The 72089-nt window shown below is 35.9% G+C and overlaps 2 protein-coding genes across 4 annotated transcripts in view; both read left to right on the top strand.

Moving 5' to 3' along the window:
- Positions 1-19309: 19309 nt before the first annotated feature.
- Positions 19310-40760, top strand: Tbx22 (T-box transcription factor 22). 2 transcript variants are annotated; one of them, XM_070040133.1, is made up of 9 exons: positions 19310-19433; positions 26939-27115; positions 27719-27899; positions 28766-28867; positions 30277-30385; positions 31166-31330; positions 31826-31890; positions 32238-32323; positions 35175-40760. In XM_070040133.1, exons 2-9 carry the CDS (start codon positions 26941-26943, stop codon positions 35780-35782), a joined length of 1491 nt encoding a protein of 496 aa, XP_069896234.1. In that variant the 5' UTR covers positions 19310-19433; positions 26939-26940; the 3' UTR covers positions 35783-40760. The 2 variants fall into 2 exon arrangements, with proteins under 2 accessions (XP_069896234.1, XP_069896233.1); XM_070040132.1 differs by having other exon boundaries at positions 30211-30385.
- A 30609-nt stretch (positions 40761-71369) lies between these two features.
- Positions 71370-72089, top strand: part of Tent5d (terminal nucleotidyltransferase 5D) — a 153392-nt gene continuing 152672 nt past the window's right edge. For both annotated transcript variants that reach the window (XM_070039063.1, XM_070039061.1), the window contains exon 1: positions 71370-71460. The gene's annotated coding sequence lies outside the window, so the exon portion shown is untranslated. The remainder of the gene's footprint in view (positions 71461-72089) is intronic.

Raw genomic sequence — 72089 nt, 5'->3', positions numbered from 1 at the left:
GATTGAAAGTATCCCCAATTCCACACCAATCAGAGCACAAGTTTAAGACAAGTACCAATCCAGATCCCTGTAGTCACATAGTCTTTGGAGGCTGACAATCAAAGATATATATGTTTTCATTCTATCTCTCCTTTTTTGGATATGTAATTAGGACTAATATCACCTCAGAGCATAGTTTTTAAGATAAAACCCAACCCCGGGTTGTGTATTTGCACTGATTTTAGTGGTTCAAAGTCATAGATAACAACAACATCATAACAAAATGGGATTTATTTCTGGCATGAGGCTAGCTTGATATGCACAAATTAATGTGATACATACATTAACATCTTAAAAATAAAAATCGTGGTTACCTTGGTTGGCTCATTAAAATTTAATACTCTTTCTTATTTAAGTATACAAAGACTTCTTCAATATGTCATTCATGAAAATCTCACAAATAACACAATAACCAACAAAGAGACATGATAGGCTTTTCCTTTAAGACTTAGTAAAAAAGAGGTTGGCGCTGGTGGCTCAGTCCTGTAATCCTAGCTACTCAGGATGCTAAGATCTGAAGATCTTAGTTCGAAGCCACCTTGAGCAGAAAAGTCCCCGTGTGATTCCTATCTCTAATTCACCACTCCAAAACTGAAAGTGGAGCTGTGGCTGATAGTGGTAGAGCACTAGCCTTGAGCAAAAGAGCTCACACACAGCGCCCAGGCCCTGAGTTCAATCCCTATGACTTAAAGACTTGGTAAAAGGAAAGGTGTTCAAACTTGCCATTTCTATTGATCATGATACTAGGAGTCCTATATGTGTAACTAGACAAGAAGAAAGAAAAAGCATCTAAGCTGGATTTGAAAGATTAAAAGTATCCTTATTTAAAGATGTTTATCTCGCTCTCTATATACATATGTATATCTATTAAAACTATGAATTTAATGAAGGTGCAGGATACAAAATCCACAAACTTAGGAACACTTATCTAAAGAGGTTAAGCACATGTACAATAATTTCATAATTTCTATTTCTTCAGAGAAGAGGACACAAATAAATACAAAGGTAATATCTGTTTATTAATCCAAATAATTTTGTTAAAATGCCAATACTATCTGAAGCAATAAATGGATTTAATACAATCCCTATAAAAAATTTAATGGTATTACCTACAGTAATATTTTAAATCCCTAAAATTTATGCAAAACTATATAATACCTCAAATAATCCAAGTAGTTCTGAGAGCAAAATGTAAAGTTAGAGATATCGCACTTTTTGTTTAAAACTATATTACCTAGGGAAAAACTGGCACAGAATGAGGGAAGGGGTGACATTGTCTAGAAAGAAATTCACTACCTAACTTTGTAACTGCATCCACTCTGTGCATCACCTTTATTATAGCAATAAAAGTTAAAATTTTAAAATAAAACTATATTACAAACTCATAATAATTAACAATATGATATTGGCATAAAATCAGATGCATGGACTAGTGAGACAAACAGAATCAATATATAGTATATATACTATCATCTAATTTTTCACAAGAAGACAAAGAGAGAAATTATAGTTTATTCAACAAATACTACTGTTTAAATTTGATTTTGAAATGCGAAAGAATGAAATTGGGTTCATATTTTACACCATACACAAAAAAATCAACTAAAAATTGACAAAATACCTAAAAGCAAAACCTGAAACTCTCAACTTCATAGAAGAAAACAATAGGAAAAATTCTTGATGATTACCTTTTCCAATGATTTGTTGGTATCATAACAAAAACTCAAGAGTAAAAAACTGGGCACCACTGTTCATGCCTGTAATACTAGCTACTCAATAGGCTGCAGTCTGAGGACTGACATTCAAAGTCAGCCCAGACAGGAATGTCTCGAAGACTCTGCTCTCCAATTAACCAATAGAAAAATCTGGAAGAGGAGGTGTGGCTCAAGGGATAGAGTTCTGGCCTTGAGAAAAATGCTCAGGGACAGTGTTCAAGCACCAGTACCTCTCCCCTAAACCCCACTAAACTCAGAGCAAAAGAAATAAATGGGTCTACACAGAAGCAATAAAATGAATAGGTAATCTGCATTGTATACTTTGATCCATATCTTACATTTTCTTCCATTCTCTGTCCCATCGTTTTATTTTGTATTTGTTTATATTAGATGTTTTAAATGGGATCATACAATCTTTTGTGTATACTTTTATTATTTCACTTAAATATGGTGTCCTCCAGGGCTATCCATGTAACAAGTGGCAAGACTTCTTTTTTGTTTCCGTACTAGGGTTTGAACTGTCCCTGAGCTTTTTTGCACAAGGCTAGTGCTCTACCACTTGAGCCACAGAACTACTTCTGGCTTTCTGGAATTGGCGATAAGACTCTTATAGACTTTCCTTCCTGGGGTGGGTTCTAAATATGATCCTCAGATTTCAGCTTTCTGAGTTACTAAGATTATAGGGATGAGTTTCCAATGCCCCAGCAAGACCTTTTACTTTTACAGCGCTGAAGAAGTTATATAGATTTAATGTATGACATGCTAACTGTAGTTAACAAAATGGTATCATGGTAGGGATATTCATTAAACTTTGCTTGCCACTAAATTGCAACTATGTGATGTGAGAGATGTGTTAACCTACTTCACTATAGTAATCAATTTAGTGATGCACCTTGAGACATCATGTTACCAACCTCACACACACACACACACACACACACACACAATAACCTTAAAAAAGTAAGGCAAACCATAAATTGGGAAAATAAACCTGAGAAGTGGTTTATAAATAATTCATGCATCACAATAGCAATAAAACAATACTCTTTTTAATTTGTTTCCTATAATTACTTTAATTAGTGGATATTAATTGCACAAGGTAGTTTCAATATATTATATGCATACACAATTGTATTTTGATAATATCCTATTACTTTTTCTTATTGCTTTCAGCTCATTTCCTGCAATTTTATTAGGCTTCACTTTTCAATTTTATATGTGCACATAAGATACTTGAATCATATTCAATACCCCATCAACTTCTTACTTTTCTTCCCCAAACACCTCTCATGTTACAATCGTGTCACTTTTTTAATGTTACATTTTACATGTGGAAGAAAATATGTGATGTTTGTTTTTCTGAGTCTTGCTTATTTTGCTTAGCATGATGTTCACCAGTGCCACTTATTTTTCTGCAAACAACAGAATTTTGTTCTACTTTTTTTTTTTGTTCATCTTGGGCTTGAACTCTGGGCCTGGGCGCTATCCTTCAGCTCTTCAGCTCAAGACTAGCGCACTAGAGCTCTACTCTTGAGCAACAGCACCACTTCCTGTTTTCTAGTGGTTTATTAGAGATAACAGTCTCACAGATTGTCTTGTCTAGCCTGGCTTTGAATCGTGATCCTCAGATCTCAGCCTCCTGAGTAGCTAGGGTTATAGGTATGAGCCACTGGCCCCCGGCTTGAGAATTTTGTTCTTCTTTATGGCTGAGTAATAATCTATGTTTTATATAATGCTGTTTATGAAAACATATATGACTTGAGTAGTAATTGATCCAAAGGAAATGTTTAAATAGAAAATAATCAAAGAATATGAAAACTTGTTCAAAGTCATTAATCTTTAAGGACTTGCAAGTTACAATTACTATGAAATATCACCACATACCCATTAGGAACTATTGTAAAATACATCAGTGAATTTGTTGGCTTCAAGAAATGAAACACATCTCACTGGCAAATACAAAAATTGGCATAATGTGAAAAGACGGAAAAAGATTTCCCCAACAAATGAAACCACTCATCCCAGGCAACACAGGGAAGCATAAGTAGGGGGATCCCATCCTAGGGTGGCCAGGGTAAAAAACAAGGCCTCACTTCAGAAATAATCAAATCAAAAGGAGGCTGGGACTGGAGGTAAAATTCCTGCCTTGTAAACATGAAGCCCTGAATTTAGTGGCCATTACTAACAAAATCATTGAAATAACTTTCCCATGTTTTATCAGTCAATAATAGAATAAAATGAGAAATCAACAGTAAAGAAATCTACAGGTAATTTTTAATAATATGGAGATGAACCAATACACTTTTGAATGACCAGCAGTTCATTTAAAAATATGAGGGAAAATAAAGAATTTCTGACTGGGAGAAAATGAGGGAGAGGGTGACAACTGTTCAAAAAGAAAATGTACTTATTACCAGACTTATGTAACTGTAACCCTTCTGCACATCACCTTTACAATAAAAATAAATAATAATAATAATAATGAATATCTGAAAAAAAGAAAATAAAAGTATAACTTGCCTGAACTCTTAGGATATAGGAAAGTCAAAGAAAGAAAAGTTTATTTCTATGAGCAGCTACTTTGCAAAAACAGATCTCAAAAAAATAAACTAATACTGCATCTTATCTCTCAGAAAGACAAGACAGACCAACGCCTCAATTAGTAGGTGAAAATAAATAACAAAGATGAGTACAAAAATTAATGGAAAAACATTTTTTAAAAATATAAAAAAATGAAAAAAGTTGATTTTTGAAAAGATAACACTGAAAATTGTTAATCATACTAACCAAATGAAGTATAGAAAAGGCTCAATAAAATCAGATATATAAATGATGTATCACAACAAATACTAATGAAATTAATTGGATTGTTAAAGAATACATTGAAAATCATATTGTTAATCCTGAAGATTGAACTAAGGACCTTGTGCTCCTATTTGGCTTTTTCATGCAAAGCTTATACTCTACTGCTTAAGCCACACCTTCATTTCCAGAGTTTTGTAATTTACTTGGAGATAAGAGTCCCTCAAATTTTTCTGCCCAAGCTGGTTTGAACTGCTATTGCCAGGTTTTAGCCTATTGAATAGCTAGGATTACAGGTTTCATCCACCAGCACCGGACCAGAAAATATATATATATATATATATATATATATATATATATATGTATATATATATATATATATATATATATATATATATATATATATATATATACTCTAATGAAATGGAAAGTATTGAAGAAATAGATGGATTTTTAGATGAACATCACCTACCAAAATTGAACCAAGAGGGAAAAAATCCTACTTAAACAAATCTTTAACAAGTAATGAGGTTGAACAGTACTAGTGTCTCAACAAAGAAAATCCCAGAACCACATTGACTCACTATCAAATTCAACCACATGTTTAATGATGCTCCAATGATTCCATTAAATAAAAAAGGAAGAAATTACCAAATGAATCCTAAACATAGATAAGGATACAACAATAATAAAAAGAAAGATGCAGCATCATTTCCTTGCTGAACATATATATATATATATATATATATATATATATATATAAATTCTCAAAATTCTTGCAAACCAAATTTAGCATCATAGTTAAAAGATCACACATCATGATCGTATTGGTTTCATCCTAAGAATTCAAGGATATTTCAACATATGCAAATTAATTTCTCATTCAACACATTAACAGAATAAAAGATGATTATATCAATAAATGCAGAAAATATTAAAATAAAAAATAAAGAACAACTAGAACATATATGAAAAAGCCTGCTGAAAGTAATGTGTTATATTGGATATGTGGGTAGTAAAATAGATGAGAATTAAATGTGTATGGAAAGAGTATGAATAAAGATTAACTTTTAATGCATATATATTTTCCCAGTCCTGGGGCTTGAACTCAGGGCTTAGGTACTGTCACTGAGCTTCTTTGTGCTCAAGACTAACTAACTCTGTACCACTTGAGCCACAGCACTACTTCTGGCATTTTCTGAGTAATTTATTGGAGAAAAGAGTTTCATGGACTTTCCTGCCCAGGCTAGTTTCAAACCGCGATATTCAGACCCGTCTCCTGAGTAGCTAGGTTTAGAGAAGTGAGCCATTGGCACTGGGCTTTTAGTGCATATTTTGGGTATAACTAGGTAGTAGTCTTTAATTTACTAGAGGTGGAAAATTGGAGCTTTTCATGCATATATTATATGTATATTAATTTGGGGGCTATGGGTTTCCATTACTTATTCAGGAAATAAAGGAAAAGAAAAAGGCTAGGTGTTGGAGCTCATGCTTATAATCCTAGCTACTCAGGAGGCTGAGATCTGAGGATCACAATTCAAAGCCAGTCTATGAAGGAAAATCTGTGAGGCTCTTATTTCCAATTAATTACAACAAAAAAAGTAGAGCTTTAGCTCAAGTGGTAGAGTGCTAGCCTTGATCTAGTACTAAAGCTCTGAGACAGTTCCCAGGCCCTGAGTGCAAACACCACAAAAGGCATGAAAGAAAAGAAAGAAGGAAAGAAAGAGAAAGAAAGAAAGAAAGAAAGAAAGAGAGAGAGAGATAGAAAGAGAGAGAGAGAGAGAGAGGAAGGAAGGAAAGAAGGAAGGAAGAAAGGAAAAGAAAGAGAAGAGAAAAGAAAAGAAAAAGAAAATGGATAAAAGATGAGAGAGTTTGACTAGAAAGAGTGGAAAGAATTAACCAGGGTAGCAGAAAAACAGTTTCTCAAGCATAGGAAAATATGTGGTTTTATAAAGTATTAAGGAGTTAGGAGGGAAAGAGAAGTGTATCTGAGTGAACAGGAAAGTGATAGATGAAGGACAATGATCCTTTAGACTTCAAGTGAAGATAGAGCCACAAATACTGAAGAAAAAGAGGTATGAAAAAATAGATATGAAAATTATTAGCATACACAATATGATATTGTTAGGTTAAGGTAAGTGTATTTGTAGGAAATTTTCTTTACACCAAAAAAGAGAGTCTTGTGGTCATCAGCTTGAAAGATGGAAGAGAAAGTAAGACACAAATGAAAAGGAGGTGGTAGTTGTGAAATGGAAGTCAAAAGGAAGATGAGACTTGTAAAACAAAATTCTTGAATCTTGGTCAAGGATAAGGTTTAGCTCAAACACAAAAGCTTGGACACTAAGCTTTCTTTAATTTTAAACAACATTTTTGCAAAAAAAAGAAAAGAAGTGAAAGGGTTCTTCATGTGTTAATCCTGAATAGTCTATAACTGATAATATTAAAAATTCTGTAGCTGGAGTAAATTAAATAAAGGGTTCGCTTACAAACACTCTTCTAGAAGGTAAGAGTCAAGATTTAAAGAAGACATACAACTCCAAATGATATACACCTTATCACTAAGACAAGCACATAGAATTCATTTCTTGACTATTTTTCAAATGATTGAAAAACACTTAAGAATTTATGAATTGTGGAAGTACACAAGAGTGAAGACTGGGGAGGCAGCATTAAAAATAGTGCAAAGAATTATTTTTAAAAATGATGAAAGGAAACTCCTGAAATATTATTACTACAAACTTCACTAAAAGGAGGAGTAAAATGATACCATAATGTTAAGTATATAGAATTTAAAATCTTCCACAAATAAAGGATGTATTACTTTAAGTGGTGAAGATTTTGTACTGATACTCACCTTATGATATATATATATATATATATATATATATATATATATATATATATTTCTATCATTTCTAAGTCCAATATGTCTCCAAAAATGTTTCTCTGATAATTACTGCATTAAGATTCTATCAAAACACACAATCAATACTGAACATTTCCATAGTTTATATTACATACATATGTATTCACTGGAAACATAACCAAATAATATCACCACACATATGCAAATACATATGCAAATCATATATATGTATGATAGTAAACACATACATAGCCACATGGACCATACTAAGTACTGAAAGGTCAGATTTTTACATACAAGTGTTTTAGGCTGCATCAGCAAGAAGATATGACAGTTATAACTAGTAAATTAAGTATTCTTTTTCAAATAAACTGTTCATCTGATTTCTGAAAAAATGGAGACAGGTGGTTAATTGGAAATAAGACTCTCATGGATTTTCCTACCTAGACTTGTTTCAAGCTGTGATCCTCAAATCTCAAGTCTCCTGTGTAGCTAGGATTATATGGCAGTGCTTGATGCTATTTGGGGGGGGGGGTGCCAGTCCTGAGGTTTCTCTGCTCTAGGACAGTGGTCCACTTGAGCCACTTCTGGCTTTTTGGTGATTAACTGGAGATAATAGTTTTAGGGACTTTCCTGCCCAGGCTGGCTTCAAATCATGATCCTCATATCTCAGCCTTCTGAGTAGCTAGGATTACAAACACCCACCTACAAAGTACCCCATTTGTAAAGTCTTATTTGAAATGGAAGGTAGCCATGTGGCCTTCTGGGTACCCTGTGGTGCTGATTCTCTACTTTATCCTGGTTTTTTATTTCTTTATTTTTGAGCTGGTTCTAGGTCTTGAACTCAGGGCCTGAGTACTGTTCCTTAGTTTTTTCTCTCCAAACTAGTGGTTTACCACTGAAGCCACAGTGCCACTTCTGGTGCCTGGTGATTAATTGGGGATAAGAATCTCACAGACTTTCTTGCCCTGGTTTGGTTTCCAAACATGATCCTCTGATCTCAGCCTCCTAAGTAGCTAGGATTATAGGTATGAACCACTGGCATCCAGCTTGCTACTGTGTTTTTTTTAAATGACCAGTTTGGATAACTTTTGAAACTGTTGGTAAATGAGAGTTGGTAAATGACAGTACCTTTTATTTTTAAAATTCCAGACACCTTCGAAAACTATCACCCTCCAACTTGTGTGAGAAAGGTATGGGAGAGCGTCCAGGTCTTGAATTCAAATTCTATTGCCTGTACAAAAAAACCCAAACAACTGAAAATTATCTGCAATCTTGAGGGCTGTTGATAATCCTTACTTTAATAAAATCATGTTGTGATTCAATTGCAAAAAAATGGAGATAGGTTTCTAAGCATGTCCTTGGGATTAAGTCAGACATTTTCAATGAAAATCAATTATGCTAGAATCCAAAAGTGATTGACACAGGTCAAAGAATACATAAAGCCCACTACATATGATCAGTAGATTATAAAAATTGAGAATGTACAGAAAGCAATCCTACAATCCCTCACATTAATTTCTAAAAGTTACCATTCACTAGTTTTGAGTATCTCATTGTCTGATTCCAAGATGAGAAATTTGTTTTTCTTTTATTTTTGTTCAACTTTTTTTAGTAAGAGAAAAAAACATAGTCACTTTCTTCTCGTATCTTACATTAGGAATATATTCGTTTAATAGAATTATAAGTCAAGACATATAGAACTACAAATACTGAAAGCTAGCTCAGCTACATGAGTAAAAATGAGGTGAACTACCACTTAAATAATTGTTGATTCTACATGAATTTTAAGGGGTAAACTGTACCAAATAACCACGATAATTTTCTTTTTGATAAATTTCTTAATCATGACTGATTAAACAAAAAGGATATAGCATTGGGGTACATAACTTATTGGTAGAGCTTTCTGCCTAGCATTTATATGGTACTGGGTTCTATCCCCACCACTAACAGCAACAATAATAACAACAACAACAATAATAATAATAGTGCCTAGAAATAACAGCTATAAAGTAAAATCTTCGAATTTCAGGAAAAAGTTATGGGAGAATTGCTTAGGGATAATTAAAATTTACTGGAGAGATTTTCCCCACAACATGGCACAATGAGAAGAGAATATCCAAAGCATAAAGGAAAGCTAGAAATATTTAAAATTTGGTTTTTATTTTATGTACATTAACATATGGTTTTTCCCTCAGGTTTTCAGGGTAAAGTTCATTTCAGATTTAATCTTACTTTGTAGGAGTCGCAGTTCTGCACTTAAGCATACATGATATATAAATAAGAGGCCAGAAGTTCATAAAAGTTCATTAGAGGAAAAATAAACTTGAAGCTGAAATTAAAGCTGTGCTCAGGGATGTGATATTTGAGAACACAGAGGGAAATTATCTCATAAAGATCAGAATAAGCTACTAGATATTTTTACTAGTGTTTACTTAATCTTTGAGATATTTTGAAATGAAAGATGTGCCTTTAAAATGTTTTAGTTGTTTAATTTGATAATAAGCAATAATTGAATCTAAATGGTCAAAAGTATCTTTGGTGAAGCATCTTAACTATGCTTTTATAAATGACAGAACTTTAAAATGTGTTAAGCTAAACTAAGTCATTTTTGTGAACTATAATCAGATGCTTCAATATTGAGTTTGTTTTTCAAATAGATGTGCATGTAACTATATTGTTTGTAGAGTGTTCCTACTATATTTCTATAGCCCACATTTACTATAATGGATTTTATTTTTTCCTTCACTAATAATGATATACTTTAGAAGTGGGCTGTAAATTTTAATTAGCAGGTGGATACTTATTGAAATACATTTCATCTTGATAGGTAAAATACTAAAGTGAAATTTTATTTTCACTTTAATCTACAGATTGTGTTTTGGTTAGATATTTAAGATAATATCACAAAATATAAGCTTAGGACTTCATATTGCTATAATAAATTTCAACTTTGAAATAAATTCTTATAATGCATGTTTTAACTACCCTAGTAATTAGTTATTTCAGTAATTTCCAGATTCAACCTCTTTATATGGAATTTATCATATATTCATACATAATTTGAACTCATAATATTATGAAACAATAATTTTAGTTCTACTTCTAATAATGACTTTGGAAAATTTCAAGACTTTTTTAGTAACAGCCATTTTTTAAATAAATGATACATTTATCCAGGGTATACTAAAATATACTTTCTGCCAAAAGGGAATGTCTCCTTTCTAGGTATAAATAAATATCCAGATAGATAACTACACTATAGCAAGCTACATTGCTGTGAAACAAAGGAAGTTTTTGACCACTGAAACTGGAATAATTCCCCTATGCTTATATAAAACTGACAAAATGCAGGACCTCAATGTTTATGATGGCAAATGAAAAACATTCAAGCAGTCAAGCTTCAGGGAATTCAATTTATCTACACATTACAAAGGCTAAATCAACTGTGGTGAGTTCTAAAAATATAAAGCAAGAAATGACTAATTTAATAAAATTTTGTTATAATAAGTGCTTTTTAAAATAATTTTTATAAAAATCCTTTGTTACAAAAATATTTCTAAGCTCCAGCCATTAGCCTATACTCAAAGTACTTTGTTGATCTGGTTACATAGAGATGTGTTACAGATTAAAGTGAATAACTATAGGCAAAGTATGTCTTTGTGATAGTCACTCACTATATCATGTAATATCACTCACTATGAACAACCAAGTATCTAGTACCTAATATGTGATATGGAAAATGTATAAAGAAAAAACAATGGTTAGAAAACCCAGACCTCAGCCCCATTCTTTAGTAAGAAATTAAGTTTTTCAGTGATTTTCTTTCAAAGAAAAATGAAAACAAGTAGAAATACTGATTCTGATGGTTGGAAAAATAGTAAAAGTCAAAATGCTTCATCCTTCTATGTTATCCAAATTAAAATTCTTAAAGAATACTGTGCCTGTTTATTCAATGTTAAGATTGGGCAAACCAAGTGAAATAAAATAAAATCCTAATACTTAATATCACATAATTAATATGGCCTTAAAGTCCAAAGTAATACAATTCAATTGTTTTAACTTTTAAGATTGATTTATGAATGTAATATGTTTGTATAAAATTCTAACCATTTGTTGTTTTGTATATCCCTCCCACACGGTATAACTGCTGTTTTCACTGTATTTGATGTTGGTGTAATTTGTGGAGGGGAAGGGAAAAAACAAATTGTTTAAATAGGGATACAGGTGGACCCATTGCAACAATGAGATATACAAGATGGTATGTTGAAAAACAAATTTTACAACTTTGGCATGCTGGTGGGGGGGGGGGCGGGGGGGGCTGATGGGAAGGGATGGGAAGGGGAAACAAAGGAGGAGGTAACAATGCTTGATAAGAAATGTACTCATCACCTTGTTCATGTAATTGTAACCCCTCTGTACGTTATTTTCATAATTTAAAAAAAACTCTTATCCATATGTAGACTTGGAACACTATTTTGCTAGTTCACTTGCTGCCTCTTTTCCTCTCAGAAACTTCAATAAAATGAGGAAGAGCTGAATATTACCTACAACAAGAAACTGACCGATTTTTATTTGCAACTAGTAATCAGAGCAATTCTTTTCCATTATATTGATTAGATAAATCAGAACGTATCAAGAGAATTTGATCTATTTTCCATGCTTCTTATTAACTTGTTTGTCATAAATGATCAGTGACAAGACTGAAATTGAATCTTCAAGAATCCAAGAGGGTGGTCAAGTGGAAAAAATAAAAGTAATAGCTTGTGGCAATGGAAAGAAGTACAGTTTTCAAAATCTTGTCACAAATAGTCACAATATTTGCAATCAATTCTGGAGCCAGTGGCTCATACCTGTAATCCTTGCTACTCAGGAGGCTGCAAACTGAGGATCATAATTCAAAGCTAGCTGGAGCAGAAAAGTCTGACTTTTATCTCCAATAATTTACTCAGAGAAAGTTGGATGTGGTGCTGTGGCTCTGTGGCTCAAGTGGTAGAGTGCTAGCCTTGAGCACAAAGAAGCTCAGGGACAACACTCATGACTAGCTGAACACTCCACCCTCCCCCTGGCCAAAAAATTATTTGCAATAATAAAAATGTGGAAATAAGCCAATATCTTTCAGAAGGTGATTGATTAGCTAAACAACTTTCTTTTAAAGAGCATATTTTCAATAGACAGCATTATACTGAGTGAAAAAAAAATCTAACCTTCCAAAGTTATATCTATATATTCCACTTATGGGCATAGCATTGAAAGGAGATAGAGATAGTTATTAAAAGGTAGCATGAAGAATCTTTGTGATGATTAAACTGTCTATCTCATAAGTTTCTAATCTCATAATTTCTAATCAAAATGTGGATATATCAAAAGCTAAACGTTTTCACTTTGGTTTTCATCCAGGGCAGGAATGCACTGAACGATTGCTACCTAGGTGGCAGGCACATATTATGTCATTCCTATAGTAAATCTATTAGATAGGGCATAGTCTTTTCTATCATTTATAAATGGGGAAAACTAAGGCTGTGGGGAGCTGAATATTATGCTTAACCTTATCAAGTGGATCCAAAATGCAGATCAAGATTGATTTCTCACTTTTAAGAAAGCTTTCTTAACTAGTATGCTTTAATGTCAGTTTTATGCTTTATCTTTGAAAGACTAAAGAAAACCATTGCTCTTTTTTATAGTTAAGTATAAAACTATAGTGATTCACTAAGGGAAAAATAAAATTTATTAGATGCTTTAAATTTTGTGCTTTTCCTTATACATATAAACTTGGATATAGAATGCCTTAATGGCAGTATATTTTAAATTAGGTATTATGTTAGCATCAAATTCATATCTATATCCCTGCAAAAAAGCTATACCTTTTAGGATAACAAAGCATAAAAGATAATAATATCCATTGCCATGTTAAACACAGGTGATTGTTGAAACTAAATTGTTACCTGAAAGATAGACACTAGTATTTATCATTACAAGAATGAAATGGTTAGTACAACTACAGTAAAATCCATTACTTTCCAGATAAGTTAAGTCCCACTACAGTATCTAATTTGGGGTTAACATTTGAGCTTTTGAAAAATTAATGTATAATTAAAATGTTGCTATAAAATACAAAAATTTCTTGAAACTCAGAAAGATCTCAAATATATAATGAAGATCTGAGCCAACTTGCATAAGCATTTCCACATTCAACATGAAATATTCTTCAACATACCCTATAAAGACACATTCACTTCAAAAATATTCTTGATTATATGATTACCAATTACCATATTTTAGAAGTCTTTTCACTTTCCACCATAAAAAATTAAAATAATGTGGTTGACCTTTGTCCAAGTTTTATTATTTGATATGCCTTAAAAATCATATGTGATCTGATTAGAAATAAAGATATCTCAGCTGGCTTTTATCAGAACCAATAAAAATCAATTTATGCATAAAATGTAGAAAATCCTATGTTTTTAATACTAAATGTATAATTTAATGTCACAACAATGACATTGGTATTTTCTATACCTGCTTTAGATAATACCTTTGGGGAGGGGAATCCTAATTTATAAACTATAAAGAATGATAATGGGATTGGTATCATATAATAAAAATTTTCATATTCATTTTATTTTCTAGATGAACATAAATAAAAATACTAAATCAAATAATAAAGGAAATATAACACCTTTACCAAATAACAGAAAATTACGAATTAGGAGAAGAAACCAAAAAAGAAAAATTACAGCAACATTATTTAATAACATATTTAACATGCCTATAAAGCCTTTCTGCTACTTAAGAAAATTGTTTTAATAATTTAATCAGAGATAACTATAATAAAGTATGGCTAGTTTTTGTACATTTAAGATTGTCTTAAGTTTTCAGAATTTTGGAATCCCCATAAGTTTTCTAATTAGCTGCAATAAAAGTTTCTTTACCAGAGTAATGAATTCTCCTCTTTTATTTTTTAAAATAAGATTATTTTGTGGCAATTGTCTTTTTGACTGAATTCTCTTTAATCAATTAGAAGTGCTATCTAATCTGCTTCAGTTGTTGGGATGACCCTAAAGAGAACAATCATTTTTCTATTCATGTTTTTCATCCAGTATTAAAAATAAACTTCACAAATGTAAGATATACACCTATCATTCTATTAAAAATTTTTATTGAAAATTTTGTTTAAGACATATTGCTTAAAATTATACAGATGATAAAGTTTAAATGTTATTAAAGTATAAATAGTTTAAACAGCTCAATAGTTTGATTCCTGTTAGATGTTGAGAAATAAGTGTGTTGAAAATAAATGAGAATATTTAAATTTTTAGAAACTTCATTTTAGAAAGATTGTATTGCTTTCATCATGTACCCTAGAAATCTTATATATTAGAATGCAATCTTTTCAACATCACATTGACATGGCTGTTAAGCAGTTGGCAATGTCATTCAGGATCTTGAGAGGGAAGGTATATTGTGTTTCCTCAAAGTGGTGGATGTTTAAAGTTTGCTACATTTTTTTAAAAAAGTCTCATGATTTCATTCAATTTCAAAGGAATTTCACCAAATACTTAAATATATCTGTAAAACAACCTCACTATATATTCTAATGTAAGTGCAAATATAATAAAATAAAACATTACAATATTTTTCATTTATCTCATTGGGCTCTCTAGTTGCTGATGTGCAAATTTCACCTGGAATTGGCAATTTGTATTGTTGAAAATAGAGGTAAGGGGCCCAAATGGACAAAATTGAGCAACTGTGCTAAGTAAAAAATAGAATTAAAGCTGAGCATCTCTGGCTGATACATTTTATGTACTTTTTATTGTAAAAATGCTGTACAGAAGGGTTACAGTTAAATGGGCAAGGTAATGAGTACATTTCCTATTGAGCATTGTTGCTGCCTCCTTTCTTTTCCCGTACCTCCACAACTACCCCCGCCCAAGTTGTAAAGTTCTTTTTCAACATACTGTTTTGTACATCTCATTGTTACAATGGGTCTACCTGTATCCTTATTTCAGCATTTTATTTCCCTTCCCCTCCCAGAATTAGAGAAGTGTATATACAAGATGCAGGGCACAGACATCAAATACAGTAAAAACGGGTTATACCATGGGAGAAGAACATACAAAGCAACAAAAAAATCATAGCTCCTGAGTGGAGGCTGAGATTGAAGATTGCAGTTCCAAGCCAGCCCAGGCAGGAAAGTCCTGACACTCATCTCCTGTTGATCACCAAAAAACAGAAGTGGCGCTGTGGCTCAAGTGGTAGGGAGTACTAGCCTTCAGCACAAAAGTTCAGTGACTACTATGGCCAGGCCCTGAGATTAAGTTCAAGTACTAGAAAGAATGAAGGGAGGGAGGGAGGGAGGGAGGGAGGGAGGGAGGGAGGGAGGGAGGAAGGAAGGAAGGAGAAAAGTCTACCTGAAAATAAAAAATTTTAAATAGAAAACTTTACACTGTTTACTACATATGCTCCTGTGAGGAGTCTAAACTTTTAAATGATAAAAATAATTGTCCTTTAATTTAAAGTACAAGGGGCATACTGTTATATTCTATCAAGCGGAGTATCTGAAAAAGTTCTTGACTTCTCACCAAGTCAAATGCATTTTAGTGCCACACAATGTTTTCTCCCCTCCCCCCTTCCAAACCGGTCTTATCAAACTGCCCTGTATATTAAATATTCTATCCACATTCGCCCTCCTCTCCCTCCTCAAATTCTTCATAGTTTGATGATGCCATGGATCATGATCGTTCGAAGATCCAGGAAAGTTATGACAAGCCAAAGTTTAAGTCAGATGAAGTAATAATGGACTGAGAAAAGCTACTGGGTGCTTTGACTTTTTAAAATGTGAAAGGTTCTTCTTGCCCCAGACATAGCTCTAACAAAATGGGTCTTTGGGGGTCCGTGATGAGTGGCCCACAGCCTTGCCTCAAATTTCTTCGGAGCCCGTTTTGGATGGCAGAGCAGCCAATTGGGACTTGATTTATTAAGTCAAGATTCATGCTCTCCAGTGCCAAAGGTCCTTGGGTTAGTGAGGTCCTCTGGAGTGTGCAGAAAGCGTCTGCTTCCCAGACAGAGAGAACGGGTGGGTGGGTTTGCTCCAGCGGTTAGCATCAAAAAGGCAAAGACCAGAGGAGCAAGGAAAACAGGATGTTTCCTGCAGACTGCCAAAGGAGGCCGCAGTTGGGTTTGACCCTGAGTTGTAATCACCTCCACTCCCCCCCACCCCCAATCACCAATGACCTGAGGGCAGAGAGGGCACTTCGAATAATGGTAGACACTTCAGAATCTCCTTATCGAATCCCTAAACTGTAGTACTGGAGCTTCACTGTCCCTTTTGAAATTTGGCGCAGGCTCCCTTCTTAATGCAATCTTTCTGAGTATCATTTCCTCCAGATAATGGGAGAATGAAATTACCTACGTCGTTTGTTGTTGCAGCTGTAAGATCAATAAGTCATATATAAAGGGTTAACAATTTAACAAGATTCGAAAGCAAATGGCACTGATTGTTAGAGGTCCTGCTCCCACGAAAATGGTGCCTCCCCAGAATTCTTGTTCTGTCAGAATCACCTGAACTGTATGCTGAAATCTAAATCCTCCTTCTCATCCATTGAGCTGTTTCCCCAGGCCCCTCACACCTGCTGAGGTCAAGAGAAAGATAGGGGCTTTGGGGAGCCCATTTGGATGACACACAAGTAACGCCTGTAGATTTGCTAAGGCAGTTTTCTGACAAAGTACTTCCCCCCCTCCCCCCGCCCCCTCACAAGGTGATCAAGTGGGATGTTAAGAGTCTGTTCTCCCTCCCAGGAGACATCTTCCCAAAGGCCAGAAGTGAAGGTGGTCAGGGACCTGACTGAAATGGAGCCTTTGGAAATCCACAATAGGGAGTGCAGGGATGGAGCGGAACACAGGTCTCATTCTAGGAGTTGCTTTTAGGGAATTTTTTGGCTTCTCCTGCTCCAAAGGGCCTTAACCTTGCAACCTAAGGGTCTCACAGGCCATTTCATTCAGCCTTCTAGGCTCCCATTTGCACACTGCGTTGTGATGTGACTCCTGTTCTAGGGCACATTTCCCCGTTGCCCTTCTCCCTTCAGCACGGAAAACTGTTTCATTCAGAATTTTCTTGCGCATTGCTCCAGAAGTAAAATGGTTACAAATTTCTTTATTTGGCTTGGGAAATGATCAGATTTAGTTGGTAATTGCTTGCCTGATTATGAGCCATTTCCCTCATGGTTAACCAAATATCAACTCTACTCAGCTGAGCCATTTTTAAATCTCACCAAAAGTGAATGGCTCCAATTAAGACAGGAAACACATTTCCCAACATGAAACAAGGAGCAGAAACAGATTTGTCCTGTCTCAAACTGGTTGTCAGTCTTATAGATGGACTGTGCATGATGCTCTTATTTGGAAATTTCCCCAATACACAAACACAAACACACACACGATCTTCTTTATAGGTGGTGCAAACTTGGAAAATCTTGTTTCTGAGTTCTCTTTTTTAAAGTGGCTGGAACCTGTTCATAGTGACATTGTAAACCTTAAAAAATAGAAATAAAATGTAAGGGAAAGTCATAAAAGAACAAAAATCTCTCTTTTATTTCTTTGAGTAAAGAAAAAATATTTCAGCAAAAAACTACTGAAGGAAGATTATTACAATCTCAATATTGATAACTTTCAAGGAAATAGACAAGAAAAAGCTTTACCTTATGCTAAAGTAAATGTGAATTGCAAAACACTAAGAACTCAGGAATGCATTTATAGACCTCTCTTACAACTCACAATTGAGCGCCCAAGTTAGATAAAGCAACTTCTAATGTTCCTCTTTGGTAGCTGATTTCCCAAGTATAGTCTGCACACACTCCTTACCTGATTCAGTGGTTTCCTACAAAGGGCCTCTGATTCTTTATGCTACCCATGACTCCTTGGCCCGGAAGCCAAATGCCAGGATTTCCAGCAATCCTTGAAATGTAAGGTGCTTCCCTCAATGGAAAAAAATTCTTTTTCAAGCTTTAGCCCAATTAAACCGCATCGATGCAGATCCAGAATATGTGTCCTCAGGGAGCTTCTCCACTGAAAGATAAAACTGGGTATTACTTTTCTAAGTATCTAAGGGTTTTATGGCTCAAGCCCTTTTCAATTCTCTCTGTACTGCCCCGGAGAAATAAAGCAACAAGTAAACAAATCAAACACGTTCTATTCTGCATCAGGAAAATCTGTCAGCCAATACGTTTCTAGGATTTGCCATGGATTAAATTTACACACATATATTATATTATGGATGCATGTATTTGCATTTATTCCTTTGGGAAATGTAAATTTTATTTATGCACGGAGTGAGTACTGGAACAGGAACCGAACGCTGAGAATTTCTGGGCTGCCCAGGGCACTGAATCGGCTTGTATTCGCTGAACCAGAGTTAGTCGCTTAATGAGCCCAGAAAGCAGAGCAAATCTGCAGATTTGCTAGTGAGCTGTTATTTATGGAGGACAGCAAGTGCTCTCATTTGGGGTGGAAATGGGCCCATTACAGTTTAAGGTCGATCCACTCCTGGTTCCCAGGCATTCCCACTCCCCCTCCTCTCCTCTTCACCTGCCAAGAACTGAACCAGCCTGCAGGTTAGAGTAGGGCCCAGGCAGGCTAGTTTGCACTGGGAGGCTGAAACAAGATTTGGAGGTCCCCAAGCTGGAGATGTCGGAGACTGAAATCAAAGACTGTCATTGTGTGATCAAGGCCAGCCTTTAGTCAAAGTAAATCTCCCGCGTGGGAGAAAGCGTGGGCGGGGGTCCAATCCAGGAGCAGCAAGTCAGGCTCCTGCTCCACTGGCCAGAACGTCACGTTCTCTCTCGCTTCGCTTCCTGGCTCAAGGCTGTCAGTGTCCTCTGAAGTTTGAAGAAGGTGCAGAAGCAGGCATCTTAGGAGCTGAAGAGTACAACTTGAGACGCGGCATTCCCACAACTGAGCCGGCCCGGCTGCCCTCTTGACAAAGAAACCGTTGGCTGCTTGTTTTCTCCCAGGTAAAAACTCCTGCCTTACTGGCCAGGGTGTGGATTTTCTTTGGTTGCCTCCACAGTAATGATTCTTCGCAGCCTCTGTCAATCCTGTTACCTATCACCAAACAAGTCGGTAAAAACGGGGAGGTCCACTTGAAGTCAAAATTGTTGGTGTCATCTTCCTTCATCAGTGAACTTAGGGAGAGACGTTAAAATCGCTACTTGCTAGGGACCCAGAAGTGTTATATTAGCACTCCTCAAACTAAGTGAAGGTTATAAATGGCCTGTCTCAAAGAAGCAGCAATAATATGTCTCCAAGGCTGAGAAACTGTCCTGGTAGGACCCGAAGCCTAGGGAACTATGTAGAATAAGTTTACAGATCCAGGGAGTGAGGGCCAGAGACATGTACTTGTCTTACTGGAAGATGAGGGCTGTGGCTGTCATGAAATTTTCCTAGCTGAGTGTCTAATGCTGAGAGGTGACACTGGCTCAGGGTCTTTCCCAAAGAAATCTAAGCCAGTTTTTTTTAAATAGAAGGATTTTATGAGTTTTCTTGTTCTTGGTTGACTTCAGAAGGGACAGCAGAATGTGGCAAAAAAAAAAAAAACAAAAAAAACAAAAAAACAAAAAAACCTTTGATTGCTTCTTTTTCTCACCAGAACCTGAGTTCAAGATACTGTAATGGTAATACATACACTACATCCATCTGTCTTCAAGCTATAGAAAGAGAAAACAGAAAGCACCTGGCAGTGAAAATGATATGAAGGAGGTTGTTTGGGGGTGGTATTGTAGCTTTTTCAAAGCTCTCTCCTCCACAAGAAGATTTTGCTGAGTGTCACCGGAGGAGAATGGGGAGATGAAAGAGAGACACAGTAAAAGGGAAAAGGAAAACAAAACTGAAAAAGAAAGAAAAAGGGATCTAGAGAGAAAAAAGAAAGAATAATAAATGGGGAAACACAAAAATTGAGGGACAAAAAAATAAGGAAAATTTCAGGTAACAGACAGATAAAGAAGGAAATAAAGGACAATACACAAAAAAAGAAAGGCACAATTAGGGATGAACATGACAAGCACAAACATTGATTATGGAGCCTCATAATTGCCTTACAGAGGCTGGTTTGCTGCTTGGGGAACTTCAGGAAATTCACTGTACATTCTTAGAACTAAGGTGCTCCTCTCAAGTCTAAGGCAATAGCTCTAGTTTATATAAATACAGAGAATATATGTTAGATAAACTCACTGTCACTAAAAAAAAATCCTTCAAGACTGAATTTAAACCCATCCCAAGGAGAACTGTCATAGAGAAAAGATGCTTACAAAGCATTTTCCCTGAAAGTGATTTCTTTTCTTTTTCACTGTTCATATTTAATTTCTGTTGTCAAACTGTGGTTCTGAACAATTTTACTACAAGGATATGTACTTTGACATTAGCTTAAAGTGGAATCTAGTCAATATTTCCATGTTGGCAAGCTTAAAACGTGAGTATTTCTCCTGACCTACACACACATCCTCTAATTTTTCTCCTATGTAATAGCCATCACATTTTGTGTCTAGGCTCTCTTTTGATGTCTTAATGAGAGTTTGGCTAGAAGAAAGTTTTCTCAATAGGCATTTTGTGATGTGTTTGTATGTACTGTTAAAGTGAGCACATGTATCTATGTTTAAGTAAATCTTAGGGTTATATTTACAATTTTAGATTACTTACACTATGACAGGGTTATGAAAGGTGGCCACCAAATATCTGTCATTGCAATTACTCAGGTCACTATAGGTAGGCTACCTCCACACTTACTCTTTTTATTGTTTCTTTTTCTTTTATTAATTTATAATGCTCCAAGTTAGCCAAGGATAAAACACATCTTCATGATGAGAGGAAACTACTAAATTTGAATATTTAAAAAAATATCTACTAACCTTAAGTTAGGAATTGAATGGAAAAACTGGGAACTATTTTTTATGCCTTCGATAAATTTAGTGAGAATGAAAAACATTTTTGAAAACAAGCCTTATGTTGCAATTACTATCAAAAGGAAGAGTTTACCATTGATTAGAAGTTTGTGGACATAATATAATATAGGAGAATACTTTTTTGTTTGCAACGGATATTTTGGCAAGCATAAGTATCTTGTCCTCCCCATGAGAAGAACACAATGAACACAGATAAGAATTTGCCTCTCTACTCTTTCTTCTCCTACTCTGCCTAGGAACAAGGACTACAAATCTCTGCATGCATAACTCAATTACTGTATGCATGAAAGCACAGCATTTCTTGAAAGATCACAGTGAATATAGCTCACCAGGAATTGAAGGATCCACTCAGAATTTATTTAATATTAATTAAGCCAGTTCCCTTAAGTCTTTGGAGTGACAACACCGTATGTTAGTGGATTTTTACTAATGTGATTAGATAATCATATAAGAAGAACATACACTTGTACTGAATTGGTAAAATATCAAAATATATTGTTCCAAGAATCATTAATGAAATCAGATTCTGCATTCTATCAGACATGTTTCCCAAGGACTTAAAAACACACAAATACAACCTTTTGGTCTAATTCATTAGTTTTATTTAATAAAATAGGTCTCAAACATATTCAAGAAAGAATGATTTCCCTAAAGACACCTGCCCTTTTGAATCTGCTTGATAATTCTTCCAGAGGTTGTAGGCTCCAACATTGCCCAAATTTCTTCTCCTTCTCTGTGGCCTCAAAGGTTTCTTAGCTGGGAAGCGATACAAAGATTAGCACATTCTTGATGTTAACTTCTATTATCTCTTTAATGTTGGAAATAGTTATGAGTGCTTATTATGTTCTAGGCATTATGCCAAGGAGTTTGCATAAATTATTTTACTAGATTCTCAGATACATACAACCACTTACAGAAATATACTCTATGGTGGAGGTACTAGAGGTAAAAGCTTAAAAGACAGTGACTTACTGCCAAAAACAAAACAAAACAAAACAAAAACCACCTCAGAATGTAGTAAGAGTGAGAATTTGAATCAGGTCAGTTTGAATCCAAAGTTTCCATACTGCTTGTGTCTTAGCCCTATTTACTATCATCTTAGGAGGTCTTGTAGGAATTCAAATTCTACATTTAGATATTCACCTTTGTATGTGGGGTTTACAATTCTGAGAGAGTCTGTAGGTTATAATTTCCCTATTAAAAGAACAAGATGTACTAGAAAGGGAGTGAAAAAAGAGGAGAGAACTGGAGATCAAAGTGATCTTCCAATATTTTTTTTATCAGCATAAGTATATTTTGTCAGAGTTCTTTTGTCTACAAGTTAAGAAAATCAAGCTGGAATTCACTTAAACAAGCAAGGACGATTTATTTCTTTATGCAACTTAGCAAAATCAGATACTCAAATGATACATAGAGGCAGCTGGCTTTCTGCATTTCTTGACTATACTTACCTCAGTACTCACTCAGGAGAGGCCTTTCCCCGTAATGGCAAAAAAAAGTAGTGAATAACTTACTGCAGATTCACAATCTACAATCTTGGAACTATGTCAAAATATCTTAATCATCAGGAGTAAAAAGTCAAGGAAGAGCAAAAATAAGAATTGAGGCAACAGTTTCCATCATGTTCCAACCTGTTCTGCTTCCAAAGTAGCATTGGGTATCCAATCCATCTCAAAGCTTTTAATTTATTCCATTGTATTTATATTATAAACACATGTATATACACATATATACTCTACATATATGAAAAATTAATTTATCATTTATTTTATCTCAAATTGAAAGTGGGATGGAGGATCTCATGTTGCCTGTCTGGCAACCCTTTAGTTTAATAAATACAGGAGAGTACAATTTTTTTTATTTCAAAGAGACTTAGTTCTCTTTAAACATAATATTTTTTCTTCAAAAAATCCAGACTGTATAGATAGAAGCCTAGTGAGGCCCTGAAACTTTTCCAGTAGCATGACATATTTTTCAGGAACAACATTTTCAGATATTCTGGCTTATAGTGGATATCTATGCATATACACTTTCTATGCATATACACTTTATAAGAGGTAATATTTTCATGACACACTGTTTCATATATGTGTTATATATGTGGCTAGTAGCAAAATATTGGGGCTTATTAGACATAAAATGGCTTTCTGTAGTCTTAAAACAAGTTCAAGTACCATATTCAAGATTAAATCTAATAAAACACGTGCCTTTCAAGATTCGTTTATCTCTTCTCTATCCTTCTTGATATTGAATAGATTTTATGTGTATTAACCATACCTTTTTTGTGCCACACTGGGGCTTGAATTCAGTGTCTGTGGGCTGTACCTTACCTTTTTTGCTGAAAGCTGGTGCTCTACCTCTTGAGCCACACCTTTCCTTCTAGCTTCTTGGTAGTTAATTGATTATAAGAGGCATAAGGCCTTTCCTGTCAGGGATGGCTTTGGAACTGTGATCCTCAGTTCTCAGTCTCCAGAGTAAGTGGGATTAGAGGTGTGAGGCACTGGGTGCTACACTAAAAATACTTCTGTAATGTGAGCTTCTGTGAATCCCAGTTTGTCTCCGGGTGTTGTATTGCCATTCCATTGTCAAAAAAATCTATCATAAAAGTTTAAGTACATTTTTTGGAAACATAAACTACTTAAAAGAGACTTTCAGGTGTAGGGAAGTAAATACTGGTATCAGCATGTGTTCCTCAGACCTTCCCTCCTCAAGGGTGGGGAAGCCTGACAGTCTAGTACTCCAGCAACTGAACAGATTACCAAACTAGTTCTGAGATACTGGACTTTTTCCTCTTAGATACAAGTTAACTGGAATTAGTTGCACCTTACACCAGAACAATTGAGTGAGAGAAGAGCTACAGTTCTTTTTAATACCATACAGGTGATAAAATAGGAATGGGGAAAGTTTTATTTACACAAATAAAAAATAGTTCTGGGTGACGAAATTATATGCATGTAGTAGGTATTAAGAAGACCTTTCTTGTAAGAAAGGAATATAACCTGATATATGTTATTTACTTCATTTAAGAGACATATCATATAGCAGATAGAAGTACTAGAGCATATATGTGCTAATGATCTCTTACCTGAATTTCACAAAAATTTGTTCTTAAAAAGAACCTTGCAAAGTAAAGTCTTCCCTTGCCACATAAAGTAATGTCCTGCCTTAGGATGGTAAATTGAGCTAGTATTTACAAGCAAGAAAATTTCCAAACTAAAAACACTACTGCAAATGCTACATGCTATTTAGCAATTTAAAATTAATCAACTATTGACTTCTATGATTTTGAATTGTGTCTTTTGGGTAAGAAATGCAAAGGCTAAAATATATCTTCTGAATAAGTGTGAATAGATGAATACTCCCTATTCCTACCTTAATGCCTGAAGTAAAAAGGAATTATTTATGAACTGTGGTAAAGGTCTTATCCAGAAAGGGCTACTTTCCAAAGCCAAGTGCCTTGCGCACTGGAATTGGCCTTGTTCTGTGAGCTTCATTCTACCTGTCCAAGATAGAGATAGTGTCTTGCTACTACTCTTTTCAGTAACATTTAATCTGTGACTAAACCTTTTGCAATCATAGCTAAGATCATAGAAGACTTACAAACATTCTCATTTACTTTAAGATGTCTGTCTTTGGCTTAATATCTCATCATCACTATAACTACCATTGCATGGAAAATGTAAGCAGAGTACATTTGCAGCTAAATGACTGAAATTAAAAAAAACTATACAAGACTTTACTGTCAAATTCCAATATTGAGATACTGTGATTTAATACTTATTTTATTCTGTTTTAAATGGAGTTGGATTGGTTTTCAGTGCCATGTGTGGGGGGAAACCTGTGAGACTCTTCTAATAAACTAACCACCAAAAAACCAGAAGTGCCAATGTTGCTCAGGTGGTGAAGGCTCCAGCCTTCAGCAAAAAAGCTAAGTACAGCATCTAGGCCCTGAGTTCAAGCCCCAGGAGAAAAGACCTTCTGGAAATGTGCAAATTTCATTAGTTTAGATGCAGTCAACCAGAGTCCAGGGGCCCCCAGTTCCTTATTTCTGTTGGAAAGAGCATGACTGGATCACATGGACACAGACATCCCACATCTGCATGTGTAAATGTATTCCTAGGAAATGATAAAGTCTCCTTCTGACACAAAGAACATCTTTATCCATTTTAAAGCAAAGCAAAACCTGACTGAGGAAGATATTCCAGGAGATGCTGGAATCAATTATTGAATCATAACATGATGAGATGTACACATTCTTGGGAGCAAATGCCCTGTTGTGCTGCTAGTGGCCTTGACGTGTGTTTGTTAATGAACCTGGGTGAATATGAAGAAGATAAGCAGATCCAGCAGAAGAAGGGCTTGAAGAAGTAGATTTGCTCTTATCTTCCATGGTGGCATCTGGGATCCTCCTCATGACTTTCTTGAGCCTTCATTACTAAGAAAAAGAGAATCCACGGACACAACTGGCCACTTAGTTTGAAAACCAAGCTACAGAGCAAATCAACTCAGAAAGCTTGCACTCCTTTCTACTTTGCCCCCCCCCCCCCCGTGCTGGGGAGGGAGGGAGGGAGGAAGAGAGAGGGGGAGGGGGAGGGAAGGGAGAGGGAGGGAGAGAGAGATGGAGAGATGGAGAGAGGGGAAGAGAGAGGGAGAGGGAAAGGAAGGAGGGAGGGGGCGCACAAAAGACATTAATATATTTTTCTGGATCTGGTTAAGTAATATTTGCACTTTTGTTGGGCAAGTGGCCCCTCGTGGGCAATTATTGCACATTTCTTTGAGTTTTACAATTTAATGCAAACCAGTAACCTTGTGTCTCCTTTTCCTCCTCTTTCCTCCCGCCTGTTTGGAGCCCTTTTTCAACCAACCCCCAACCCCTCCTCCCTGTCAGACTCTGAAATGTCACTCACAGTGCTTTTTATGCTTCCAACAGTTTCCAAAACAAATACCGGAGGCTGTGACCGGCTGGTATTCAGTCAGTCGGGTGCAACACTATCTCCCAATCCAAGCGGCCTCAGCCGCTATTGGCGGCAGGTCTGCTCCCTAAAAGGCCTGCCTTTGCCAATCTCTGCGCTCTGGCAGGTCCCAGAAACAAGGGATTTGAGGACTGATAGTCCGCATATGTCTACTGGGAAGCCAGAAACAAGGGATTTGAGGACTGATAGTCCGCATATGTCTACTGGGAAGGAGAAGACCGAAAAAGGAAGGGGGACCAGACTCAGGAAGATTTAGACCCTAGTTTACTCTTCTTTGTTTTAGTCTAAAGAAAGAAAAAAATACATGTATATATAAAAATCACACGCGCGCGCACGCGCGCGCGCGTGGGCACACACACACACACACACACACACACACACACACACACACACACACACACACACACTCTCATAGAGGAATTTTGTCCTTGAGTACCAATCCAAAAATTGTCTTTCAGATTTGGGAATTATTTTTTTTTCCTGCTTTCTTTCCTTGCCTATCGCTTGCGTCCTCCCTCGTCGTCTCCTCCCTCCCTCCCCCAGCTCAGGCTGAAACTCGGCTGCGGACACTCACTTCTTCCCCTCCAGGGATGGCTCTCAGTTCTCGAGCGCATGCCTTCTCAGTGGAGGCCTTGATGGGGAGGCCCAGCAAAAGAAAACCACGGGACCCAAGAGAGGAGGCGCAGCGTGAGTTTCTGGAGAAAGAGGGCGGAGAGGAAGAGGAGGAGAGAAGGAGCTGCGCTGCTTGGAAGAGCGAGCTGCCCGGTGAGTATCTACACGCAGCCCCAATGCCCCAAGCCCGTGGTCTGCGCTGGCTAGATCCACAGTTCTCTGCCAGGCTCGCCACGCTGTGGGAGGGTGGCAAACTCTACACACAGATGCCCCGTCCAAGCCCAATAGGCTCGTTGGGGGCCCTTGGGACAACTTGGCCACCTGACTGTAAGGAACATTTCTGAACTTCTGAAAGGCGCGCTGAGGAACGCGAGTTCCTTTCGGAGTGCAGGGTAGAGTCGCACAGGCTTGTGGAGGAGTGAGACTCAGATCAGCTACACAGCCGGGAGAGCCAAAAGGTGGCTATTCTTCGCTCTGAGAAGCGGGTGCGCTCCCAGTATGCAGGGAGATCCAGCCTCCGGAACAGCTGAAGGAGTATGAGAATGGATCAACCTGAAGAGTTGCATCTTTCTTTCATGGGGCATAGCTATAACTTCTCCCCTTTCTGGATTAAAGGACCATAGAGGGTGTTGTAGGGAACTTGGAGATCCAACACCAGGATTTTTGGAGATGGGTGAAGGCTTGCTTGTGAGGAAAAGAGAAGGATGTGTAGAGCTTCGAAACTCTCAAAATCGGGGCTATCTCTTTGTCCTGCAGAAAAGAGACCCAAGACAGAGTCCTCCACAGCTGCTCTCTCCAGCTGTGGTGGCCACATCAGCGATGGCAACAACTATGAAAATCTTAGAAAGGATGTTATTCAAGTGGAGCTTCAAGGGTCCGAGCTGTGGAAGCGATTCCACGACATCGGGACTGAGATGATCATCACCAAAGCCGGCAGGTTTGGCTCCACTCAAAGTTTTCCTGAGTAGCGTAAAGTAACGAACGCACAAAAAGCCGTTAATGATTCCATCTCCTTAATGTGGAGACTTCCTTTTTGTACTCTGCTAATTTCTCGAATTCCCCACTCTTCGCCAGACATTAGAAAACGACAGGCCCCTCAATTTACTGTGCTAGGTGTATCCTCCCCAGAATAGTAGATGGTCTATCGATTCTGTCCTGTACATTTGCACTCCCAACACTTCCTTTAGCTCTTGTTTATGTAGTATATGATAGAAGTGGCAAGTGCCCAGGCAAACAGGTGTCAGATATTACCCCCATGTTTTAGGCTGGGACCACTCTTATCTGTTTAAAATAACATAGATACGACTCCAGGACAATCCATTGAACAGTCCCCCCAGGTACTATCCTTGGCCCAAACTATTCTAAGATCTGCCTTTCCTACGCAGGTCCAATGCCACTTTGTATTGCGGGACTACACCTTCATGACAGCAATTCTTTGTTGTTGTTTTGTTTTGTTGTAATCTTTCTCATTTCGACCTTTCTCAAATTTGCCTTACCAATCTTTCTGCTGAAAACTCAGGACAGAGATTTTCTCTTCTACTTTTTCTCCTAAAATTTTTCATATAGTCAAAGGTGGTATTGTGAGGTTATTCTGATCAATTCAGAAATCCTAGACTTCTTCAATAAAGCATGTGACCAATAATCTCTCCTCACATAGCAAATGCCATTTCCTGAATCTGCCATAGAACTGGAAGGGTGTTGTGAGTCTCAGGTTTTCCATGGTGTCAGTATTTGTTCAGGACTTCTTCCCTTTAAAAATATCTCAAAAATCTCTAGGATCAATATCTATTTTCATTCCCACAGGCGGATGTTCCCCTCTGTTCGTGTCAAGGTGAAAGGGTTGGAACCAGGAAAGCAGTACTGTGTGGCCATGGATGTGGTACCAGTTGATTCCAAGCGCTATAGGTAACTAGGTCCATATAGGTTATCTCAATGCCTAGGCTGAGGACAGAGATTTGGATTTTTAGATCTACAAACTGGCAGCACTATTTTTAAAACTGTAACTTTTGTGGAGGGAGGATTGCCTTTCCTTGGGCTTTGAGAGTTGAAAAACAAGCAGGCATGTTCCTCCCCCTCCTCTTGGAAAGCCAGGTCAGTTGGTGCTTTAAGATACTTTGGCCTCTCAGCTTACAGTTCTGGCCATAGGTATGTAAAATGGGGAGGAGCTGGACTCTAGCTGGCTTACAGAAGTGGTTTGAAGGATTTGGGAGTGAAAAATCCTCCTGGTGGGCCCAGGCTTCTGGGGACCAACTGGGGTACACTTATTTGGCAGAAAGCTCCAAGAACAATGCTATGATTTGTCCCAAACTAGTCAAGTGGTCCTAACTAGAACACAAGCCCATATTTGCCCCTTGTTTTGAATTTTACCTGAAACTATGGGCAAGTACCAGAAATTAGGAGAGTCTTCTTACCCTCTGTCTTTGAGTCCTGGACTTAAGAATAGGCTTAAAAGAGACAAATTGTTCCAAAGTTTCATAGCAGCCCAAAAGTACTGTGCTCTGCTAATTTTAACTCAGGAATTCAGTCTATACTCAGCTGTGAACATTCCATCCAGCTTTAAGTGGGGTACCTGGGCCTCCAGCCTGCCTAACCCCTTGTTGGTTTTAACAGGAAGGAGAAAGCCCAGCCCTGAAAATGTACTGGAGCCATGGCCTGGCAACAGTGGAACATGTTGTTTTTGTGACTACTAAGCACAACTGAGAGTTCAAGACTGGAAATGGTTGGGAAATCAACCCCAAGTCTACATTGAGCAGGGTTCCTGGGTGGGGGTTCTGATGCTAAATCTGACTTATTAAAGAATTTGGAGGATGACTAGTGACAATGGGCTGGACAGACTCTTCTCAGCCTCCCACTTCTTCCCTGATTTTCTCAGCTGATGCACACACACACACACACACACACACACACACACACACACACACACACACACACACACACACACACACATATTCTGCGTGTAAAATGAGTTAGACCAATTTCTATTGTGGTTTCTGTGAGGAAATACAAACTAGACATGAAAATCCCATTACATTTTACCTATCCTGGCACTTCATTGCAATTTGATGACATGTACTTATTTACTGTTTGTTTTCTGCCCCCAACACTCTAAAAATCTAGTTGAATCCTGCTACTTGCCTTTGTGATCAATTGGCTCACCTTTGGCTAGGACTTTAAAACCAAAACACAACAACTTCTCAAGTTCCTGGCTTTGGCTAGCTGAGCTTAATGAATACCCTGAACCTTTTCAGGTATGTGTATCACAGTTCTCAGTGGATGGTAGCTGGGAATACAGACCATTCATGCATCCCTCCCAGATTCTACGTCCACCCAGACTCACCCTGCTCTGGAGAGACCTGGATGCGGCAGATCATCAGCTTTGATCGCGTGAAACTCACCAACAATGAGATGGATGACAAAGGCCATGTAAGTGAGCAAAATCCTTCTCCCAGAGGAGGGTGGTGGCAAGGCTCCAGCCCACAGGTCACCCTAGAAAGATCAAGGAAACTTCTCTCAGTCGCACATATTGTGCTCTTTTAACTCTTAACTGTGCACTTGTAAGCAAAATAGGCAACAAATGGCTCCTGAAAACTTCCTTTGGCATCTGAGAATACTGGCATATGGGAATGATAACTGTAGGCAGTTTGAGCCTGAAAGAGATCACTTTGAGCCAAAATGCCTGGTTTGAGAGTGTGGGAAGGAAACTTCACAGGGCTGTCAGGCACCCTGGCTTTCCAAGCAACATTTGGGCTTTTGCTTTCCTGATAGTGCACACAATTTTTAGATGCACACCTTTGAAGTAGAACAGTGAGAGGATACAAGTGGAGGACAGGAATTCAGACTGAAATTCTCATCCAGAGCCCATGGAGTTAGTTTATACTTGTTTCAAAGCTCAGGGAACCAATGGCAGGTGATCAAATCCTGATGACACTTGTACATCACACGGATATCTAGATTTGTAAGCAACAAAGGGCCTCCATTTGGAGTGCAATATGCTACCTGGTGTCACTGAGATGTCTTGCTCTGGAAGCTTTTTAGCGATGAAGGCCTCAGTTGGGGGCCAAATGGCACAACAAAGATCCCTGGATGTGGTTTCCTGAGCCTCTCTGGTTTAGATTTGCTCCATTTTTGTGTGTTTATTAGCATACCATGTGGTTGTGAGATAGGGCAGGTTTTTTGGGCAGCATTTAACCATTTCTCCCTCAGATCATTCTACAGTCTATGCATAAGTACAAGCCTCGAGTGCATGTGATGGAGCAAGACAACACAGTTGACTTTTCCAGGATTCAGTCCCTGCCTGCTGAAGGAGTTAAAATATTCTCCTTTAAAGAAACTGAATTCACTACAGTGACAGCTTACCAAAATCAGCAGGTAAAATGGGTTGGGCCCCAGGCTAGCGGGAGAAGCCCAAAGGGACCTAGGGGTAAAGGCCAAGGGCACTCATTAATTCCATTTTAAATAATGGGGATAATCATAGTTTTATCACATTATCATCAAGTGAAATTTGACTATGTGATGGTTGTGTTACAAGGGAAATATAGCAGAGGGGACTGGAGCATAAAGGAGAAAATTATTCTAAATTTGACTTACACATATGTGTATATTTATTTAAAGTGCCACAATACAGGTTACAGCATTATATGGCTTTTGTAACCATAAGCAATGGTAACAATGTTGTACTGACTTAATTCTCACTCCTCTCTGTCCTTCCTTCTCTTTCTTCCACCTTCCCTCCCTTCCACCTCCGGATTCTCTTTCCTAATTTTCTCCCTCTTTCCACCTTTCTTCCCTCCCCTTCTCTTCCTCTTTCTCCTTCTCCCTCCCCTTCACCTTTTTCCTCTCCTTTCTTTTTCTTTTGAACTATAGATTACCAAGCTGAAAATAGACAGGAATCCTTTTGCCAAAGGATTTAGAGATCCTGGAAGAAACAGGTGAGTAGTATAACAATCAAATCATGCCTAATATATATGTAGCCCATTTTGCAAGTATTCAAAATTTAGGAAACTTGTTCAGAGACTTAAATTTGCTAAGTTTTGTTACTAGTGAATGGTAGGAAATGAGTGCGATGTCTCCCAAACCTTGTTTTCTGCCACTGTCTCCTTTAACTACCTTTAAGGTATTTGTTATCCTAGAACCATAGTTTTTATTGAATTTTCTTTAGAATCTAGCTATAAACAAAAGCCATTTCAGATAATTATAATAAAATATAAAAAGTGTAGATGATCATTACTTTCAAGAACTGAATTCTGGGATTGAATAAAGCTAAATCTTTTTTTAGGGGAGTATTGGATGGGCTTTTGGAGACATACCCGTGGAGGCCTTCACTCAATCTGGATTTTAAAACCTTTGGTGCAGACACAAAAAGTAAGCAAATTATATCATAATTTAACATATAAATACAATAACAATAGTCAGAACTCTTGTAGCAAATAAAATGCAAGGAGATAAGTAAATGTCAGATAAAGTATGCTTGCAAGCAAGTGAATGAATGCATATTTTATTGTGCTGTTGAAGTAAAAGGCACAAAGGGAGAACTGGCATGAAGGGAAAAATATTGCTGTAGTCATGGTGGATTTATTGATATGTTTCTTCTTGATTGACTCTAAACCCTTAGCTTCATATCTCATCTGGATTCTTGAACATCTGAGTTTATCAAATTTAGGATCTGTAGGGTTTGTGGTCAATTTGTGTCCTGATTTACAAAAAATGTTAGCTATATAAATGAATGTTTTATATTTAATGAGAAAATTTCAGCATGTATTTAAAAGTCTTTGTAAAAATTGTACTGCCACCTAGCTCCAATCTTTCTTTGTGTGTGTGTGTGTGTGTGTGTAAAAGTAAATGACAAAAATAATACTAGATGATCAAAATGAATTTATTTTTTGCAAGTAAATGTATATTTTACTCTTGTTTTCAAACTCTTAGAAAAGTCATTGAACATCTGATTCAAAGCAATAACAGTAGATTGTGGGGGTTATAACATGTAAGGTAGCATATTTGATGCATATGACATAGAAACTGGGAAAACAAAGTATAAGTATACTCCACTACTATAAAGTTCTTACATTACACATAAAGGAGTATAAAAATACTTGAAGATAAACTCTAAGACAAAGATCAGTACTACGAATAGAAACAAACATTAAAAAGGTAGCTCATAGACCATACAAAAATAGAACATTGTCTATATCTGGCATGGATTGTATCATTTGCCTAATTGTTTCTCTTATATTTTCTAATATTTAAAATGCTTTAAACAAACTTAAAAACAGAAAGCAATAGTATTTTGATGTACTCACGTATTACATATTTAATTCCATTTAAACATATTTATTCAAACATCATTGTATAGGGTAAAAAGTATTTTTACCAGAATGCCTTATCTAATTATTATGATGATTTAGTCATAGAGTGTACTATCTGAAGACAAATATTTGTACATTTGTGATGCAGAAAGTTAAGGACTATGTGATTATATCTAACTACAACCTTATTAATCACTACTTCTCCATTCGTAGTCCTGACTATATTGATTTGATCAATATTAACACTCATTTTTAATATTAATTTAAGTGATATCGTCTAGGCAGCATGCTTTAAAAACTTCCAACACTATGTAATGTTCAAAAGAAATGAACACCACTTTAAAAAATAACTTTTAGGTGTTTTATTGAAAACTATGCTGATGATAGATTAAGCTACAATACACACATAAAAGACTATCAAACTTGAAGTCTAGTTGATAACCTATTGTTTGAATTTAAATGTGTTCAAAACTGAGGTTTAGAATCTTGACATTTTTGGACCTTATAATTATCCCTGATTTGGGGCTGGGAAGGTGGCTCAGTGGTAGAGCGCTTGCCTTGCATGCCTGAGGCCCTGGGTTCGATTCCTCACCACCACATAAGAAAAAAGAAAAAAGCTGGAAGTGGTGCTGTGGCTCAAGTGGTAGAGCGCTAGCCTTGAGCTGAAGAGCTGAGGAACAGCGCCCAGGCCCAGAGTTCAGGCCCCATGACCGGAACCCTAAAAAAATATTATCCCTGATTTTAAAGCTGCAAAGCTATGTGGATCCTTTCATCCCTATCTTGATATTTCTTAACTTGAAAATTTGTCTTCAGCTCTTGTTATAGTGATTCATACAAGTATCTCCATGAATGATTTTCTTATATGAAAGCTGAAGCCAAATGCAGTGGCTCATATCTGTAATCCAAGCTACTTGAGAATCAGGACAGGAAGGCAAAAGGTTTGCAGCGAGAATGTGCAAAAAACATGAGAATCTGTCTTGATAAACAAGCTGAGCATGGTGGCATATGCATGTAATCTCAGCTACAGAAATATAGGTAGAAGATTAAAGTCTGAGTCTAGCCTAAACAAAAAGCAATAGATCCCATCTGAAAAAGAGTTAAAGCAAAAAGGGGTAGAAGTATGACCTAAATGATAAGATTGCCCAACAAGCATGAAGACCTGATTTCAAACACGAGAAGCATTAAAAAATTAGCTAGTGGTTGTAAACATGCTATATTCACTTACCAAAAGTTATTTTCATATGCATTTATCTTAGACTGATGCACTCTCTGAAATCCAAAATAATGAATTAATTGATTCAATTCATTGAACTATCTTAAAATTTAGGAAATGAAAACCTAGATTTGCTGGGTGCTAGTAGCTTATACCTGTCATCCTAGATACTCAGGAGACTGAGATCTGAGGATCATGGTTCAAAGCCAGCCCAGGGAAGGAACGTCCATGAGACTCTTATCTCCAATTAACCACCAGAAAACCAGAAGTGGATATGGCTCAAGTAGTAGAGAGCTAGCCTTGAGATGAAGAGCTTAAGAACAGTGAGCAGGCCCAAAGTTCATGATCCACAACTGACAAAAAAAAAAAAAAAAAAAAAAAAAAGAGAAAACCTAGATTTTATTCCCAAGAAGTTATTGAATGAGTTGTTCACTTGGAATTCTTTAAATTGTTGTACAAACATGATTCAAGACCCTAATACTATCATGTTAAATGTTCAGTAAGTACATGCGTCTCAGTAGTAGCGCTAAAAATAATAGTATCTCTACTATGAATGAATAAGACCTTTCTCAAGGAAAACAACTAAACTTACAAAGAAAGCTAATCTAAGAATGAAGCAGAAATGTTGATGGATATGAGTTTTGATTCAACAGGAAACATCAAGTTCTTTATTCATTGGCTGCATTCTCATTCACAGGTGGAAGTAGTGGCTCATCTCCAGTGAACTCTAGTGGAGGGGCTCCCTCTCCTTTAAACTCCATGCTTTCTCCACCATGCTCTCCACCTACATTTCACTTGCCTACAAGCTCCCTTGGAATGACCTGTCCAGAAGCCTATTTGTACAACCTGCCATTTTGCTACAAGATTTGTCCAACTAACTTCTGGCAACAACAACCTTTGGTCTTACCTCCTCCTGAATGCGTAGCAAGCAACAACAGTGCTCAGTCTTTAGCCCCACTCATGATGGAAGTGCCTATGCTATCTTCTCTGGGACTTGCCAATTCAAAAAATCATTCATCAGAAAACTTCAATGGGCAGTATCTACAAGCACCTCATTCTGCAAATCAAATATTATATGGATTACAGGCACCTGGAAACATTTTCCAATCAAACCCCGTTACCCCAGAAACGATTAGTTGCTCTTTGGGTCCATCCTATGGCTATTATAAGTACAACTTCTCTATGCCCTCTAGGCTGATGAATTCTGCCAACCAGCTCAAAGCAAATGGCAACAGTCAAATTTCTTTTAGAGAAGGCAAATGTAATCATGCTCATTGGTATCCAGCAATCAATAATTGTCTTTAATGAAACAATTCTGTTTTAAACACAATTGCATGTAAGCACCTGTTTTCTTGGTATTTAGCCAAAGAGAGGTCAACAGCTATTGGGCTTTAAAAAATCCTCATTATCAGACAGCATCACTGCTATGCTTTTAACGTGCCTTATTAAATGTTCACAAGAACTTGGGTATAAGTCAAATGTGGCCTACGAAAATATCTGACTATAGTGGATTGGGCTTCAAAATAAGTATTTAATAAATATTTGATAAAATAGCACATCAGTGAAGATTGATGTCAGGTGACTGGCTTCTATATCACTTGCCTCTTACATATTGAAAGTGATTTAAAGAAGATAGATGTCATTCCTTTAAAAGCAGAAACTGACTATGAAGATTGGTTTCTTTGTAAATATATATTAGCAATTATAGAAAAATTGTTTAGTCTACACTTTTATACTTTGCTATGGAATAAATACTAATTTCAATTTTAAGGTGAATATATGGACACTAACTTTCAAATCTTATTTTTATTATTTTTCCAGTATCAGCCTTCAACTTAGAGCCTTGTGCTCTTGCTTGGCTTTCTTGCTCATTGCTGGCTGGCACTCTATCATTTGAGCTATGCCTCTAGTCTGGGTTTTTGCTAGTTAATTGGAGATGGAATCTTGAGGACTTTTCTGCCAGGATTACCTTCAAACTGTGATCCTCCAGGCCTCAGCCCCATGAGTAGCTAGGAATACAACTGTGAGCTAGAGGCACTTGGCTCAAGTATACTTTTTATAAATATTTGTAACCTAATGAGTATTTAATACTAAAGAAACAGAAAGATCAAATGAAAAGGAAAGCATCCTAAATAGAATTTAATATTTTTCACTTTATATTTGGATAGTTATTAGATGGAATTTAACTTATTCTTTAATGAACCTGATATTTTTATGTATCGTTTACAAAGGCAAATAATTTTTTAATTTTCTTTATTTTTATGTTTTGTTTATGTGGCTCCAAGGAATCGAACCTAGGGGTCTCATGCATGCTAGGTAAGCACTCTACCACTAAGCCACATTCCCAGCTCCATGACAAGTAATTTTAATTGTTTAGGAAGACTAAGAAATTATTTGGAGGGGGAGAACATATTTGAGTTTGTAAGAATGAAAATATCATTATATTTGTAGAATTTAAACCCAGACTTGTATACTAGTAATGGTAAATTAGACTAAAGTAGAAAAAAAGACTATTTTAGTTGACAAAGTTAAATTGTTTTCTTTCACTATATCCTAGATTTGTGTAAAGAATTACAAATTATAGCCCATATTCTAGGGCTTGAACTCAGGACCTGGATGCTGTCCCTGAGCTTTTTTGATAAAGGCTAACTCTACCACTTGACCACAGATCCACGTCTAGCTTTTGGTGGTTAATTGGAGATAAGTCTCCAACTGGAGACTTTGCTGCCCAGGGTGACTTTGGTATTTAGCTAAGGAGAGGTAAACAGCTATTGAGATTCTCAGATCTCAGCCTCTTGAGTAGCTGGGATTATATATGTGAACCACTGGCATCTAGTTCTCAACCTGTATATATTTAAGATCAATCAGCTTTTAATTCTTCTTTTGAGTAGTTCTGGCCATTTTATTAAGCCAGAGTATTTCATATCATGATGGCATGACTTGATTTTGAACCTCTAACAAATCTGCTAAGCTGCTTCTGAAGAGTATTGCATAATTTATGCTGTTCAAAATGGCTATTTCATCTTAAATATGCCTTATAAATGTGATTTTCAATATATGAGTTAATATTATATACCCTTGCACATGATTGCACTCAGACCAAATGTTCTAGTGAATACAAATACTATTTGGGAATTAAATTTATAAGATACCTGTTGCAAGGTCCTTGATGTACAAAAATCTGTATTATGTAACTCTATTAAGCCAGGAATTGAAACAACAAGCATTTATTTTTATCTTCTTCAAAAGAGCACAACTCTAGGCTAACTTTAGTAAGGCAAATTTTGACCATCGTGAAAGCTGTCATCTCAGATTGCAATGAAATGTACTCTGAGGGTTTACATGGGAGAACCTAAGTAATTTACAAGAGAGAATTTAGCTGAAAACTTAAATCTTTGAGTTACTTCTCAGTGATTACGTAAGAAAAGGCACTTATTTTGTAGCGGATCCATGGTGTATATGCCCTACGCTTTCTATTTCAAATAATTATTCTAAATGTTACGAACATGAAAGTGATGATATATAATTAGACTAGAAATGGTAACAAGTTACACTAGCAATGGCAATTTTAAACATTAACTGCTAGAAACCATTTCGTATAATGTTCCTAAATTATTGTTTCACACTTGAAAATAGAGAAACTCTTCATAGAAAATTATATATTAGAGGAGCTTCAAGCATTTAAGGAAGTAGTCCCCTTCTTCTGAGTCATGTATGTAAATATTAATATCTTTGCCATTTTCTGTGGAATAAATTCAGACTATGCTTATGGAAATACAACAAACAACAAAACCTAGGAATTCTACTTTTAATTGTCTTAACTAAATGTTAGGTGTGCGTTGAAAATCTACAAGAATCAAAAGCTATTCTGGCTAGACAATGTGAAATGTGAATAAAAGTGGCCACATGAAACTTAACAAATAATTTGAATCGAATAATTGAAATAATTTAAAGTTTTCCTTCTGGTCTGGAGATGCATATACATGAGCCACTCCCTGTTCAAAGAAAACACCAGACTACCTTTATAAACACTATTCTTAATTTGACCTGGCTATATTACTTATCCCAAATAAACCTAGAGAAAATAAACTTTAGATAAATTCTGTAAGTTTTATATCAAGTCAGGAAATAAGTGAATGTTACTTTATCCTTAAAGACTTCAGCCAAGCCCAGACCTGTAGTTAGAGTCCCTGTTCAGGTTGGTATTAGTCTGTGGAACAGTCAAACTGAAATCAAGGATTTAAAGTTTGGGCTTTGTTACAAATAAAGATCTAAGTGGATAAATCCTCTATTTATTGCATCTGAAATACCAATATAAAACTTTAGATGATGGAAGTTAGGACATTAATCTCTTTAATACCATTATTTATTTTCACTACACAGGGTGCCAAAAGCTTTCTGGAGAATACATATGGGAGTCTAAAACACAACTTTATATGATTTTAGGTTATGCAATTTAGGGCCTTCAAATTATTGAATATCGATGCTTCTATTTAGTGTACTACAAAAATAAAGAAGCTTATTAATGAAGGCTATAAAGAGAGATGTTCATGGAATTTCACTGCAATTAGACATGAATTCCAGGAATGGACCTCACTTCATTCTTTTGTGAGATTGAAGCATGTCTATGGCAAGAAAAAAAGTGAACTGTGAGAATCAGCAAGTGACAAGTCTTTGGTTCATCAGAGTTGTATGTGCTGACAACTTGACAAAGGTGCCAGCAATCAATAAATATTACAGAAGATTTCCCTTCCATTCTGCTAATCAATTCTATGCCACACCTTGAGGGAAATCTGGCACACATAAACAAGTAATATGTATTGAACAGGTGTGCCTGTCAGATATGTTGGTTAAGCCAGAACGTAGTTGAAATTAGTGTTTTGTATAAATGCCTAAAATATATTTCACAAAACCCTATATACATGTTAAAGACAAATTTAGATCTATTGAAACAAGAGTTATATGTCTGTGTATACAATAGCATATTATATACTGTAGTTGTTTCCTCATTAAATCGTACTAACAATTCTTTTTCTTCTATGTTTATACAGTTTGATAAATTTCAAATGTCACTGATACATACACATACACACATATGTGTATAATGTGATATATATGTATATACACATATATATATTATACAAATACACACTATAGTGGAATTCTAGTTTAAGGCTGTTTTAAAATAATTTACACTGCGTTGCCTTTGATCTTTCCATTTCTAAAAAGAGATGGTGCAAGTAACCCCTACTATTTTATAATTATGTTCACTGTTTTCCATATATACTTACATTGAAACATTTGAATATATTTAGAAATGTCTAACTGCATGTACTGTTCTCTGTGAATCAAATTGACAAGGTGGAAGTACAATGTTTTTACTTCAATTTAGAGATACATTGCCTTTGTGCTGAAATACCTTCAACTAGCCAAAATAACAATAATATCCTGATATACAGCAACAGTTTACCAGTTGATTTCACTGGAATTGGACTTGTTTATTGGAGTAGCTTTAAACAAACCAAATGTATAGCTTAGGCATTGGTGGCAGCAGCTTTGATATAAGTTCCTTGGTATACATTTAATCTTCCTGGTTTGGTCTGTAATTAAATGATAATTTGCATTAAACTGTGCAAATAAACATGGTTTAGATGACAACATAAAACAGAACCAAAAGATATCATAGAACATTTGAAACATATCCCATATTAAAACTATTTACATGTGTGCTTCCAGCCAAATTTGGACATGCTGTTTCAATAAAATATTGAGAAGAAAAAAAAACTCTAGTATCATTTCCTTTCAAAGTTTCAAATGTTCATGTTTACAAATTTGTACTTCACATTAATATGTAAACATACATTATAGTGAGCAGATGTACAGAGAAGAGCTACAGGATTTTTCCACTTAGCAGTAATGTATTTACATGTCTATTGGCTTTATTTTTAACTGCCTAAAAGTTACAGCATTTAAAGTTAAATATAATAGAAAATCCTAAAACTGTAGTACAATACATTGTACCAATAAACATTTTACTTAAATTGTCATATTTTTGTTATTGTTAAATTTGGCAGAATTTTGAGCTGTGTTCTAAGACTACATACTTTATGTACATGATGAAAAGTAATCTAATATTTTAGTTGTAAAACTATTATAAAAACTCAGTAGCTTACTAGAACAAAAAAGAAGTAAAATCCTGTTTATAGTAGATAAAGTTAATGTAAGATTTGTTTACTAACTTCATATATTTAATTTTTCCTTTATTTGAGTTTCATATTTCTTTTGTGTCATAAAATTTTTGTGAACATCCCACCAATTTTATTAATGTATAATTATACTGTATTTGCTTCTTGTGGAACTTTGCAGCAACAATAAATAGATTACTTTGAAAGGAGCATGCTTTCTCTCCAACAAATATTGAAGTAAAAATCATTATTCACTGCTTTATCTACATTTTATACTTGGCTTTATTTAAGGGAACTTATATACAAGCAGAGTTTGACTCAAGCAATGTTTGTCAGTCTCATAGCTATATTTTGTAAAACCAAGATTTTATCTTCTTACTTCAGTACTTAGTACTACATAAATGGAATTAGGATAAATTAATCTGGTGTTTGCACTCTGATGTTGCAGCCAAATTCAGAAGGTCTCTGGATGTATTCCTCTCATAAGTAGATGTTAGACATAAAATATAAAAATATATGTAAACTCATAGAGTATCATATGTAGATAGACAAATGGATATCAATCCATGTAAAGCAAGGTATAAAAAGAAAAAGAGCATTGGGAAGCTGCAACATGTCTTCACTGGAGTGTGAGTATAAAAAAGGAGGCAGGGCTGGGAAGGTGGCTCAGTGGTAGAGCGTTTGACTTATACTCATGAGGCCCTGGGTTCGATTCCTCAGCACCACATAAGCAGAAAAAGCTGGAAGTGGCGCTGTGGCTCAAGTGGTAGAACACTCTCGTTGAGCTGAAGAGCTGAGGGACAGAGCTCAGGCCCAGAGTTCAGACCCCATGACTGACAAAAAAAAAAAAAAAAAAAAGACCATGTCATCTCTAATGCAGATAGTTTCATTTCTGCTTCCCAATGTGGATGACTTTCACTTCTTTCTTCTGTCATACTTGTAGTTAGGACTTCCACTACTATGTTGAAGAACTGTGATGGAATGGGCATTTTTGTCTTGTTCCAGAATGTAAAGCTTTCAAACTTTTCCAATTATGCATGATGTTGGTTGTAGTTTTATCTCTATGGCCTTTATTATGTTTAGATTTTTCTTCTGAGAGTTTTCGTTATGAAGAGATATTGAATCTGTCAAATACTTTTACTGTACCTGTAGAGATGATTGTTTATTCTGTCTTTTATTCTATTAATTTCATATATCATATTTCTGAATACTAAGCCATCTTCACATCTCTGGAATGAATTCCACTTAATTATGGTGAAAATTCTTTCCAATGTGCTGTTGAAATATATTTGCTACTATTTTGTTGAGGATTTTTGTATGTATATTCATCAGGTACTGTCTTGTGATCTTACTTTTTTGTATCCTTAATAGTTTGGGTTTCCATGCAATTTTGGCCTCAGAAATGAGTTTGGAAGAGGCCCCTTCCTTGTTTGGAGTTGCTTAAGGAAAATTAGTATTTGTTCTATAAATGTTTTGTTTAATTGTTTTGTGGAATTCATGTCCTAGATTTTTCTTTGATAAGTTTTTATTTCTTCTTTAATTTCACTACTCATTAATCAGCTTATATTTTCTATTTATTTTTATTCAGTCTTAATGGATTGTATGCATTCAGGAATTTTTCCATTACTTTGGACTTTTAAGTTATCTGGGATATAATTGTTCATATTAGCTTCTATGGCATCATTTCTATTTCTTGATTTGAGTTTTTGTCAATATTCCTTACATTTTGAAAATTTATCTCTTCATTTTGGAAGTTTTTGTATTGCTCTCATCTGAATATTGTTTCTGTGAAGTAAGATACTTCTTATTTCCTTCCAGTAATTTTAGGTATAGTTTGTTCTTTTTTTATTCCTTGAGATGCAATGGTAAGCTATTGATTTGAGATCTCTTATTTTTATGATGTATTCTTCATTGATTTTATTGACCTTTATTGTGACCCTTAAGTTTATATATGTGTGCTTCCATTTACATTTGTGTCAAGGGTTTCTAAAAATTCTCTTGATATCTTCAGTTCCCATGGTTCTTACTATTATTTTTTTCTAGTTTTATTTCATTGGGTTCAGGAAAGATACTTTGTATGATTTTGATTTTAAACATTTGTAAAGAATTGTCTTGTAGCTTCAATATATGATTTATCCCAGAGAATGTTAATTGAAATTGCAAATAATTCACCGATTGGATGGAATTTTCTATAAATATCTGTTTGGTCCATTTTGTTTAAATCTGATATTTTCTTGTTACGTTTCTGCCAGGAAAATCTATTCATTGTTGAAGGTAGAGTATTCAGTCCTCTGCTAATGCTGTTTTTTTTTATTTCTCCTTTTAGTTTTATTACTATAAATTTGCTATATAAAGTTAAGTAATCCAATGACTGGAGCATATACATTTGTTATTACTATATCTTCTTGATGTATTATATCTTTATCATCATATGATGGCTTTGTATTTTTTTTACTTAAGGTCTATTTACCTAATATAAATATAGCTACTTACTTCTTTCTTTTGGCTTCAATTTGTGCAGAATATCTTTTTCTGTTAAATAACTTTCAGTTTATACAATGTGTTTACAGGTGATGTGAGTCTCTTGTAGATAGCATATAGTTGGTACCTTTTTGTATCTATTCAGCCACTTTACATTTCAATTATTTTTGCATATAGTGTTTATACTTATTTATGGGCTAAAGTATTATACTTAATATATGTATACACTGGTGTATTGATCAAATCAGAGTAACTAGCATTTTAATCTCCTCAAATATTCTTTTTTTTTTTGCTATATTTGGAACTTTCCATTTATTCTCTAGTAATGTCATTCATTTAAGATTAATTGATAAGTAAGAACTTGGTATTTTATATTGTTACTTGTTCTCTAGTTACTTTATAGTTCCTTGAATTTCTGCTTTATGTCTTTCCCAAAGACTTTCTAAAATTCATAAGTAATTTGAGTCTTTGAAAAGGATTTTCTGTATCACCTGATAATGGTCCAATTATGTTTCTTCATTATTTAAACAATTGCACTAATTGTTATTCTTTTTTGTTTTTGTTTGGTTTTTGAAGGTAATATTAGTTGAATTCCAATGGAGCCATTCCCTGAGCTCAGCATTAACTGATTTTTCAATAATATTTGGATTCATAAAATAAAGTCTACTTTTCAGAGTTATAATTAATTTTGTATTTGCTTTGCGATATTTTCCCAAAGTAATTTATAAAACGAGTTTAGAAATATTCCTTTCTATTTTTTGGAAGGTATTATGGGCAATTTGTGTTAATTCTTCTCATGTTTGCTAGAATTCTTAAGTGAAAACTGTTTTGGCCTATGAATTTCTTTTTAAGGAATAGTTTTCAGTAATAGCTTTCCCAAGATATAGTAGACATATGAACATACGCTTTACAAAAGATACACCTCATATGGGTTTTATTACACTTACAGAGTTGTCCAAATTCTATTTTTATAACATTATTACTCCAAATGCAAGATTATATTGTCATTTTCTAAGATTTCCTTCAAGCCCAACCAACAAATAGGTTTTGTTTTAATGAATTTGTCTCTTCTGGACATATGCAGTAGAAAATATTATATCTTGTTTTCTATGATGTAAAAATTTCAATTAGTGTAATATTTTCTTTCTTCATCATGTTACAGATCATTTCAGTTGTATGGATATATGGATATGGATATATGATCCATTGAAGGACATGCAAGGGTATACCACATTTATTTATCTATTAATGAATAAATTCGTATTTCAGTTTCTGCTTTTCAGCCAATATAGGTAAAATAGTATGAGTATTTGTGTTTTTGTTAATATACGTGTCAATTTTATGGTATATAGAAGTGCTAAGTTATATGTCTATTTCTAACCATTTGAGAATCTATCAGGATATTTTCCAAAGGTCTGAATCATGTTATTTTTCCATGTGCAACACTAATATACAAAGATTCCAATTTGTCATAACTGTTGCCAACCATTTTTATATAGTTCATCATGATTATTTTGGACATCCTTAGGGGGGTGTATGGTATTATCACAGTGTCCTTGCAATTTACACTTCTGTAATGACTACTGATGCTGAGCATATTTTTGTGTGTGTATGGCCAAATGTATAGTTTGAAGTTACACATGAATTTTAGGAAAAGCATATCCATTTCTGCATCTAATGCCTGTAATAGAGGTTCCATTCAATTAGCATATCGGCTTGAAAAGTACACCATATTAAAAAATTTGTAAGGTGGGCACTGATAGCTCACACCTATAACCTAGGGACTTTGGAAGCAGAGATCTAATATTCAGGGGCTGAAGCCAGCCTGGGAAGAAAACTCCATGAGACTCTTATCTCCAATTAACCATAAAAATATGGAAGTGGAGCTGGAGCTCAAATGATAGAGTACTAGCATTGAGCAAAAAAAGCTCAAGTACAGCCCCCAAGCCCTGATTTCAAACCCCAGAATAGGTTATATATATATATATATATATATATATATATATATATATATATATATATGCATGCATGCATGTACAGTGTTCTCCAAATCATGGATATAGGTTTAATTTATAATAAATTTAGTTGTACTTAAATAATCCAATTTCTTTCTTTAATACCTGAATTGCTTTAAATTTAGGTATTGTGATATTTCCACCTTCGCTCTTTTTGCTCAGGATTGTTTTGATCATTTGAGGTCTTCTGTGCTCCCATCTAAACTTTAAGACTGATTTTTTTCTACCTCTGTGAAGAATGGCATTGCAATTTTGATGGACACATTGCTTTTGGTAGTAACAACTTTTCTACAATATTGATTCTGCCAGTCTATGAGCATGGGAATTCTTTGCATTTTTGGTGCCATCTTTAATTTCTTTCTCATCTGATTTATACTTTTCAGGGCAACATTTTTAGGTTACATGCAGAGACAATTCATAAATGACTGGGATACCTTCACAAAGACTAGTGCATATTCCATGTTGCTAAATTATGTATGATATTATGTAATTTTTCTCTTGTGATATCAGTGAAAACTGTCAGATGGCTGATGGTTGCTAACTACTTTGTTCGTTTTCTATCTGTTGCTTCTTTTGTCCATCAGTGTTGAACAGTGTGGCATCTGACACACTTGAGACACTGTATTTACCCCCATTAATAAACAGAAGACATTATTCTTGTTCTATCAATCTTGCTGATAAACTATCCAGAATAAAATCACACTTGACAGGGGTCGAGATGTCTGCCATTTCATCTTTTTTTTGGGGGGGGTCCGGTCGTGGGGTCTGGGCCTGGGAGCTATCCCTCAGCTCTTCAGCTAAGGCTCGCGCTCTACCACTTGAGCCACAGCACCACTTCCGGCTTTTTTCTTTTTGCTTATGTGGTGCTGAGGAATCAAACCCAGGGCCTCAGGCATGCAAGGCAAGCGCTCTACCACTGAGCCACCTTCCTAGCCCCCATCATCTTTGTAAGGCAATATTTTCCTGGGATCCTGGGTCAGGTGAAGGGATGAAAGGAGAGCTTCAAGTCTCAGTACACCATGGATATTATCTCACTATCACTCCAAGATCATGTTGGCTTATGGTCAATATGGCTCCACAGGTATGAGTCAGGCTTTACTTCATACTCTTCTGTCACCAGAATTCAATGGTATAAGCTTATTGATATCAGCAAAAAATTGCATCATATAATTGGTACTCAACTCGTGATCATTGTATATGTTAATAAATGAATAAATGAGAAAAGGATAAAAACATATGAATAATTTGCTTTAAAGCAGGAATGAACTTTGGTAGAAGGCCATGTAACTGACTGAGCAAGGGTCAGAGACCATGTCTCATAAACATGCAACAAAATAAATGCCACATCTGGGTTTATGCATTCTTATCACAATTCTCTCTTGCATTGAAAAGTACAGATTAAATTACCTCATATTACAAAAGTAGCAGTGTTCCCAAAATTTCATGTGTATTGTGAATGGATTATAGTTGTACTGAATTTTGTTTCTCCCAGTACTTGTAGAGGTAGCCCAGAAAATGAAGTAGGCCAGAACACTGAAGGTGAGATGATCAGCGATCTAGGACTAGAGTCTACTGGCTTGATAACCCCTCATTGCTTGCCTCAGTGTGCCATTTAGCCATTATTATCACTATCCACATATATATTATGAGGTGAGGTGGTTTAGAGAATTCAGAGAATTTCTTACGAACAGCTCAAGGTATAATGGTCAATCAAGTCCCATTCTGTGGTACTCTTCACTAAATTAAGTGTTTTATATATTCATTATTCATGAAATACTGTAGGGAACTTTCCTAGAAATTTTATCTTTGGTGTTCATATACATTTTTCCAGTTAATAAAATATGTTAAATTGAGTACAATTTCATTGCACCTTTGAATACTTAATAGTAATTACCTTAATGAAGCAAACCTTGGAAACAGGCTGAGGACATGAAATTTTAGTGCAATCAGTTTTAGTTGGATTAGGATTGGATCTTTGAGAGTATTGTCTACTGAACAACAAGCCTTAGAGGTCAGGTCTGAGAGCCATTAGAAATGTCTTGGCAGGAGAACATTGCATCAAGAGCACATTTCATGTGATAGTCCTGAACACAACATATTGAATAAGAGATGGTCACTATCCAGAAATGAGCAACACCATAGATTGTACTTTTTTAGGCTTGTTTCTGCATTTAGGCAAAAAATTACACATTGTTACATTATTTAAAAATTTTCCCATTTACCTATCCAAACATTAAGCTGAAGATTTTTCCCAGTTATCTGTCACTGAATTCTAACATTTTTAGGAAGTCTCAATGCAACTGAATAGAATGTTCAAGATTTCAATCAACTTTCCTTCCTTCCTGCCTTCCTTCCTGCCTGCCTGCCTGCCTGCCTGCCTGCCTGCCTTCTTTCCTGCCTTCCTGCCTTCCTTTACCCGGTGTGGGGCCTGGGCGCTATCCCTAAGCTTTTTTTGCTCAAGGCTACCTCTCAACCAGTTTGAGCCACAGCACCACTTCCAGTTTTGTGGTAGTTAATTGGTGATAAGAGTCTCCTGGCCTGGGCTTGCTTTGATGACCTATGATCCTCAGATCTCAACCTCCTGAAAAGCAAAAATTACAGGCATGAGCCACCAGTGCCCAGCTTGATTTCAATTTTCAATAAGATGTTTTAAATATCAGACTGTCATCAAAATTTGAGAGGGAAAATATTAGCTGTTTAGCAGAGGACCTTTATGTTTCATTGAGTCTGCTCTAATATGTTTGCATTACTTCACATTGGAAAGTTGCTTTTAAGAAAGAAGCTGTTCAAACTCTTGATTCATTAAACTGTTTGGGAGTTTGTGTTCTTGCTTTTCACTTTTGTTTACTATTACAAAAGCCAAGAAATATAATTCCCATAATAATTCTATTTTTTTCATGATGCTTGCTCCAAATCTACTCCAGTAAAAGCTATGGGGAGGTGGGGGTCTTCTACAATTTCCACCAATGTCTAACCTAACAGCTGTAAGCACTTAACAACTTATCAGCTCAATTCAACTCACCTGTGTGAGTGATCCATGACAGCTCCATCTGCTTTTAGTCAGTTTTTTATTTTCTCTTTTTCCCCCCATAGAAGACTTAAAAGTTAAAGAAAAAACAGTGAATGAACTTGTAAGATTCCTTTCAGTTATTGATTTTGATTCAAGGTATAAGTGTTTTAAAAGTTACATTTACTTTGAGGCATAGTTCTAGATATAAAAGAGTACCATATAATTGGCCATCAATAGTATGGAAAACAAATATGGCCCAAACAACCAGAGGGTTAAGACAGGTATTCCAAAATAGCTAAAAATCAAAATAAGTTTTAGGTCTAAATATTTAAAAGTATTAAATATTACTGAAAAGTGTTTAATATGACAGGGATTAACATAGACAGTAAATTGTAAGTCTTTTGGAAGAAGGTCAGGTCTTAAATACTCATGATAGGCCTGGTTATAAAATTTAACAAGAGGGGCTGGTAAAGTGCTTGCCTCACATGCAGAAAAAGCTGGAAGTGGTGCTGTGGCTCAAGTGATAGAGTGCTACCCTTGAGCTGAAGAGCTGAGGGACAGTGCCCAGACTCAGAGTTCAGGCCCATGATCGACACATAAACACACACACAAATTACCAAGGAACAAAACAGTGTATTTATCATTACCAGTTGAAAATGAAATTTAGTTTTCAAGGCATTAGGTAGTTCAGAGGATAATCTGGGAAGCATATGACTTGTTTCTTCTGTTAATGTGGATTGTTTGATATAGATCATAACTCTTCAGTTTAGATGCAATCATGTGATTAAAAATATCAAAAACATCATCCATCCAATAAAATCCCAAGAAAAACAGTAAGGAGGTATTAACTATGAAGTACATTTTACATATAGCCATGTCTAGCTGTAACAAGAGACTACTATTTTTTATAATGCCTTTACAATTGAGACATGTCAACCAGTTTCATATTCCCAAGTCATTCACTCATCCTCTTTTACAAAAGTTTTATACAGTAAGCCAATTCTCAACACAGTGCCGTCAAAGAAGAAATCCTAGAGTCCTCTTTGCCTACAGTTAATAAGCTACAAAAGTAGACAGATTGTCTCACTCATAGGTCCAACTGATCCTCATTAAATTTCATGACAGAAATAACACAAGCTTAATAACACCTCTTCCTATTCCTTCACCTCTTCTGATTTTTGAGATTTCATTATGATGGACATATTCTAGATACTTCTTATACCCAAAGGTATACTCTCAGGTAAGTCCATTGCTCGAATTTTGAAGAAATGCAAGATAACACAGCACTGGGTTGAAGTGTTTAGTGAAATGAGTTGTTCATTGTAGAGACGGAAAAACTGAGGTAGAGTTGTGGACAGACTAACCTATGGTTTCCTGGAATTGTAGTTATGTTAATAAGTTAAGAGATTTTCTGAAAGTTATTCTCCTGGGTATAAAACCTACTGTCTTTCCTTGTGTGTTAACTGAGAAAGTATATGACATCGAATATATTTGCTGTAGAAATGATTTGGTGATTCAGTAAGAAATATTTCTTTTATTTTTTTTAATTTAATTTAATTTTATTTGTGAACATACTGTACAGAGGAGTTACAATTACATGGGCAGGATAATGCATACATTTCTTACCAAGCATTGCAGCCTCCTCCTTTGTTTACCCTTCACATCCCTTCCCAGCCTACCCCTCCCCCCCATCCCAATCTTATTCCTTCCCCCCCACCCCCGCACCGACTTTGTGAAGCTCGGTTTGGACATGACAACTTGTACTTCTCATTGTTGCAACAGGTCCACCTGTATCCTTAAACAACTGGTTTTTCCCCATCTCCTCCACAAGTTATACTGACATCAAATATAGTGAAAGCAGGGGTTATACTGTGGGGGAGGGACATAGAAAGCAACAAAGAGATAATCTTATAAATGCATTAGAAACACATGCATGAAAGAAAAAAAACATTAAAATACACATCTAAGGGTTCATTTTCCTGACATCACATTATCTGACCTTTTCCACTTGACTCATACATATACTAGATATTACAAATAAGGGAAACCATGGGACCTATGTTTCTTTGGGCCTGGCTTACTTCACTTAATATAATTTTTTCCAAGTTTTTCCATTTCCTAACAAATGGGGCAATGTCATTCTTTCTGATGGAGGCATAGAATTCCATTGTGTATATATACCACATTTTCTTGATCCATTCATCTACAAAATATTTCTTTTAAGTAAAAAGGTTCCTGAAACAAATGTTCTATCAGAAACACCAGACTTTTGCAACAACTTAGCACCTGTTTAACTTTGGTGTTTCTTTTTTTTTTTTTGGTCAGTCGTGGGGCCTGAACTCTGGGCCTGGGCGCTGTAGCTGAGCTCTTCAGCTCAAGGGTTAGTGCTCTACCACTAGAGCCACAGCGCCACTTTCAGCTTTTTCTGCTTATGTGGTGCTGAGGAATCGAACCCAGGGCCTCATGCATGCGAGGCAAGCACTCTACCACTGAGCCACCTTCCCAGCCCCCACTTTGGTGTTTCTTTAAAGCATTTGATTTTCAAAAATATAAATAGTGAAAGGTCTTAGCAACCATATTAACCACACAAATCTCTCATTGCTTCTAACTTAACCTTATTCCCCACATAATTTCAATATCCACTTAAGTAGAAAAACAAGTACAACTCCTTTTCCTGCAATAAGTTTCCTAGATTTGGTTTATCCTAGAAAAAGGTACATGGCATAACTTTGTCAGGGACTTTGTTTTGTCTTGTTTTGAGACAGTCTTTCTATGCAATACAAGCATACCTAACTTTCAAGATACGCCTGCCCTAACCTCTTAAATCCTGGGTTTACAGGCATGTACTACCATGCCTAGCCTCAAGGATTTTCACTAAAGAGATTGAAATATAATTTAACAATGGATCGAAGTAGAGGGTTTCTGTCACAAGAGTAAAATGTTGTTGCTAAAGCCTGGAATTATAGCCAGGAGAGCAATGGTCAGTGGGATTCTTCATGTATAAGCAATGTGTAACACACTTGCCACTGATTTTCGAGTCCTTCAACTGTAAAACAGGACAGTACTTAAAAATGCATTTGACATTGTTATGTGAAACCAAAACATGCTTAGCAGATTTTTTAAAAACTATAGAAATATAAGGGTATATTACTCAGCATCTTTATTCTTTGTTAAAAATAAGTTTTTTTGTGAAAATACTGTACAGAGGGGTTACAATCACATGAGCAAGGTAATGAGTACATTTCATATTAAACATTGTTGCCTCCTCCATTGTTTTTCTCCTACCATTCCTTCCCTCCCATCTCTACAACTACATTCCCCCCACTCCCCTCCACACCCCGAACACCCCCCACACACACCTAAATTGCAAAGTTCGTTTTTCTACATAGCATCTTGTACATCTCATTGTTGCAGTGGGTCAACCTGTATCCTTATTTAAACAATTTGCTTTTTCCCTTCCACTCCCCAAATTATACCAACATTAAGTACAGTGAAAACAGGGGTTATACCATCGGGGAGGGACATACAAAGCAACAAAAAATCACATGGTACTTTATAAATAAGTTCGAAACAACAGCAAGAAAGAAAACACCACTTGTGTCCTTATCCTGGGGTTCATTTCACTTATCATCTTATCTGACCTTTTCTGCTTGTCTCAGACATATACCAGTTATTGCAAATAAGGGAAACCATGGGACCTATGTTTCTTTGTGCCTGGCTTACTTCACTTTTTTTCCAAGTCTTTCCATTTCCTAACAAATGGGGCAATGTCATTCTTTCTGATGGAGGTATAGAATTCCATTGTGTATATATACCACATTTTCTTGATCCATTCATCTACTGAGGGGCATCTGGGTTGGTTCCATATCTTAGCTATGATAAATAGTGCTGCAATAAACATAGCTGTGCTGGTAGCTTTCTGGCTATAATCAAGAACTCTAATAACAACAGATGTTGGAGGGGATGTGGACAGAAGGGAACCTTACTGCCTTGTTGGTGGGAGTGTAAACTTGTTCAACCACTTTGGAAAGTAGTATGGAGGTTCCTCAAAAGACTCCACATAGAGCTCCCCTATGACCCAGCAATCCCACTTTTGGGCATTTACCCGAATGATCACAAACAAGACCTTATTCTTTTTTATTTGTTTATTTTTGTGCTGGTATTAGGGTCTGGCCAATTTTGTTTAGCATTTTCTGCTCAAGACTGGCTTTCTACCACTTGAACCACACACCTTCACTTCTCATACTTTTATTCTCTAAAGAACTATTTTCCAAAATTCAAGAAAAGGAGGAGAAATACAGTTTAGGGCTATATAATTTTGTTTATGGACTTGAGGTCTGTTAATTTAACTCTCCTTTAGAAAGCAGATTTTTGACCAATTGTATTGCTCAGAAATGACATGTTTGTTGACATATGATGAATCTTAATGGACTTATTAAGCAGAAATGTACATTTGGGTGACTATGTTGATGATTCCACAAATAAAACCACCTTCTTCATCTTTGGAAAGAAACCATATTCTTTGGGACTAAGTTGACAACATTATAGTTTTATATTTTTTTAATTGTTTTTGCACTGTCCCTGTCTTTTGTTCAAGGCTGGCGCTCTACTACATTAGCCACAGTTCCACTTCTGGATTTTTCTGTGTATGTGGTACTGAGGAATTGAATCCAAGGCTTCATGCATCCTAGGCAAGCACTACCACTAAGCCAGTTCTCAGCCCCCAAATAAATAGCTTTTTAAAAAAATTGGTCATGGGGTTTGAACTCTAGGCCTGGTTGTGGTCCCTGAGTTCTTCAACTCAAGGCCAGCGCTCTAGCTCTTGAGCCACAGCACCAGTTATTTTTATAATTTTTAGCTTGTAAGCAGGCCTTCATAGTCATCTCCATCTCTGCAGAAGAAAACACACAAAATATATTTTTTAAATGCATGTATATAACTTCTTTTACAAATCAGTTCAGCAGGAGACAAGAAAAATTCTGACATTCCACAAAAGTATTCTGAAACTTGAGTGGTAGTATTTAATTCTATCATTAACACAATTCTGGAATAGTTTCCTATCATGGAACATTTTGTCCCATATAAACAGTAATCCAATTATAATTTTCACAAGCTTGTTGGGTGTACATAAGAGCACAGGTGAAAGTGAGTTGTATACATGCCAGAGTTTTGTAAGTGAAAGTTGGTATGGAAATGTGGAAAGAATGAAAATGATTGGAATGATTTTGAGCAAAGAACACTGGAAAATTAGAGTTGCATGCCTCAACATTGCATGTTGCATTAGGCCAGCATTGCAACATTGCATCAGGCCAGCTTTCACCCAGATCACTGGAATGTCATATCTAACTTTATAGGATTGTTGGAAGGATTATATGTAAGAAGGATTATATATAAAGAAGTTAGAACAATGTCTGGCTCAGAGAAAGTATTTAGTGTTTATTAACATTAAATACTTCTTACCTTGCTTTGTGACCACTATAATAGTTCACAAGTTTTTGGAAGTTGTTCAGAATGGTGTATAGAATTTAATACTTGTGAAAGAAACATTTTATAATTTTACAAATAAATTAGTCCACCTACTTTTGGTGGTATTTATTTATTTGTGAATTTAATGTGATGGTCCTGGGGCTTGAATTCAGATACTGAGCACTGTCCCTGAGCTTATTTTTTCCTCTATCACTGGAGCCACAGCTCCAATTCTGCTTTATTTAAGAGTCTGGTTAATTTAAGAGTCTCATGAAATTTCATGTCCAGGCTGACTTTGAACTACAATCCTCAGATCTCAGTCTTCTGAGTAGCTAGGATTACAGGTGTGAGCCACTACAAGGTTGATGGTCTTTTTAAAAGACAGTTTTTAGTTGTGTCTGAACTTTTCAACTCCTAAATATGAAGTTTGATGTTCAGCTTCCTCTTGGGTATAAGTACACCTGTTGGACATAGATAAACTATATGTTGGCAAATTTATTACTGCTATCTTAATAGCTTGAGGTTCGTTGCTTAGGAAGATATTGCATAGATATGTTAAAGTGTTGTTGTTTTGTTTTCTGTTTGATTTTGTAAATGCTTGCCCCTACTTTTCATTAGTTTATTTTCTGTTAGTTATGAAAAATCAAGATTGAGAATAGTACCACAAATTTAATAACAATATAAAATATATAGCATGAGCTTTACTGGCAACAAGGTTTATTAGTTGGATTAATATTTTATTATGAAAGCAGCTGATGCTGAATAAATTCTTATTATTTTATTACATAATTTCTCATCTGTAGATTTAAACTGTTAATTTGCTAGTAACTATAAGTAGAACTTTGTATATATCTATCTCTACAAGCATGCATGTTCTTTATATTCCTATTGTATGTAAATTGAAAAGAAATATAATCTCTCTGTTGGAGTATATAGGAAATGGTAGTTAATCATTTAAAAATTAAAGAGTTATAAGATTCCTTTTTGTGGTTTCTTGGTATTTGCATTATAGTAAATATTCACTTTCAAATAAATGAAACTCCTACAATGCTAGATTTATTATGTGCCAGTTTGAAAAAAAAAGTTGATTGATGCTTGTAAAATCATTCTCTGTACAAGTAAGTACAGTAGTACTTAAATTATGTAAAACATTTATTTCTTTTTAAAATATACATTTTTAATGTGAAGATACCCTGCAGAGAGTTACAGTTACATGAGTAAGGTAATGAGTACATTTCCTCTCGAGCATTGTTACTCCCGATTGTTTTTCCCCTACCATCCCTTCCCTCCTAACCTCCCCAACTCCTACCTCCCCCACCCAAAGTTGTACAGTTTGTTTTCACCATAGTGTCTTGTACATCTCATTGTTATAATAGGTCAACCTGTATCCTTATTTAAGTATTTTGTTGTTTCCCTTCCCCTTCCCAAATTAGAAAATGTATATACAAGATGTAGGGTACCAGAATCAAATACAGTGAAAACAGGGGGAAGAATATACAAAAGAAACAAAAGTAACCACATAGTACAAATCCTCATGTGTCCCTATCTTGGGGTTCACTTCACTTAGCACCATCTTATATGGTCATATGTGCACAGCTTTTGACCTTTTCTGCTTGTCTGGTAAGATTATTTTAGATGCATACTAGTTATTGTAAATAAAGGAAACCATGGGACCTATGTTACTTTGGGCCTGGCTTACTTCACTTAATATAATTTTTTCCAAGTCTTTCCATTTCCTAACAAATGGGATGATGTCATTCTTTCTGATGGAGGCATAGAATTCCATTAGATATACATACATATATACATATATACATACATACATACATACATACATACATACATACATACATACATATCACATTTTCTTGATCCATTCATCTACTGAGGGGCATCTAGTGTGGTTCCATATCTTAGCTATAGTAAATAATGCTGAGATAAACATAGTTGTGATGGTAGCTTTAGTATGGCCTTGTTTGTGATCATTTGGGTAAATGCCCAAAAGTGGGATTGCTAGGTTATAGGAGAGTTCTATGTGCAGTCTTTTGAGGAACCTCCATACTGCTTTCCAAAGTTGTTGAACAAGTTTACACTCCCACCAACAATGCAGTAGGGTTCTCTTTTGGCCACACCCCCTCCAGCATCTGCTGTTATTTGATTTCTTGATTATAGCCATTCTAACTAGGGTGAGGTAGAATCTCAATGTATAAAATATTTATTTTTTAAATTGAGAAGGAGATGATTATGTTCTAAAGGTGGAGCTGGGCTTAATCTTCCCAGAGGAAGCTTGCCTACTGTAGCTTGATAACTATTTTATTTGGAAGTTCTTTGAAGTTGCCCATAATTTATTTATTTTGAAGGACAGCATGTAGAGAAGCTCTGAGTTTCTAGAAATCTGATTATAGTAGCTGTTTAGAATGAATCATAGAATAAAAGTGCTGTAAGGTGTATTTTCCTGTTGTAAATGTTTAATGTCTGCTTTATTAGATGCTATTCAGTTCAAATCTCCTCTGGCCACTTAGTGTAATTGTAAAGTAGCTATTTTCTATTAAGAAGCTAGTAGAGCATAGAGACAAAAATTGGGTTTCCCTATGTATTATTTTTGGAAGAAAAATTAATTTTGACTCATAGTGTCAGAGGGTTCAATCCATGGGTGAGTGGCCTAATGCACTTGGATAGAGCATCATGGTGACTAGGCTTTGTGGAAGAGTAGCTTTGTCACCACATAGTGCACAGGAAGCAGAAAGAATGATAGAGATGGGCCTGGAACAAGATATAGCCTACAAAGGCTCATTTCCAGTGACTAGCTCATCCAGTGAGACTCCACCTCCTAGAGTTTCTACTATTTCCTAAAACAGCAACACCAGATGGAAACAAAGCCTTCAACACATGATCCTGTGAATGACACTTTTATTCAAATCACAATTAATAATTAGTGGCCACCTATTTGTCAGGTGCAAGTCTAACTATGCAAATAAGTTTTATTCATTCCTCCAGTTGAGCTAGTAATAATAACATGATCACAAAATGACTACAGAAATCTAAAAATAATCCAATCAATAATAATTATAACTCAGTCACTTTTAATATAGTGCAAAGCTTAGTATACTTATTGTTTTTAATTATATCACAGTTGTCTTACAAGAAATATGAAAGACATTAAAACTAGACTTGTATGTTTGGTTTTACTTTCTGTATTCTTTCCTCTAGTGATTCCATCACATTATAACTTGCTGCCTCAGATACATTAAATGATGTTTCTTGATTGGTTCAACCAGTTTAAAGTTACTTATTTATTTATTTGTTAATTTATTGTTTTGGTCCTGGTACTTGAACTCATTGCCTGAGCAGTGTCCCTAAGATTTTTCTGCTCAAGAATACTGCTCTATACTTAAGCCACTTCTCCACTTCTGGCCTTATGGTAGTCAATTGGAGGTAAAAGTCTCATGGACTTTCCTGTTAAGCTGGCCTCAAACTGCGATCCTCAGATCTCATCCTCTTGAGTAGCTAGGATTATAGTCATGAGGCACTGGAGCCTGGCTGAAGTTACTTATTTTTAAACAACTCTTCACATACAAGGAGTTAGTGTTGAAAGTTTTACTTATGAATGTGAATCTGTGTGTGAGACTGACAAGAGAGTTGGTTCAACTAAAAGTTCTGTGAATTTGTTTGCCTGAAAGTGTAAAAATTGTGAGAATACCAATAATATAGAGCATCACAATCTTAGTGTATGTGTAGCCTTGTAATGAGGTAATATTCTAAGAAAATTCTTGTTATGTAAAAGTCAGTGGACTACTTCCATATAAGAAATCATACTGAACAATATTTCCTCCAGAAAATCAGTAAGTCTTTCATCCCTAAATTTGAACAATCCTCTCTTTTGAAATATTTCCAGATCAATCACTTGTTCCCTTGCAGATAGCCAAGACCTATCAAATTATCTGAAAACCAGTCAAACAATTTCAGCTCAACAGAACAATTCCGTCACTATCTAAATATTGCCTGTTTTCACTTTATAAAAGTCACTTTCACCCAAGCCCAGAGTTCAAAACCCACAACCAACCCCCCCAAAAGATAAGTCACTTTCAAACACTTTTGTACCCCTGTTGAAATGAAAATGAAGACAAACAGATTTGTAGCCTCAAATTTATAGATGTACTTTGCTAATTTCATATGAGACAGATATGCAATTTTACTTCTTTTCAGATTATTCTAGATTTAAATCCTATTGGATTAATTTCTCAAGTTACTTATTCCATGTAAAACATAAATTACCACTCTCTACTTTAGCTCACTTACCTTCTCAGTTTGTGTTAGACTACCTGTAACAAGAACAATAAACATATTATAGGTGTAGGTTATTTGCTAAATTTCTCCAGATGCTGGAGTGGATGATATAATAAAATAATTTGATATTATCATGCCTGGCAGTATACATTTTGTGATTTCTGTTTTCAAATATATTGATCCTGACCATTGAACCGTATAGTAACATGAAAGTTAAATATTTCTAACAGCTTTGCCATATGGAAAGGAGGTAGAAATCACTTTTTAATATGCATTGCCATCCTTCATTAAATTTGAATAATAATTAAAATTGTTCAAAATGGATAGGTACTATTAATTTGATATAAAATTAATGCCTCTTGTGTGTTGAAGTGTACAAAGTTTTAATACCCATTTCATGTTGATAAAACACATTTAAAAATCATAGCAATAAACTATTGTACTAGGTTGTAATATAAAATATAAACTCAGAAAAATTTTCTTGTTTTTTGTAATTTGATGCCAAAATCATCTTGTTATACTATGACAGTTCTTGAGCATAATTTATTTTAGGTTAATCCTTATTATTTAAATCAATGTTTTAAATTGATATTTAAATTTTTATGAATATTTAAATGAAATATTTTATTTATTGTGAGCAGATTTTAAGGGAAAACCAGAAACACTGGATCTGTGACTTCCCAGCATAATTCTAAAGGTTACACATAGCACATTAGCACAGTTGTGACAGTATGTCATTATTATTCTCCTGTGATGTAAAATTAAAGTGAAGCAGAAATATTTATTCCAGGAATGCTGGGCAACATTTAAGCAAATACTGAAAGAAATAAAGGCCCGCATTCAACTAAGATAAGTAAGCCTATGCCAAAATTGTCAAAATAAGCACAGACAACAGACTACCTGGTCAGGGGACTCAAACACATAGCAGTATCTTTCATAGGGAAAATTATTTCCACCTCAAAATTCCCAGGTGCCATGAGAAACTAAGATTAGATTCACATGTGAACTGAGTTAGCCAATTCTATAGTTCGTTTATATGGAGATAGCTTTTCTTTATGAAGCATTTTAGATAAGGCCATTTTGGTTATTGTTTGCATCAATTTGAAAATTCCTTTGGAGCCTGTTTAAAAGCAGCATGTTAATTCTTTAGCCAGGCCAATGTTACTATTTCCTCACTGAAAAGTAGACCTATCACATTTAATAATCTCAATTCAACATTATTTTAGCCTGTTTGTACCAACTGATAAGTTGAACCAAATTAAGTTATTGAAGGTTGTTAATTCTGAAGCAGATAACTGCCTTGTCCCAACATGTGCACCTGACATATATTTTGCTGGAAAAAGATAACGGTTCTTCAATAGATACATGCCAATTAGCAGTGCTACATGAGGAAATGCCATAGCTGCATAAGGATGACTGGCTGACATAAGACTGCAAATTGATCTTCAAGATGTTCCAAGACTTGTGGCCTGGCTGAAAGACCCCCATATGGCAATTGTAGCTCAGTGCAAGAAATCACTGTTCCTAGTTTGCTTTCCAATTCTATTCATGTATCAAGACTTCTCCATACAAAGTACTGCTGACTTCTAATATCACAGAAACTTAGAAATTTCAGTGTAACTCGCTGAAAGCCGTTTACCAGACTACAGGAACCAGCCCTACAAAATCCTGGACTGCATCTTTTTCAATGAACAACATATAGGATTGTTGGATTGGAAAGACTAAAGGAATACTAAAAAGTCAGACACTTCAAGAAAATGAAACAAATTTTAAGTTTGTACTATATCTTTTGCTACTAAAAAGACAGAGAATATAAGAAAAATGTTCAGAGTGCCAATGAGAGCTTTATAATGAGAAGATCTACATACTTCTGGGCCCTATTGAGTTCTTTTTTACTGGGGCTTGTCCTGGAGCCTCTTTAATTGCAGATGTCAAAGCAAACTCTACTGGCACTTTAGAAATGTCAACAAGGCAACTGAGACAAATGAGGGAGGAAAAGGAAGTTATTGTAAGCTTGGGTCTAAAACGTAACTAATAATTAAGGTACATTTATACATTGAGACATTACTTCCCCTACTTTCAGGAACAAAGCGTGAAAATGCTCCTAATGCTATGAAGTCACTTTTTTTATTCACCTGCCATGTTGTGACTCTTTCTGCTTGCCATTGACGTTCATTTTTACTTGTTTTCATAGGAATTCTAATCATGAGATTTAGAGGTTCAGAGAGCCAGCTGTCCCCAGGTGTTTTTTTTCCTCTTGTGGCATTCCCAGATCATATGCTATACTGAAGAATAGTGCTGATTCAACCTGACCCCTTGTACTAACACTGACTCACTGAAAGCTTATACCAACAATAGGTCCTCCATGGTTGGCTACAGTTGATCACTCAGTGTATTTCTTACCACATGCTGGTAGTTGGATGGCATCATCAGCACTTCATGCTACATTAAAATCTCTTCTTCCATTTGGCAAACATTGATTCTCCCATTCTTGTCCCTCTTTGGCATCAAATACAGCCTAAGTACATTTAAATTTCTTTAATCTTCTTTCTGGTCTTCAGCTCAGGAATCTGCAGTTATTTAGTAAATGTTATTATAGAGGATGAATTCATTCAAAACAAGGAATTGCTGATACATTTGAATTTCATTGTAGCAAATAGTGATGTTTTAGTGCTAAGATGAATTGGCCTCCAATATTTAAGATACAGAAATCTGGTTTATATGCATTTAGTCCTAATACACCTGCTATCATTGTTCCAGAAAATATTTGATGCATTGAAAGTGTGGTGAGCGTCTCTGTATCCAAAATGTATTTAGAGTATTATGCAAAATATATGGCTGATAAAACATGAAACTTGCTCTTTAGCATTGAAACAGTAGGAAATTCTCAGAGTTATCAGAGAAAGCAATAATGCAGTTGTTAATTGCTATGAGACTTTAAATAAAGGAAGATAGAGATATTCTGAACTGTCAATTCAGGGTAGTCTTCCTGGAAGAACTTCAGTAAAACTGAAGAGATTGGATAGTAAACAAAGTAGTAATGCCTAGAAAAAAGAAATGACTTGAAAATCAGTACTATAAGAAAAAAGAAAGCTATGATCCCTATCATAAATATTTTAGAGCATTCTGTGAACAGGCAAGGTAAGAATACTGTCTATAGTTTTAAAAGATTAAAATTAATCTACAGCAGTACTTCTCCATACTTTGGTACATATTTTAATCACACAAATGGTTTATTAAACCATTACTGGGTAACCCCCAGAATATTTGCTTCAGTTAGTCTCTGGTAGAGCAAGAGAATTTGCTATCCTAGAAATTCCCAAGTGATAATGATAATGCTAATCTGGAAATTACACACTGGGGAAAAGACATTTCAAAGGAACAATATCTATTGCAGTGGCTCTGAGACTAAAATTATCTTTATAAGAACAGTTTATTTGAGTGAGAAGATATGTTAGGAGATGATGAACATCTCTATTGCTTTGATTATGGTGATAAAAGCACAGATGTCTGCATGTGTCCAAACTCATCAAATTGTTCAAATTGATGTATATAGTTCATTATATGTCAATTATACATAAAAATCAGCCTTTTGGTGGAAAAGAACAATGAAGAGGCCTGTTTTGCTGTACTTAATTGAGAAAGGAGAGTTACAAATGAATTACTGAAGTGTAATAGACTTTATGGAGAGAGCAAGTAGTAAAAGCCCAAGAAAATAAGTACCAGGAAATGAATACTTGCAAGAAGGACAGGTGAGGGAAGAGGAGTAGAAGAGTGAAGAATGAAAGAAGAAGAGGGGAGAATGCAGGCAAGAATTCATTGTATATACTACACAATTGAGAAATATAAAGGCAGGGGTGGGTCAAAGAGGGAAGATGTTGAAGTGGTGACACAGATCAAGATGCCTTGTAGACATAAACTGCTTTGTTAAATGGCAAAAAGTTTAATACTTAACCTAAAATTAAGATAAGTAGTATGGGAAGGCGTGATTTGGGAGGGATGGGTGAGAATATGGAAAGGGGTGACACTGATCAAGTTGTACTGCATTCATAAACTGCTTCTTTCGTACAGCTACTTAAAACTGATAAAAAAATTTTTTTAAATGAGAAAGGCTCCAGAAATAGAAAATAAGGGAGAGTCAGGAACTTTAAAGTGATTATCAGGAACTTGGCTTTTACTCTGAAACTGATGATCATCTGTTTCATATTTCAGTGAATATATTAAGAATAGACTGAAGGAAAACAAGGTGGAAAGAAGACAAACAAGTTAAAAGAATGTTATAGTAATTATGGCTTGAGATAATTCATTAGGACTTGGTGAGAAGTACTGGATTGTGTATATATTTTGAATATGGAGCCAATAAGATTTTCTGATAACAGAGTATAATGATCTAAGACTGAAAACAAAGATGATAGCAAAATTTTCATTCCAGTCAACTGAAAGAATGGAAGTGCCTTTGACTAAAATACACATGACTATGAGGATTACAGAGTTAGTAGTGGGGGAGAAGATAAAATATCTGTTTTAGAGTATATAGTGTATAACTTGAGATTTACAGATTTGGAAGATGTTACAACTGAAACTACAATAAGATTGTATCATATTTTCTCTCATCATGCCTTTTATTTTTTGGAAATAAACTAGATATGGACAAGACCTGACTACATTCACATGCATAAGAATAGACCTAAGGGGGAGACTTTTTTGATTTCTCTTGTTTGACCAAGAATGCTCAATAGGAATTGTACTCATTACCTTATTCATGTAACTGTACAGTATCTTTACAATAATATATGTATATACATAAAGAATGCATACAATATCATGTTAGCCACACACTATGCATTTTACAAGACTTGTTTAAAGTGTTAATTAGTTTAGCATCCTGAACTAATGTGAATTGAGGAAAGGGATAATATTAAGATAGACTCTTACAGCAATAATTTGGTTTTGTGTATTCAGGGCTTTGCACTTGCTATCACTTGGGCCATTCTTCCAGCCCCTCTTTTTTGCATTGGTTAGTTTTGAATATGGTCTCACTTTATGTCTCGGTTTGTCTGTACACTTCTGTATCACTGAAATAAGAGGTGCATGCCACTGCATGGAGCTATTAGTTAAGATGGAATCTCAAAAACATCCTTTTTTGTTTCCTGAGCAGGCCTCAAAACACAATTCTCTGATGTCTTTCTCCCACGTAGCTAAGATTAGAGGCTTGAGTAACCATGCCTGACATCTTCCAGTAATTTTAATATGTGTTTTGTAATGATATTTAGGTTCTAAATATGAAAAACATATTGGTTCTGAAAAGGCTCTCCATAGCCTCAATTTTATATTGTATTAACTTCCATGTTTTGAGTTTGGTGGCTTAAGGTAGCATCTATTGGCCACCAGCAGAAATAATCTTCTTATAGCAATGTTATGCTGCATTTAGGAGCAACAGTTGGAATATTCTGTCAACAAGTGACATTATGCCAACAATGAGAAAAGTGTGGCTGAAATCAGGAAAGCAACTCCATTCGTAATAGCCCCACAAAAAATAAAATATCTAGGAATTAACTTAACCAAAGAAGTGAAGGGCCTCTATGATGAAAACTTTAAAAACCTGAAAAAGTAAATCAAAACAGAACTTAGAAAGTGGAAAAACCTTCCATGCTCCTGGAATACAAGGATCAACATCATTAAAATGGCAATACTTCCCAAGGCTATCAACAAATTCAATGTGATACCTATCAATATTCCAACCTCACTGTTCAAGGAAATAGAAGAGGCAATCTAAAAATCCATATGGAACAATAAAAGACCCCAAATAGCAAAACAAAAAAAAAAAAACGACCCTTAACAGAAAGAACAGTGCTGGAGGAATATCAATACCAAATCTCAAACTCTACTATAAAGCTATACTAATCAAAACAGGTTGGTACTGGCACAAGAACTGACCTCAGGACCAGTAGAATAGAACTGAAAACCCAGAAATGAACCCACAGACCTATAGCCGTCTAATCGTCGATAAGGGAGCTAAAAAAATAGAATGAAGAAAGCCTCTTCAGTAAATGGTGCTGGCAAAATTGGTTAATAACTTGTAGAAAACTAAAGCTGGATCCTTATATATCATCCTGCACCAGAATCAATGCCAAATGGATCAAAGACCTTGGAGTCAAAGCAGACACTCTGAAAACATTACAGGAAGGAATAGAAGAAACCGAAGGTCTCCTTGGCACAGGGCGAAATTTTCTTAATAGAGACACAGAAACACAACAAATCAAAGAAAGGTTGGACAAATGGGATTGCATGAAATTGCAGTTTCTGCATGACAAAGGACATAGCTAGCAAGATCAATAGAAAACCCATGGATTGGGAGAAGACCTTCACTAGCCATTACAATAGACAAAGGTCTCATATCTAAAATATACCTGGAACTCAAAAAATTAAATCCCTCAACAACAAATCCTCAAAGAAACAACTGCCCAAGAAATACTAAAGACTTATAGAGAAACTTCTCTGAAGAAGAAAGAAGGATGGCCAATAGACACATGAAGAAACACTCAACCTCCCTAGCCATAAAAGAAATGCAAATCAGAACAACATTGAGATATCACCTCACCCCAGTTAGAATGGCTATAATCGAGAACTCTAATAACAGCAGATGCTGGAGGATGTGGACAGAAGGGAACCCTACTGCATTGTTGGTGGGAGTGTAAACTTGTTCAACCACTTTGGAAAGTAGTATGGAGGTTCCTCAAAAGACTTCACATAGAGCTCCCCTATGACCCAGCAATCCCACTTTTAGGCATTTACCCAAATGATCACAAACAAGACCATACTAAAGCTACCAGCACAACTATGTTTATTGCAGCATTATTTACCATAGCTAAGATATGGAACCAACCCAGATGCCCTTCAGTAGATGAATGGATCAAGAAAATGTGGTATATATACACAATGGAATTCTATGCCTCCATCAGAAAGAATGACATTGCCCCATTTGCTAGGAAATGGAAAGACTTGGAAAAAATTATATTAAGTGAAGTAAGCCAGGCCCAAAGAAACATAGGTCCCATGGTTCCCGTTATTTGCAGTAACTACAATATGTCTGAGACAAGCTGAAATGGTCAGATAAGTTGATGTTAGGTGAAATGAACCCCAAGATAAGGACTCAAACGGTTTTTCTTTCTTGCTGTTGTTTCTAACATATTTAGAAGATTTTTTTGTTGCTTTGTATGTCCCTCCCTCACGTTATAACCCCTGTTTTCACTGCATTTGATGTTGGTACAGTTTGTGGAGGGGAAGGGATAAAACAAATTGTTTAACTAGGGATACAGGTGGACCTATTGCAACAATGAGATGTAAAAGATGTTAGGTCGAAAAACGAACTTTACAACTTTGGCGGGGGAGGGGGAGTGTAGATGGGAAGGGATGGGAAGGGGAAAAAAAGGAGGAGGCAACAATGCTTACCAAGAAATGTACTCATTACCTTGCCCATGTAATTGTAACCCCTCTGTATGGTATTTTCACAAGAAAAAAAGTGGCATAAAAGATCTGTGTTCTAGCCTCAGCTTTGCTACTATTATCCCCTTGTGTGTTAGGACATATCAGCCCTTTTCTCTGGGCTAAAGTTTTCTTATCAAACTAAGGTGTTCACCTACATGATCTCTATATTTACTTATAGCTATTAAAACTAGGTCAGTTTCAGCTTTAAAATGGAATTAAATATGTTTGCATTCCTTAGAGTTTACATAAGTTTCTGAAACTACATTCATCTGGCATTAGCACCTTTTTTCTTGTTTTTGTTGATTATGGGACTTGAACTCTGGGCCTGGGCACTGTACCTAAGATTTTTACTTAAGGCTAGTGCTCTACCACTTGAACCACAACTCTATCTCTGGTTTTCTGGTGCTTAATTGGAGGTAACAGTCTCACAGCCTTTTCTGAGTTTGCTGACTTTGATCCATGATCCTTAGATCTCAGTCTCCAGAGTAGGTAGGATTAAAGGTGTGAGCCACCAGTGCTTGGCTTGTTTAACATCTTTTATTGGCAAACATGAAAAACCAAACCAAACAAACAAAAGTAACCTAATATCAATGATGGGAAATATTGCTTGGTGGTAGAGTGCTTTCCTACCATGTATGAGAACCTGGACTTAATCCCCAGTACTGCAAAAAAGGAAAGGGGACAACAAAGAAAAGCAAGCAAAGTGTTAAGAAAATCAAACTTTGCAGTAAGAATAAGTATTCTTTTAAAATTTACTTTATTATTATTATAAAGGTGATATACAGAGGGAATACAGTTACATGAGTCAGGTAATGAGTACATTTCCTTTCGTACAGTGTCTTCTGTTCCCTCATTCTCTCCCAGGCCCTCTTTCCCATCTCCACCCACAAGTTGTTTAGTTCAAGTTCATCAGTATCCAGTGAGCTCCAATGCTGCACTCTTTATCCTTTTCCCCTTGAGTTCTGTGGCCACCCCTACTCTCACATGACACACACCTAAATCATACAGAAAGAAAAGAAAATAAAAACAACAAAAAAATTTTACTCTATGGGCTGGGAAGGTAGTTCAGTGGTAGAGTGCTTGCCTTGCATGCGTGAGGCCCTGGGTTAGATTCCTCAGCACCACATAAGCAAAAAGAAAAAAGCCGGAAGTGGCATTGTGGCTCAAATGGTAGAGTGCTAGCCTTGAGCTGAAGAGCTGAGGGACAGTGCCCAGGCCCAAAGTTCAGGCCCCACGACCGGACCCCCCCCAAAAAAAAAAATCTTGCTCTACCATTAACCCACTATGTGATTCAACTGTCACTTAACCTCAGATTTGAGCTCTTCTCTTGCTCACAGAGTGCTGCTATTTACCTCTCCAGCATCATAAAGATTACATGATAATTTAATAGGATAACACATAAAAGAACTTTGAAAGTGGTGTTTTAAACATGTATATTGCCATATATGGAACTGAAGAACATTATGTTAATTGAAACAATTCTGGAATAGAAAAAGAAGTACCACATGATCTTATTCATACCCAGAATCTCAAAAGGTTGTTCTTATGTAACTGGAGAGTAAAGAATGGTTAAAAGAGTCCAGAAACTGGGTGGAGAGGGAGCTTAGAGAAAGGCTGATGAATTGTTATGAAGTTGCAGTTAGGAACAAGAAGCTCTGGGCTACTGTTACACAGTGTGATGACTGTAGCTAGAAGAAATATTTTGAAAGTTTTATCACAAAGAAATGATACATTTTTGAAGATATAAATGTGTTTAACAATTTAAACATTGTGGAATATATACATATACATGGTACCGCATTAATAAGTACAAATATTAAAACTTTGTATATTAGTTAAAAATAAAAAATCAGATTGCTGGGTCCTGTGATCCTGTAATCCTAGCTACTCAGGAGACTGAGATCTGAGAATCATGGTTCAAAGCCAGCCTGGGCAGAGAAGTCTATGAGACTTTTTTTGGGGGGCAGTGGGGCTTGAACTCTGGGCCTAGGCTCTGTCCCTGAGCTCTTCAGCTCAAGGAAATCACTCTACCACTTGAACCATATAGCACCACTTCCTGTGCTATATATAAGAGTCTCAAAGACTTCTTGCCAGGGCTGGCTTTGAACCAGGACCCTCAGGTCTCGACCTCCTGGGTAGCTAGGATTACAGGGGTAAGTCCCAGGCACCCGGCTGTGAGACTTTTATCTTCCAATAAACTACTCAAAAAATAAAAAAAAACACACTGGAGCCTCATGATGGTGGCTCATGCCTGTAGTTCTAGCTACTCAGGAGGCTGAGATCTGAGGATAGCGGTTCAAAGCCAGCCCAGGCAAAGAAAGACTCTTATCTCCAATTAACTACTAGAAAACCAGAAGTGGTTCTGTGGCTCAAGTGGTAGAGCACTGGCCTTGAGCTAAAGAGCTCAGGGACAGCACCAGGGCCCAGAGATTAATACTCAGGACTGGAAAAAAAACAAATGAAAAACTAAAACATACATGGATATGGTATATAATGACAACAAAATAATAATAGCTTCTCTAATGATTCTTCCTGCAATTATACAGGTCCTCTCATATTCCAAATCTTGTTGTACCTATTTAATTTACATGTAATTCACACACTAATTGTTTCATTCTGTCACAGCCACTAAAATGTAGAAACTTTGAGAGAAAGCATTTTGTTTGTTCTGTCCTGTATGTGCAATAGATAAAATATAGTGATACACAGTGGCACTGAAAATGGCTTGTTGGATTTATGTGACTTAAACTAGTAATCCTAGCTACTTAAAAAAATGTGAGAGGGAGAATTGTGGTTCAAAGCCAGATCAGAAGAAAAGTCTATACATTCTCCAGTTTACCAGCAAAACACTGAACTGGATGTTTGGCTCAAGTAGTAGAGCACCAGCTATGAGAAAGAAAGACAAGGGAGGGGATAAAGTTATGTGGTTAGGCACCAGTACTCATACACATACAAAAATAGCTTAAACAGTTAATGTGTGTGTATATATAAGATATGAATATATATGTGTATATCTTTTTTTTTGTTGGTTGTGGGGCTTGAACTCTGGGTCTGGGCACTGTCGCTCAGCTCTTCAGCTCAAGGCAAGCACTCTACCACTTGAGACACAGCACCACTTCTGGTTTTCTGGTGGCTTATTGGAGATAAGAGTCTCATGAAGTTTCCTGCTCTGGCTGGCTTTGAACTGCGATCCTCAGATCTCAGCCTCCTGAGTAGCTAGGATTACAGGTATGAGCCACCGGTGCCTGACTAGTTAATGTATATTATATACAAAGAATAAGAAGAAACAAAAGGGGGCCTGGAAGGTGGCTCAGTGGTAGAGCACTTGCCTTGCATGCCTGAGGCCCTGGGTTCCATTCCCCAGCACCACATAAGCAAAAACAAAAAAAGCCAGAAGTGGCGCTGTGGCTCAAGTGGTAGAGCACCAGCCTTGAGCTGAAGAGCTGAGGGACAGCGCCCAGGCCCAGAGTTCAGGCCCATTTAAAAAAAAAAAAAAGAAGAAACAAGAGGGAGGGCATTTATATTGGTGAAATTATTGGCGGGATTAAATGAATTATAAAAGTACTTAATTATTAGTAATGAAAGTTTGATTTCTTTTAGTGTATAGTTTAATAGCGTTAAGTTTTATTTCAGAATTTGGTGAAATACATAGTGAAAACTAAATTTTAAAGACTTTATTAGTTTGATTTCACAAAAATCTACCTCATGAACATTAGCATGCTCAAATTATTTAATGCCATACAAATTTTATTCTGCAAAGTACCAAAATGACATCCCAGATAAGAGAAATTATTCTTTGTTCTCTTTAGCTGGATATTGTTGATTATATCTTGGGAGCAGTCAGAGGAAAAACAAAGGTATTTTAAATAAATATTTGTAAAGACTATAGCCAGTGGGGACAGTGGGTTACCCCTGTAATCTTAGCTACTGAGGAGGCTTAGTACTGAGTATCACAGTTTCCAGCCAGCCTGGGAAGAAATGTTCATGAGACCCAATCACAAAAGTAATCAATAAACAGGGCTGAAGGTATGACTCAAGTGGTAGAGTAGAAGCCTAGCAAAGTGTGAGTCCCTGAGTTGAAATCCTAACACTGAGCATACAATATTTTAAAGTAACTTTTGCTGGGTAACCCCTTCCACCTCCCCTTTCGATACACATACTACTAAATTTCCCATGAGAATAACATCTTTGTCATTCTTTCACAAGAGATTAGTACTGGTGTATTCATGTAACTTATCTTAGAAGGTCTTTAGAAAAGATAAATCCTTTATTTAGATATAGTCAGCCCTTAGAAGTTACTGTCATAGATTAGCCTAACAATTACCTTATGTAGTTACTGGTTTCTGAATGGGATTGCCTAGTATAAGGGTTTACATTGAAGTTGAATACCATTTCTCTCTTATCTGTATGATCTCTTTAAACCTCTTTTTTCTCATCTGTGAAATGGGCATCCCAGTAGCACCTATGTCATGTACATATGTCTGAATGATCAGATTGATCATAGACAAACAGTACAATATCTGGCATATTGTAAATACCAAAGAAAGTTTTCTTGTTTCTATGATGCCATTTGATTGATGCTGAAGGTTAAAAAGACCCTCAACTTATCTGACCTTTTCTCAGACATAGTATATGTTTGAGTATAGTATGTATAGTATACTATGTATAGTGTACTATAGTATAGTATGCTATGTCTGAGTCAAGCAGAAAAGGTCAGATAAGTTGATGTTAGGAGAATGAACCCCAAGATAAGTATTTAAATGTTTTTTTTCTTTCATGCAATTGTTTCTAACATATTTATAAGATGATTTCTATGTTGCTTTGTATGTCCCTCCCCCACGGTATAACCCCTGCTTTCACTGTATTTGATGTTGGTATAATTTGTGGAGGAGGAGGGCAAAAACAAATCGTTTAACTAGGGATACAAGTGGACCCATTGCAACAATGAGATGTACAAGTCGTTATGTCGAAAAATGAATTTACAACTTTGGTCGGGGGAGAGGATCGGGTAGGAGGAGGTGAGGGGAGTATGGGAAGGGATGGGAAGGGGAAACAAAGAGGAGGCAACAATGCTTGATAAAAAATGTACTCGTTATCTTGCCCTTGTAACTATAACTCCTCTGTAAAGTATTCTCACAAAAAAGTTATAGCACACACACACACACACACACACACACACACACACACACACACACAAGACCCCCAAGTCTCTTCTCCACAGTTGGAAATGTATCTGACCTTCTGTAATTACCCTTTCAGTCCCACAAAATGCAAAGGTCAAAAAGAAATTTATCTAGAGAAATGAGATGATACATAATATCCCCATGCCTAGGTATTTATCCTTTGATAAAATAGATATAGAGGACTAGCAAGTGGAAGGGACAGAAAGAGAGGGTGGAAATTCTGGAAAATAACTTCAGCAGGTTCATATGTTGGGTTGGCTTTGATAGTAGGAGATGGATATTATTCCCATAAGAAAATATTGCCAAGGCAAGCACCCCAGGAGAGATATGGAAACTGCTACCACATGGAAGCTTTTCTCTGCCGATATGATTTCACGGCTTCCAAAAAAGTAGACAAAAATCTTCCTGTGACGATCTTAATGAGTAGATACTGCATGCACTTAAGCATAAACATTCAGTTCTCTCTTAAACAAAACTGTAACTTAACAACATCACATCACATTCATGGATGGGCAAATTCTCTTTGGCTTAGAATTTCTGATTGTTTTTCTTTGTCAGATGAGAGAGCCTGCCTGGGCTTAAGTACCACCTACTCAGATTGTGCCTGACTAATCCACATGCAAATGAAAATCAAATAAACTCCACCCTCACACAAGGCATCCACAGGGAGTCACTTTTCAGGCTGGAATTCATAATCCAACAAGTGTGCTCTCCCCTGGGGTATCAGTCACAAGCTGCTACATGCCTGTTAGGTCTCCCTCCAGATGGTGTGTGTTTAGCGGAGCTCACGTGAGGTCATTAACCTACAGAGAGGACATTTGCTGCCTTTTGCTGTTTTACTTAAGAGAGAGCAGAGATGAGTTTTAAGGTGAGTGTTTCCATACATGCACTATGCTCGTTGACATGTATTGCTTGTTTTGCCTGAAAAACTGGATATCACAGAGTCAACCTGACACCGAATGAAATAATCTAAATGGAAATAGAGTCTACAGGTTTAAAACTAAGTTATGACATTGATTACTGATTTAATGAGGACCACACACACACACACACACACACACACACACACACACACACACACACAAATGCATATAAAATATATTTGTGTTGAAGCAAGAGGGAAGTAGATGTGGACTCATTATTAAAGGGGTGTCTGTAATTACCTATTTACTTTTCATGAGTACTTTATATAAAAATTATCTTCTTTATGACAGACAATGACCTTCTGAGGTAGAAAGGACAAATCATACTAAAAAGATTAGGGAGGCTAAAAGATCTATGCAAATACTTATGGTCAAGACTAAAACTAGACTCACAGAATATAGATTGTGAGGTTTTCTTATTCTTACAAGAGTTAGTTATGAAGAATTTGCTATCATCTTTGCAAGTATAGTTACAAGAGCTTTTCTACTCCATTGATTAATCCAGTACTGCCCTCTAGGAGTCATACACTTACCAGAGCTAAGTTTTGCTCTTTCAGTTTCTTCTCATTCTGTC

This window comes from Dipodomys merriami, unplaced genomic scaffold, assembly GCF_024711535.1.
Source record: "Dipodomys merriami isolate MVZ:Mamm:240054 unplaced genomic scaffold, mDipMer1.0.p SCAF_3, whole genome shotgun sequence".
NCBI lineage: Eukaryota > Metazoa > Chordata > Mammalia > Rodentia > Heteromyidae > Dipodomys > Dipodomys merriami.
Note: the sequence above shows the minus strand (reverse complement) of the source record. Positions and strands in the feature narration are given on the sequence as shown.

Coding starts and splice junctions, on each gene's coding strand:
- Tbx22 (XM_070040132.1), top strand. CDS start 26,941: ATGGCTCTCAGTTCTCGAGCGCATGCCTTCTCAGTGGAGGCCTTGATG. Junction 27,900..28,765: donor ATCATCACCAAAGCCGGCAG/GTTTGGCTCCAC, acceptor TCATTCCCACAG/GCGGATGTTCCCCTCTGTTC. Junction 31,331..31,825: donor CAGCTTACCAAAATCAGCAG/GTAAAATGGGTT, acceptor TTTGAACTATAG/ATTACCAAGCTGAAAATAGA.